We start from the raw sequence: 55525 nt of genomic DNA, 5'->3' as shown, positions 1-55525 counted from the left end.
CGTGTGTGCGTGTGCGTGTGTGTGTGCGTGTGTGTGTGTGTGTGTGCGTGCGTGTGTGTGTGTGTGTGTGTGTGTGTGTGTGTGTGTGAGATTAGGGCTTGAACTCAGGCTTCGGTGCTTCTCCTTAGCTTCTTTACTCAGGGCTGGTGCTCTTACCAGTTCACCCACAGCTCGACTTCCAATTTTTTGGTGGTGAATTGGAGACAAAGAGTCTTACAAATGTTTCTGCCCAGACTGGTTTTGAAATGTGATCTTTAGATCTCAGCTTCCTGCTAAGATTATAAGTGTGAGCTACAGACCCATGGCCAGTTTCAACATCTTCACATGTACCCAAGACACATGAAAGTCCAATCCTATATGCAAGCCCAGGCATCCAACACTGACCCGCCGCTCCACACAGTCAGGGGTGGAGGGCCTGGGGTGTCCACTGAACAGAAATATCTTTTTCTATTAAAGAATTTATTAATATTGATTTTTACACCATACTTCAAATGTTTGTGTTTAACGAACAACTATTCAAGAAGGGAGTCTCTATATACAATCACTGGCGTTTAGATTTGAGAACATAATTAAAATTAGGCTGAGGGTTTGTATGTCATAGATACATATTAATCTATGTAATAAAACATTATGTCGGGGACAGGAGTTTGGCTTAGTGGTAGAGTGCTTGCCTCAGTACCACATACATAGAAAAAAAAGCTGGAAGTGTTGCTGAGGCTCAAGTGGTAGAGCTCTAGCCTTGAGAAAGTCCAAGGCCAGTGCTCAGGCCCTGAGCTCAAGCCCAGGACTGGCAAAAAAAAAAATAAAAAATATGTCCACAGTCATAATTTGTATGTCTATGTAGTTATATTTATATTTCCAATACCATGTCCATAGCATTGGGTATGCAAATATTGAATCATTGCTCTTGTACTTGAACAGAAATAGTTTTAAGTCTGTAAATTCCCAAGTGACAGATTGTTTCAGAGAGTCCTCTTCTGGATCGCCCCAAAGATCTCCTAAGGAAGATGAGAGCCAAATGTGGAGTTTCCTGACTTCATGGCACTGCTGACCATTGAGAAAAGTAAGGAACAGCCTGGCCTCTCTGGGCCTACTGATATCCCCACTCTTTCTCCCTCCCCCCATGGGGGACCCCCATCCCAAGCAGGTGCACCTCCTCCTGGTGCCTGAACATGGATGGACTATGCCAGCCTGAGTCCGTGTCTTCACATATGGCCTGTTTTCCTCCCTCCTGCCTCCTCATCCTAAAATCCCACATTCTCCATTCTCCGTGATGTTTCCGTGCTCCTCTGTGCCACCCGAGTTTGCAGACTTCTTCCTCTAGGATCCCAAGGCCTGGACTTCCTATCCCTCTTCCTTGGCCCTCTGTTTCTGGAACTTGGTACCTGGGTTTCCCAGGCAGGGACTGGCACAGAGGGAATACTCAGAAAGTCTTTGCTGATTGCTGCACCAAGGAGTAGAAGTGGAAATTCAAACTCACTTGTGGCCTAGACCTGAGTTAGATCCACCTGAGGACAGGGCCCACACACTGCCTGAATAGGTCAAGTCACACTGAACTTGAAATTGCAAAAGAGAGGAAGTGAATGTTGCTACAAAACGGCCTAACCACAGTGCACATATCTTATTTGTTATCTGTGACGCTTTATGGTTTCAGAAATACAGAAACACTGTCCTTTTGCAACAACTAGTCACTACTGGATCAGCGGAAGACCACACAGGGCAGAAAAGCTCGGCTCACTTGGTCAGCCCTCTATTATATTCAAAAAGACATTTCCTTGGTGGTCTTCCATTCAGTAAAATACATTACCAGATCAAAAAGGAAACAGAAAGAAAAATGAAAAAAAAAGTCCTGCCCACTTGTTTCTCCTGAGCCATTAGCATAGTTTTATTTCATGAACGACTGTGTTAAATTGGGTTATCGGTTGAGTTGCCCTTTTTTCCAGTGTTTCAAGGAAGCTCAGTACCAATCCTACAACCTGACCAAGTGAGGAGTGAGCTTCTCTGTGAGTCTCTTGGTTGGCTCCATTTTCAGGTTTCTCTTAGGAGCTGGCTGGGATTGGTCTTCAGTTCTCTGTAGGATCAGGAGGCAGGAAGGGGACAAGGAGAGGGTTCTCATCCTCGAGTGATCAGTGACACAGGTAAGGAAAGAGATAAGTAACAATAACAGCAACAATCCTGTAGAAGTGAACATTTACTTAGCACTTGTGTGAGGGGCTCTGGTTTGTGTCCACTCATTAAATTCCCCATCAGCTCCACCCATGAAAGTACAGAAGCAGAGGGAGGTCAAGTCACAAGCCAGGGTCATGGTTGGTGAATGGTATGAACAGGATATAAGCTCAGGTCTAGTGGGGACTGGAATGGCAGCTCAGAGTTCATTGACCAGAAGAGGGGTGGCACTGGAGTGGGATGCACAGTGGGGGACTGGGAAGTCCTCTTCCTGCAGCTTCCTCTGAAACAATGCCAATGTTTTCCACAGAAGGGCAGAGCACTGGTAAACTTATCAGGCCTTGGTTGTAACATTATTCAGTCTGTGAGTTGTGAACGTGTGTGTGTGTGTGTGTGTGTGTGTGTGTGTGTGTGTGTGTTGGTACTGGGGTGTGAACTCAGGGCCTTGTGCTCACTAGGCAAGCCCTCTACCACTTGAGCCATCCCCTTCCCCCCTCATCCCCCCAGCGTTGGCTCTCCTGTCTCAGCCTTCAAGTGCTGGGATTACACACACGCACAACCTTACCCAGTCTCACTGAACTCCCCAGTGGTCTCAATGCTGATGTTTGTCACTTCCCCAGGGCATCAGCTGTGCTGTGCTCCCTGAGGGGGCCCGGGACCCAGCACAATGCCTGGCACAGAGCAGGCTCTGCGCATGTGCAGAATCAGCAAGGAAACGAGTGGGCTCCCCACACTTCACAATTATGGCTGACATGTGGAGGAAGGAAGCTTCCTTCAGATGTGACTCAGCTGTTTGTGCAGCCATATTCTCTTGAGTTTATTGGAGAGTGAGGTGGGTTCTTCTGTCCTCTCACCAGGCACAGTCCTAGCTGCGCTTCTCATGTTAACTTTACTGACTCCAGCCTTTACCCAGGCCTGTGTGCGTATTTCTTCTAATTAACCCAGCATCCAGGGCAAGCCCTGTGACCCACACAGTGCGCCATCCATGGAGTTAATCCAAGGCCCTGACCTGCAACAGCACATGCTCAGCCCATGTGCTTGGGTCTCCAATGCGACTCAGGAATTCTACCCCACGGATGAAGCTCATTAGTACAGTGCTTGCGCAGCATGCGTAAGATCCTGGGTTCAATCCACATCTCACGTGTGTGTGTGTGTGTGTGTGTGTGTGTGTGTGTGTGTGTGTGTGTGTGTGTGTGTGGTCAGTGCCTAGGTCCTGTGTTCAAGCTCTAGGACTGTCAAAAATAAATGCATACATATAAACAAACAAGATCAAATCTACTCCAAGGCAAGGCAATGAGTCAAGGGCTTCGGTGGAGCTCACACTACCTCCATTCAGTGAAAGTCAGCTTCTGCACTCAAAGAAAGCTGGAGCTACCTAAGGTAGAATCAGAAAGGCCAGGAAGGATTCCCTGTCCTGCTGCCCCGCCTTCTCCCGCCCCACACCCTAGTGAGGCCACAGGTGTGTGCACATTTCATCCTCAGCGCTTTGCTTGGTCAAATCCTGGTTTAACTTTTACAAGTTAGAAGCCGGCACATTGTCAGCAGCTGGGAGGCTGAGTGGGGCCCTCTAGCCCAGCACAGGCTCTGTATTTTTCAGGGGAGTTTCTATGGTATGTACGAATGCGTGTGTATACATACATATACACACACATAAATTATATAGTGTATCTACACACAGCAACATGGGCCACGGAACATTATGGTCAGTGATGAACCACAGATGTTGTGCTTCCTTAAGTTTATAATAGAAACCAGGTACCTGGAGCTCAGACTTGAAATACTAGCTAGTCAGAAGGCTGCAATGTAGAAGATCACGGTTCAAAGCCAGCCTGGGAAAAGTCTTCAAGTCTCCATCTCTAAAATAACCACTAAAACCAGTGGGTCTGGAAGTATGGCTCAAGTGATTAAGAGAGTCAAGCAAACAAGCCAAGTAAGCATGAAGCCCTGAGTTCAAACCTTCCCTCTGCTGAAAAAAAAAAAAAGCCACGCTGAATGGTGGGCCTATGTACCATTTCTGTATGTGCGAGTATATTCTGTAGCAATTATTTATTTTGAAGGTACTGAAGATCAAACCCAGCCCTTAGGCATGGTGGACAAGTAATCTACCATTTAGTCAGAGGTGTTCATCTTTTCTGTTTTGGGACAGTCTCACTGATCTTTCTATCTCAGTCTTCTGAGTAGCTGACATGACAGGCTTTTGCCACTGTACTCAGCTTGTGTAAGTTCCACTCTATGCTGTTGGCACAATCAACAAGATACTTCTCAGAATGTATCCCTGTCCTCGTGGTGGCTTATTTATTTGGGGAAAGTTTTCATGTCATCATGACAGTGACAAGTCCAAAATCTGCAGGGTTGTCTGGGAGAATGGAAGTTCTGGCCAGAGTTAATATTGCGATCTTGACTTGCCAGGCCATCTAAAGCTAGAATTCCTCCCTCCTCATTCTGCTCAGCCTTCAAAGGATTATATGAGGTCCACCCCACTGTATACAGCAATTATCTAAGTCCACTCTCCTCCTCTAGAACAATGTCACACAAATAACAAGCAAGTGCTCTACCCCAAGCTCCACCCTCAGCCTGAGACCACTGCTTGACAATGAGTAACTGCACCACAGCCTAGGGAGGCGGACATGCTGATCGCCGCAGGAGCTTCTTGGCTTACGGCTGGGCCTGGAGAAAAGGCAAGTTCTAGAAAGGTGTTGGAAGGCTGGACAAGGGGCACACGGGGGTGTGTGTGGCACAATCTGTTGGGTTGTGAGTCTTAACAGGTCAGTGAGGGCCCCTGGCATCAGAGTATGAAGGGCGGACTCAGGCGGCTGGAGTCCTGTGTGTCAGGGGCAGCCTGGGGAGGGTGCAGCTGTGGCCCTCTCTACCTGTTATCAGCTGCTGGTCTCCATTCAAGGCTGGAGTTGCTCTAGAGCGCCCCCCTGAGGATAGCAGTGGCAATGCACCTACAGAAAGGAGGTGGATCCAGAGGGCAGGCTCCGGTGACAACTTAAAGGACCCCCTCAGTCCTTCAAGAAGTTCTTGCCAAAGGCTCCCCACAAAAGGTTCCTGTTCATGATAAGGTTAATTCCTCCCAAAAGCAGTTTATAGCAGAAGAATGTGTGAAAAGAAATTGAGTTTTATTTGGATCTCTTATCAGGCCCAGGCTGGCCTTGAACTACCAAGCCTCCTGCTTCCACCTCCTGAACACTGACATTCCAGCCAATGGCCAATTGGTCTGGATAAGAAATTCTTTCTCGGGGCAGCGAGTTTGGCCTAGTGGTAGAGTGCTTGCCTAGCATGCACAAAGATCCCGGTTCAATTCCTTGGTACTGCATACATAGAAAAAGCCAGAAATGGTGCTGTGACTCAAGTGGTAGAGCTCTAGCCTTGAGAAAGCCCAAGGACAGAGCTCGGGCCCTGAGTTCAAGCCCTGGGACTTGCAAGAAAAAAGAAAAAATTCTTTCTCATTAGGCACTCGTGGCTCACAGCTGTAATCCTAGCTATGCAGAGAGCTGAGATTTGAGGATTAAATTCCTAAGCCACCCAGGCAGGAAAGTCCATGAGACTCTTATCTCCCATTAACCACTCGAAAAACTGGAAGTAGAGTTGTGGCTCAAAGTGGTAGAGTGCTAGCCTTGAACAAAAGAGCTCAGGGACCATGCCCAAGCCTTGAGTTCAAGCCCCATGACCAAAAACAACAACAATGAAAGAAATTCTATAAGAATTGACAATGTAGGGCTGGGAGTTTGGCCTAGTGGTAGAGTGCTTGCCTAGCATGCACAAAGACCCAGGTTCAATTCCTCAGTACCCAATACAGAGAAAAAGCCGGAAATGGTGCTGTGGCTCAAGTGGTAGAGCTCTAGCCTTGAGAAAGTGCAAGGACAGAGCTCAGGCCCTGAGTCCAAGCCCCAGGACTGGCAAAAAAAAAAAAAAAAAAAAAAAAAAAAGAATTGACAAAGTATACAGAAGTTTCTAGATCTCCACTATCCAAGTTTCTAGACATTAGCATTGTTCTAAAATACTTGAAATTAAATACTTTGAAATTTCATACTTGCTGGGTAACTTAACAAGACAGCATCTCAAACAAATAGATAAGGAAATAAAGTATTGGCCAGGCATGGTGATACATGTCTACAATCCTAGCACCTGAGAAGCTGAGGCTCACAAGTTTGAGGTCAGTCTGGACTACACGAGGAGTCAAAAAAGAAAAACCAAAATGCGTGAGCGTATTACTACAACATCTCTAAGTAACCACCAAAAGACGGTTAAACAGACTCCCTCCAGGGAGTGGCTGAGGGGAGTAAGTAGGAAGAATAATTCTGGAGAATTTTTTTTTTGGCCAGTCCTGGGGCTTGAACTCAGGGCCTGAGCACTGTCCTTGAGCTTTCCTCAAGGCCAGCACTCTACAACTTGAGCCACAGCATCACTTCTGTCTTTTTTCCGTGTATGTGGTACCAAGGAATCGAACCCAGAGCGTTGTGCATGTGAGGCAAGCACTCTACCACTAGGCCAAATTCCCGGCCCATGGGGAATTCTTTTCTTTTTTGCCAGTCCTGGGGCTTAAACACAGGGCTTGGGCGCTGTCCTTGAACAGTTTTTGCTCAAGACTAGTACTTTGCCACTTGAGCCTTTTCTGTATATATGGCTCTAGGGAATCGAACCCAGGGCTTCGTGCATGCTAAGCGAGCACACTACCACCTACCACTAGGCCATCCTCCAAGCCCCTTAAAAAAAAAAAACAAAAAAAAACTTTTGAAACTACTTTTTACAATTAAGAGCCCCACCTTGTTCTACAATTCTCCTATTTGTGCTTCCTTTTGTCTCTGGCGTGACAGGCTTGCTTCAGCTCCCCAGCCACAGTCAGGTCAGCGTCATGAACTTTTCTGCCCAGGTTGGCCTCTAACTGTGATATTTTGCTCTCTGCCTCCCAAATAGCTAGGATTACAGGTTTGAACTACCACCTGTTTGTTTTGAGACAAGGTGTCATTATATATACAGTCCATGCGGACCTGGAACTCACTAACCTCCTACCATAGCTGGGATTGGGGTGGGGATGGGGTGGGGGCACAGGTCAGAGACAGAGAGAATGCAATAAATTCCACAGAGCAAGATCCTGCCCAAAACAAAAAACAAAACACAAAAGCCAAATCCCTCAAGAATTGTTGCTTACCTACTATGTTCCCAAACAATTGGTCTTTGCCTGTCCTCATGTCCCTTGAGGCAACCTAGAATATTCCTCAGATCACCGGGGAATACTTTAGATCTGCTGTCAAGTTACCACTTTAGCCCCACCTGGCTCGCACTCAGTGGAGTCCTCCTCTCAGGGCAGAGTATCAGGAAGGGAGTGCGGGCTCCAGGATAGCTAAAGCATCTGGGAATGCTCATGCCCAGGTGGGCTTCCTGGGGGAGCCAGACACAGAATGAACTTTCTGGGCCAGGATACCTTTCCCAGTAAGAGACTGAATACATGCTCTTGCTCCAGCTTCCTTCTCCTAACTCCACTGCAGGTGTTCTAGCACGGCAGCATTACAAAGAATCACTGGCGTTCTACTTTAGATGTTGACTCCACCAGATGTTGAGTTTTGTTGAGATGAAACCCAAATGTTGAGTTTCCAGGGGCTGGTTAGGGCCTGGAGATCTACTTTTTTTTTTTTTTTTTTTTTTTTTGGTAGTGGGACTTGAACTCTGGGTCTGGGTGCTGCACCTGAGCTCTTCAGCTCAATGCTAATGCTCTACCACTTGAGTCATTTTGTTTTCCGTTGGTTAATTGGAGATGTGTCTCATGGGCTTTCATGCTCTGGCTGGCTTTGAACAATGATCCACAGATCTTAGCCTCCTGCGTAGCTAGGATTACAGGAGTGAGCCACCAGCACCTGGCTAAAATGTATCTCAAATAATACTGAAGCAGGAAATCTCAGGACTTGTGTCTAGGAAACAATGCCTTACAGATTATGGTAACACATAAACTATTCCTAAAAAATACGATCCCAAGCATAATTATTCCATATTTATTGTTAATAAAATATCTCATATAGAAGCCCAGGACCCAGGACACCACCGCCCATGTGAGAAGCAGCTTCACTAATAGCAAACAATGCTTCCATTTTGGCTCATAGCTGAGACCTACTTGTTTTCTGCATAAAGACAAAGTGATTAAAACCCCAGGGAGTGCTCACGCCCATCATCCAAGCTGCTCAGGAGATGGAGATCAGAACAGTGTTTGAGGCCAAGTTGAGCAAAATATCTGGGAGACTCGGTTTCAGCTGGGTGTGGTGGCATACACCTGTTATTACAGTACACAGGAAGTAGATAAGAATCCTGGTCCAAGCCAGCTAGGGGGATAGAAGTAGATAAAGAATCCTGGTCCAAGCCAGCTAGGGGGATAGAAGTAGATAAAGAATCCTGGTCCAAGCCAGCTAGGGGAGAGACCCTATTGGAAACATGGCTAGAGCAAAAAGGAACTGGTAGAATACTGACTAGGAAGTGCCAGTTTCTGAGTTCAAACCTGCCAAGAAAGAAAAGAATAGAAGATAACCAGAAGACAAAAAGAGAATGGGGCAATTCAGAAGGAAGTGGGGACTGAGCCACTGAGTAGGGGGCTATAGTGTGTGTCACAATCTCTGCTGAACAGCAGCACTCCAGCCTCTGGCAGCTACTGCAATCTGCAATTTGGGGACCTGTTTAGTTCTCTCAGCACCCAGAAGTAACTCTTAGCAACTCCTTAAAAATGGATATTTCATGAAAAACCATTCTAAACACATTCCCCTAGATTTGAGTCATATGCCTTGTTGATTTTATATAGTGCGTTGTTATTATTTGTGGGGATTTTTTCCCCTCCCAGTCCTGGGGCTTGAACTTTGGGCCTGGACACTGTTCCCGAGCTTCTTTTGCTCAAAGGGAATGCTTTACCACTTGAGCCACAAAGCCACTTGTGGCTTTTTTGAGTAGTTTACTGAAGACAAGAGTTTCATGCAGTTTCCTGCCTGGCTGGCTTTAAACCATGATCCTCAGATCTTAGCGTCCTGAGGTAGGATTACTGGTATAAGCCAGGTGTAATGTTATTTTTTTTTAATCAAGAAGGCAAAATTGCTTTTTTCTTTGGGATTAATAACTTTTTCCAAGTGGGACACTCTGCCACATCCCCAGTGAATGAAAATGCTTTCCTGGTCTGTTTGGGAATTGTTTTCCTTATTGGCGAACAATTGGATTTTAGACATAGAGAAAACCAGACAAGAGTTCAGAAGCAGAGTTCACAACTGCTGAGAGTAAAAGCACAAGTTCCTAACAGAAAGCTGCCACAGTCTTCCATAATCAGGAAAGCAAGCAGCCCGGTTTTCATTGCCAGCATATCTTCCTTCCATGATTGGACCATTCTCTTTGCATCCCAGGTATTAGCTTTTGAATGAGTATTAAAGGCGGTAAAAATTACCCACATGAGATTTTAGCTGATGGTTGCTGATGAGCTGGATACCAGGGTAGTAACAGGGAGGCAAAGTGATGAAAACAGGAATGGAGAAAGAGAACAGTTTCTGTGAAGGAAGTGGAGGCGAGTGCTGGGCCTGTGGTGTGATGCAGGCTATGGCACGTTTAGCAACTCACCATCAACGCCTTCTCTTGCTTGCCTTCCTTAACTCTACTTTTCAATCCCATTTTGACAGAGAGCATTCTTACAAAGCCTTCCTGTCATTTGCTATAGAATTGACCTTTCTGTGAAAGAGACTGCTGGCCTTGAAGAGTCTGGTTGGGTGATGGCCAAAGAGGAGATATGGAGAGATGTCATCGCTTTGGACTTTCTTCTTGTTACATAGTTGTCTGGTTCCTTTCAGGAAATTCTTTTTTCCTGTCCTAGCTGTTTGATAAATCTTAAATAATAGAGGCTAGGGGTACAACTGGAGAGATTGTGCCTAGGATATGCAATTCAATTTCCAACACACATGCCCTGATGATGATAAATAACCAAAATAGAAATAATGCATTCCAATTATTTTTTGCAAAGAGATTACATCTCTCTAGAGTATAAAATAACCAAAGGGCTGTTTGTGTGCTATTTACAATATAAACACATCATGTATATAGTGAGCTCTTTAAAAAAAAACAAAAACTGTCATTGTTACTGTAGCATATTTGACTTTTCTGTCTATGCCACTCATGATAACCCATGGTAACCATCTAAAACCAGATGTGTACTTTAACATGGAGAATTCAAAACAACTTCCTCTCTAAGAGGCTGTAATGCTGGTTTGGATCTTGTGTGGACTGGGTTGATTTCTCCTTATTATGGCTTCTGCCTGGCTTAGTGGCTTGTCAGCAATCTTATTTGAGGCGTGGCTGTCCCTTTTCACAGTGCATCCAAACTAAATTGATGGAATAAGTGGCTTAACTCTTTAGAATACTGACCTTGGTTCAGAGAGGTCTGCTGCTCACTGCATGGCCGTGGATGACCTGCCAAGGGGCCCTGGATCTGAAAGACACCTGGGGTAAAGGGAGCACCACAGAACCCACATCACAGAGCATGCATGTGTGGTCCTGAGCAGTGCCAAACAGCTCCAGTGGATGTGTTCAACAGAATTAGCTTGAACAAAAAATTCCTATGGGTTTTGGAGGTGTGGCTCAGGTGGTAGACACCAGCCAATGAATATAAGCCTTAGATATTCAGAAAAAGAAAAAAGAAAATGTCTGTCCTGTGTGTGTGTGTGTGTGTGTGTGTGTGTGTGTGTAATGGGGCTTGAGCTCAGGACCTTGTGCTCTTCCTTGGCTATTTTGCACAAGGCTGGTGCTCTATAACCTGAGACACACCTCCACTCACGGATTTTTACTGGTTATTTGAAGATAAGAGTCTCCCAGATTTATCTACTCTGACTCACTTGGAACTTTGACTCTCAGCTCTCAGTCTTGTGAGCAGCTAGGCCAACACCGGGTGTGCAAGAGTGTTTTCACTGTATTTCATAGACTGCTACATGATTGGTGAGTGATATGCAGTCTTCTGTTAAGAGGTATTCAATATAAGAAGTGGCACTGTGGCTCAAGTGGTAGAGCACTAGCCTTGAATTGAAGAGCTCAGGGACAGCACCTAGGCCCAGAGTTCAAGCCTCACAACTGAACCCAGCCCTGCAAAAAAAAAAAAAAAAAAAAAAAAAGGTGTTCAATATATAATGAGTAAGCAAATAAGTGAATAAGAAATGGATTAATGATGGCTTAAGCCTATTTGTTTCCTAAACTAGCAAGATTAAGAAGGAATTTCTGTGCCAAAGGGATTTTATCAGCTAAATATGTAATCTTTGCCTGGTTCCTGAGTTTAGGGACAGAAGGAGGAACAAAAATTTACTTTGTGGCTCTGGCAGATGGTTAACTCTGACTCCAATTCTATCATGTGGCCCACACTTCTAACTGCTCTGGGAATAAGACCTTTATGTAAGATTTTATAGAAGCTGTCTAAGTGAGAACATGAAACCCCTAATTACTTTTCAGCCACTCTACAATAACAGAGACAAAAAAACAAAACAACAACAAAAAAAACAAAGCAAACACATAGTTTAGGTAGAGTTCAAACTGATAGGACTTGAAAATCCATCATTAGAGCAAATCTAATACATTCGGTGGTAAATTAACATATCAAAACATGGCATTTCCATGACTCCACTGAACCCAAACCAGTGGGTTCTAAGTAATAAAAGGGTTCTATTCCTTTCTTGGGTATGAGATCTAGACCAACTACCACAGCCACATGAGTGCCCCTCAATATCATCTATCTGCAACATGTTCGGCACAGGACAGGATAATGCAGTAGTTCTCAGAGCATGTTCCAGGGAACTCTTGAGGTAGCAGTGGGAAAGAAGGGAGTGCCATGAAAGAATTTCCATAAGGCAATACATGTTTCATACTAGTTTGCCTTTAAATGGTCTTTGATTCAGACTTGGATGCCTCATGCCTGTAATCTGAAGCTCTTGGTTTAGAGACAGCCTAGGAAGACAAATACAAGACATTGTTATCTCTAATTGACCAGCAAAAAGCTGGAAGTAGAAGAATGGTTCAAGTTGTGGAGTCAAAAAGAACAAAAAAAGCCAAGTGAGAGTTCAAGTCCCTCACTGAAGGCATAAAAAAAAAAATGCTGTGAGTTTGTCCTAATGGTAGAGTGATTGCTTAGCATGCACGAAGACCCAGGTTCAAGTCCTTGGTACCACATACATAGAAAAAGCCAGAAGTGGTGTTGTGGCTCAAGCAGTAGAGTGTTAGCCTTCAGAAAGCCCAAGGACAGAGCTCAGGCCCTGAGTTCAAGGGCCAAGACTGGCAAAAGAAAAGTGGAGGGGGGCTAGTTGTAGAGTGCTTGCTAGTGTGCACAAAAACCCAGATTCGCTTCCTCAGTATCACATACTAGAAAAATGCCGGGAATGGTGCCATGGCTCAAGTGGTAGAGTACTAGCCTTGAGAAAGCCCAAGGACAGTACTTAGACCCAGAGCTCAAGCCCCAGACTGGCAAAAAAAAAAAAAAAAAAAAAATACCAAGCACTGATGGTTCGTATTTATAATTCTAGGAGGCTGAGATCTGAGGATTGAGGTTTGAAGCCAGCCTGGACAGCAACTTTTTTTTTTTGTGGGTCATGTGTGTGGCTTCAATTCGGCCTGGGTACTGCCCCTGAGCTCTTCAGCACCATTTCTGGTTTTCTAGAGGTTAATTGGAGATATCAGTCTCATGGTCTAATGCTCGGACTGGCTTTGAACTGAGATCCTCGTATCTCAGCCTCCTGAGTAGATAGGATTACAGGTATGAGCCACCACACTTGGCTTATTTTCTTGTTTTTGCTCAGAAAATATTCTTAAAATTTATTCTAGAGGACTGGGAATATGACCTAATGGTAGAGTGCTTGCCTAGCATTCATAAAGCTATATGTTTGATTCCTCAGTACTACATAAAGAAAAAACACCAGAAGTGTTGCTGTGGCTCAAGTGGTAGAGTGCTAGCCTTGAGTAAAAGAAGCTCAGGGATAGTGCCCAGATCATGAGCTCAAGCCCCGGGACTGGCCAAAAAAAAAAAAAGAGTATATTTGGACAATGTCATTCCTTCCCTTGTTCTTTCTGTTTTCCCTTTGTATAGTTCATTTTCAACATAGTGGCTAGTATCACTTCTGTATTTGTTTACCCTTTGACTTTCTCTTTTATTCATTTTTCTATTTATCAATTTTTTTTTTTTTTTAGTCAGTTGTGGGGCTTGAACTCAGAGTCTGGGCGCTATGTCTGAGCTTTTGTGCACAAGGCTAGTGCTCCAGCACTTTAAAGCACAGCACCACTTCTGGTTTTCTGGTGGTTCACTGGAGGTATGTCTCACAGACTTTCCTGTCCAGGCTGGCTTCGAACCCTGATCCTCAGATCTCAGCATCCTGAGTAGCTAGGATTACATGTATAAGTGTGAGCCATGGTTCCTCTTACTTTTTTTTTTTTTTTTTGAGGTGTTGGTGTTTGAACTCTGTACCTTGTGCTTGCTAGGCACCTAGCTGCCTTTCTACTTGAGCCTCATCTCCCAGCCCTTTTTTATTTGTTCAGTTAGCACCTATTTGCCTGGGGCTAGCCTCAGAGAGTCTTACTTAGACCTTCCTGGTAACCAGGATCACAAGTATTTATCATTACACCCAGATTGCTGGTGGAAATGAGGTCTTGCTAACTTTTTGCCCCAGGACTAGCTTTAAAAAAAAAAAAGACCAATTTTTACAAGAAAACAGGAGAGAAAATCAAGTTTTTCTTAGTTGAAATAAGTCAGTTTATTATATTTCCAAGGCCTTTATCCTATAGTTAATATAAACCATATAACAACACTTTACAACAATATAACTTAGGTTTTAGTTGTTTGAAAAAGGAAGATTTCTTTGGAATTTAGTAAATATTTTAGAAAGAATAACTACAGGAAGTTTTTATTTCAGTAACAGACTTGTCTTCCAGGAACATCACATAGTGTTTTTTCTTGTGAGAAATCTAACAAATATCAGCCATCATATACTCTATATTTAGAAATGGAAGCAAGAAATATTTATCTATATCTACATATGTATTATTCTATATGTATGTATACAGTAATACATACATAACATACGTGTTATTATTTATATTTTCTTTTCTGTTTCAGACAAGATCTCAATATGTAGCTCTGGCTGGCTCTGAACTCACTGTATTGCCAGGCTGGTCTCAAACTCCAACTCTCCCTGCCTCTGCCTCCCAAGATCTGAGATTACAGGCATGCAATACCAAGCCTAGCACAGGGAATGCTTCTACTGAAGTAGGAAACAAGCAATCTAAAGTGCAAATCACATGTCACTTGAACAAGACAATTTACATAATTAGGTATAAATTATTACCTTTTTGTTGCTGAGGTGGTCTGGCAGTACCCCACCTTGCACTGTACTCATCTGGCTTTGCAGGGAAGTGTCATAATGAAACTGGGTCTGCCTGAATACAGAGGGGGGCGGGGAATCACCAGTAGTGTACATTTCCTGTCTTTAAAAAAAAAAATTAAGCCAGGGCCATCTTGGTTCTGAATCTCTCCATTTTTGTCGGAAGAAGACTAACCATCTCTTTACTAAGTTCCAGCTCAACTTCGATTTCCTGGGCAGCCTCAGGGTGCTTTTCACAGTAATCGACAATAAATTTGTAATGTTCCAATGATGTTGCCAAATTCTCTAGCTCTTTCTTGGGATCAGCAGTGATGATTTTGCCATAGAGACGAGCAACACGAAACTTAGCTAGCATGGCGGGGCGAAGAACATCCTCCCCTAGCTGCTCAGGGAATACTTTATTTGGGTCCCTCAGGGAGTCTAAGAAGAGCTGGTAGTACTTCAGTGCTGACTTATTAAGGTTATTTATTTTTTTTACAATGTGTGAATCAGGATCTCTTAGCTTGTCAGCAATGGCAACCTTCAAATCCATCATATCATAATAAGCATGCGCAATTTCAAACTGAATCTGCCTGTTGATCAAGAGGTAATACTGTGGATTCAGGTCCACTGTGAGGGGCTCTAGCATAGCTATTCTGCGTTTATGCATCTTGCACCGTCTCTCCATGTCAGTTTCAAAGAAGGCCAGGACCTTGAACAGAGCACTATGATCTTGGACAACTTCAATATGGTCAGTGACATACCCATCGATTTGGAAGAACTCTTTTGCCTCAGAGACATAGTGCTGACCCAGTAAGAAAAGTTCTCTGGCTTCTTCAAAGTCTAAAGGTCTCAAATATCTCACTTTCTCTTCTACTGCAGAGATGGCATCACACAGCTCCCCTGTTCCAAATTGCACAGCTTTCTTCCTGATGCTCTCCTCTTCATCTAGTTCTTTCTTCCTTAACGCTCGAAGTTCAGACTGTTTGTCAAAATCAAGCTCTCCTATATTGTCCTGAAAGAAAAAGTTAAGTTACGGTTACGTAGGGTTATTTTATTTCCTGCTGTCCAAAATAATTTAAAAAGCAAATCCAGAAATAAAGAAAACTCTTTCCTTCCAGCCTATCTGAGGGAGACATTATAATTTGTTTTGGTGCTGAGGGTGGAACCACAGGCTAAGCAGGCTAGGCAAAGGTTCCACCACTGAGCTGTACCAGCCCACTGAAGGCACTATCATCTTCAATTCTATTTTTCTTTGAGACAATCTTACCATGTAGACCAAGATAGCCTTGAACTCTCAATGATCCTGTCTCAGTCTTTAAACATTAAACATTTTTAAAACTTCTTTCTTTAAATGAATTCAATGTATTAAATATATATTAAATTGTTTCATGTGTTAAAAATTGTATGCATTGGGCTGGGAGTTTGGCCTAGTGGTAGAGTCCTTGCCTAGCATGTATGAAGACATGGATTCAATTCTTCGGTACCATATACATAGAAAAAAAAAGCCAGAAGTGGTGCTGAAGCTCAAGTGGAAGAGCTCTAGCCTTGGAAAAAGTCCAAGGACAGCACCCAGGCCCAGAGTTCAAACCCTATGACTGACAAAAGAAAAAAAAAAGGAAGTTGTGTGACATGAGAGGGGCTTCAGGATTGTGCAAGGCCAGTGAGGCCTTTCACAAGAATGAAAGAAAAAAGAAATATATGTAGTCCTTGAAGGAATAAGATTCTAGCAAAAGGTGCAAGAGTTACATGAGTTACATGATCTAAAGGGAAGCCAGATTATCATTAGGAAGACTTTAAAAGGTGGTGATGAGGGCAAGAAACAAGTATTTGTGAGAGCACACTACATGTCTTCTACAATTAACACACAATAACTCAAGAATCACAATCTCCATGGTAAGCTTTCATTTACATCCTGCTCATGAAGAGAGAACAAGGTGACCTTGGCCTGTATTACCTGCATGGAAAGCTGGGCATTCTGCATGAGAGTCAAGCAGTACTTGATCCAGCATCTCGCTATCTCCCCTTTTCTCTGATGATAAAGCTCTGGCACATCTCCTTCTGCTTCAGGAGCTAAAAAACATACAAGACTTGTATAAGCTAAAAGTGACAAGTGTAGTTTTCAATGTGTACTGTATTTACAAATACCTGGGGACACTGCTGTTATTTCTGCAGATTGCTTTCTGTATTTTTTCCTATGCTTTATCTATATTTTAAAAAGTAAGAGCATAATATATAGCCAACTTTGAACATAACTTTTCCTACACACATTATATCTCCAATACTTAATACATAACATTATCAATGTTTTAGTTTTTTAGTATAGCATTATAAAAGTATTTCATACTTAAGCCCTTCTAATATAGGGAGTTCATTGTTTCTCATCATTTACTACTATGGACAACTTTGTGCCTAAATCTGTCTGGTTTTGAATTACAACAGAATAGATTCCTAGAAATGGAATTCCTAGAATGGTGAAAGAATTTACACAATTTTAAATTTCTTAACTAATGCTGCCTAGTTATTTGTAATAGACATTCTACACAACCATATTTAGGATGGTAGAAAGCAGTAAGATTGTAGAAACCATTCTGTTTTTGTCACTTTTTCAGCTTTTTGGTACTAAGGATGGACCATTTAAGCTACATAAGCAAGGGTTCTACCTGAGGTGCAACCCTAGCTCCTATAACTTTCTATTCTGAAAATAAAAACAAAATGGTGCTATCATGGAATCTTAGTTTATGTTAACTTTTTTTAGATAAATGACTTTTAAAATTTCAGCTCATCTATAGTTAATCCAAAGTAGTAAATGAAACAAAGCTATTCAACTTGATACTACATTCTATTCAAATTCTTCAACCAAGAGGTGCTGTGGCTCAAGTGGTAGAGTGATAGCCTTGAGCTGAAGAGCTCAGGGGGAGTGCCCACAACCAATAATAAAAATAAAATAAATAAATAAATTTTAAAAAGAAGAAAAAGAAAACATGGTATTCCAAAATCAAAAACCTCTTTAAGACTGCAGAATATTTAATGATAAATGACAAAACCATAGAAGAAAATGGTGACTTTATTACCACACTAGCTAAATGACACAAATACACATATTAACCATGATTTTTTGCAGGCTAAATAAAACACTGTCAAATGCTGTAGGTGCAGATTTATCATATAGCATTGATATAGAACACAAAAGGTCTTAGATTCAATCTCCAGTATTGCAAAGCAAATAAAAAGTTAAAATATAGCTGGGTATGGTGGCTTATGTCTACAATCCTAGCTACTCAGGAGGCTGAGATCTGAAGATCAAGGTTCAAAGCCACCCTGGGCACAAAAGGATCTAAGACTCTTATCTCCAATTAACCTCTAGAAAAAGGGAAGTGGGGCTTGGCTCAGGGTAGGGTAGTAGCCAGGAGCTTCAGAGCTCAGGGACAATACTCGGGCCCAGGGGTAGGGCAATAGCCTTGAGATGAAGAGCTCAGGGACAGCACCTAGGCAGAGTTCAAGCCCCAGAACTCCCCCCCGGCCCCCACCCAAAAAAAGAAAAGCTGAGGACTGGACTGTTCCAGAGGACAGAAAACTAAGATGCGACAACTGGCCACAATCATAAAGAAAAAAAAATTTATAAAGGACATTATGGAGGTAATTGCTTAAAGAGAAATAAGATTCTTAAAAATTGTATCAAATGTTTCATTTCCTGAATTTGCTAGCTGCTCTATGATTATGCAAGAAAATATTCTTAGGAAATGTATATGCAATCACTTCTCAAATGGTTCAGAAAGAAAAATAAAATGTGACATCTAAACCGGGTGCTGATGGCTCATACCTATGATCCTAGCTACTCAGGAGCTGGAAGCCTGGTGATTGCAGTTCCAAGCCAGTCAGGACAGGAAAGTCCATGAAACTCTTATCTCAAATTAACCCTCAGAAAACTGCAAGTGGAGCTATGGCTCAAAGTGGCAAAGCACCAGACTTAGGCAGGGACAGCACCTGGGTCCTGAGTTCAAGCCCCACAACCAACAACAACAAAGTGACATCTGGATATTAACTTATATGTGGCTGAAAATGAGGCAAGTATTAAAACTGGTAAATTTAAGTTAGGCCTGGTGGCACATATCTGTAGTTCCAGCTATTTAGGAGGCTTAGATAGGAGGATCATGAGTTCAAGGCTAGTGTGGGATATACAGCAAGACTCTGGCAAAAAAATAAAGCAACAAAAACAAGAAGTTGGTGAATTTAGTTGAGAAAATACTTCTACTACTTTCCTAAAAAAATAAAATAAATTTAAAAATTAACAGTCATGGAGCTTGAACTCTGGGCCTGCGCACTGTCCCTGAGCTCTTCAGCTCAAGGCTATGGCTCTATCACTTGAGCTACAGTGCATGCCACTTCTGGTTTTCTGGTGATGATCTCAGCCTCCTGAGTAGCTAGGATTACAGGCGTGAGCCACAGGCACCCAGCCTACTTTCCTAAAATGTTGAATGTTAAAAGGTTAAATTTCAGCCGGGTGCAGTGGCTCACACCTGTAATCCAAGTTACTCAGGAGGCTGAGATCTGAGGATTGCTGTTCAAAGCCAGCCCAAGTACTAAAGTCTGTGAGACTCTTATCTCCAATTAATCACTAGAAAATGGGGTAGTGGGGCTATGATTCCAGGGGTAAGTTGGTAGCCAAGAGTTGAAGAGCTCAGGGACAGTGCTCAGGCCCGAGTTTCAGAGTTCAAATCCCACGACTGACAAAAAAAAAAAAATTAAATTTCAAAATAAAAAAATTTAAAGCTGATAATGACTAGGACACAGTGACCTAAGTCTGTTATCCCAGAACTTGGGAGGTTTAGTAGGACAATGCGTTCAAGGTCAGCCCAGACTACAACATAGCAAGACCCTAGCTCAAGTCATTGCTATACAAAGAAACATACATGTAAACTTACTGTCTTCTGTGGCTGAAATTTTCCCAATTTGACCAAAAATAACATTGGCGGCTGATAAACAGTGTCTGGCTTCCATAAAGCATAACTGTTGGGAAAATAAATGAGAATGAATCTAAGTACCACAGAGTCTTATTTACAATTGCTATTTGCATACTTATACAGGAAAAACTATACTATTAGCTGAGAGCTACTACGAAGGAAGCAGTGTACAGGTGCTTAACAGCAGGAAGGTATTACAGGCACATTACAGTATTGCCTAGTAAAAAAGCTACTTCAGAGATTAAAACAACAATGTCCAAACGCTTAAAAATAACCTAAACGGGCACAAAGGGAACCATGGTCTGAAAGTCAGCTGTCTTCCCATAACCAGTACACAGATGGGAACAGCTCTCATCCTTTAGGTTCACTCAAACCACATCCTTTAGGTTCAGTCTAAATAGCCAAAGGTCCAGGCACAAGAAATTCTTGCATTCTGTCAGAGTAATGAAGATTTAGTTTTTATTACTTTAAGAGAGCTTGTTATATCCTACCACTCAAAGGCAAAAAGGAGATTCTTCATAAATTAAATATCTAGATGTCTAAACATTATACACATATTATGTAGATTTTTTGTTTGGGCCCTGAGGCTTGAACTCTGGGCCTGAATGCTGTCTCCAAACTTTTTGGCTCAAAGTTAGTGTTCTCTCACTTGAGTCACATCCCCACTTCCTGCATTTTGCTGGTTAACTGGAGGTAAGAATCTCATGGACTTTCCTGCCCAGGCTTGCTTTAATTGACAAGCCTCAGATCTCAGCCTCCCAAGTAGGTAGAATGATGCTGCTGAACCACCACTGCCTGGCAGATAGAGTTTATTTATTTATTTATTTTTCATATATTTTTACTGTAATTAACAGAAGGGTTACATTATATTCACCAGATAGATGGTGTGAATTAAAATAATAATTTTTCCTTTTTTTGGCCAGTCCTGGGACTTGAACTCAGGGCTAGCCAAAACACCACTTTCAGCTTTATCTGTGTATGTGGTAATAAGGAATCAAACTAAGGGCTTTGTACATACTAGGCAAGCACTCTATCACTAGGCCATGATTCTGGGCTCTGAATTATGTAACTCTTGTTCGTCAAAGACGAAGACAAGAGTTCGTCAAATAGCTATAACAGAGAAGAGACAGGTTTTCTGAGGACCATGTGAGAATTAGGCATAACTGGATGCTCTTAAGTATACACAGCAGTGTTACTTACACATCTGATCTTAGATCAAAAACCTAGAAGTGATGCTGCAAATAGTCCTATTGGCTCCTGCTAACAGTTCTTCTGAATGAAATTCTGTGGAGCAACATTTAATGATAGGAACATTTACAGAACTAACACTAGCAAACAAAACATTGGAAAGAATAAAGGTATAAGTGTAAGGCAGCAGGTAACTCTGAGGAGCAAAGAATTTGCACAATTTCAGAGGCTTGTGAATAAGAAATATAAATAAGCTGCTGGGAATGTGGCTTAGTGGTAGAATGCTTGTCTAGTCTGCAGGAAGCCTTCCATACCAGTGGTCCTCTGCTCAAGTGGCAGAGTGCTAGCCTTGAGCAAAAAGAAGCTCAGGGTTAGTGCCCAGGCTCTGAATTGAAGCCCCAGTCAAAAAAAAAAAAAAAAAAAAAGTTTTAGCATTAGAAACTGAAGGATGACAGAAGAAATGGATCTATAAAAGTATAACAAATTGCTGGGCACAATGGCTCATGCCTATATTCCCACCTCCTCTCAGGAGGCTGAGATCTGAGGATTGTGGTTCAAAGCCAGCCCAGGCACTAAAGAAAGACATTGCTTGAGACTCTTACCTCCAATTAACTACTAGAAAACTGGAAGTAGCGCTGTGGCTCAAGGGGTAGGGCAGTAACCTTGAGCTGAAGAGCTCAGGGACAATGTCCAGGCACAGAGTTCAAGCCCCATGACCCACAAAAAAAAAAAAAAGTATAGCAAATTGATTCTAAGGAATTCTGATGAAACAATTAAGGAGCACAAATTTGTCCTTGTGTAACAGTTCAAAAGCATGTTATAAAACCTTGAAACTATGGAAATCAGCAGAGACATTTACAATATCCACATTACTATAGAACAGTTCATACTGAAAAATAACTGAAATATATCACATGTTTTTACCAAAACCCACATTTAACAGTCAACTTCCTCAGATATATTCTCCCTATAGATTGCCACTACAAAGATAAAGTTCTATTAACCACAAGATAAAATCAACAATAAAAAGTAACATATCACTATAGCGAATTTAAATAGTATATCATAACCTTAGCTAATCTGGAGTCTGTGATCTAGAAGATCAAGATTGAAGCCAGACCAGATGGGAAAGTCCATTAGACTGCCATCTCCAGTTAAGCACCAGAAAGGCTGCAAGTGAAATTATTACTCAAGTATGTGGATTAATGCACCTTCTATCTGGCAAATATCATGTAACCCTTTTACTAATTACAATAAAAAATTTAAAAAAAAAAAAGAAATTATTACTCAAGTGGCAGAGTGCTACCCTTGAGCCAAAAGATTCAGGGACAGTACTTAGATCAAGTTCACGCCTCAGGACTGGTGCATACATGTACTCATGCACATGCACACGAGTGCACGTGCGCGCCCGCAAACACACACACACACTACAAAATTTTAATATACTAGCAAGTAACAAATTGGGCTTCATTTTTCTGCCAAGTTTACATCACAAAATACAAGCCACTTTTCTTTCTTTAAAAAACAAATTTAAGGGCCGGGAGTTTGGCCGAGTGGTAGAATGCTTGCCTAGCATGCACGAAGACCTGGGTTCAATTCTTCGGTACCACACACATAGAAAAAAGCCGGAAGTGGTGCTGAGGCTCAAGTGGTAGAGCTCTAACCTTGAAAAAGTCCAAGGACAGTGCTCAGGTCCTGAGCCCAAACCCAGGACTGGCAAAAAAAAAAAAAAACAACAAAAAACAAATTTAAGCTAGGCATGGTGGCTCACGCCTGTAATCCTAGCTACTCAGAAGGCTGAGATCTGAGCATCAAGGTTCAAAGCCAGCCTGGGCACAAAAGGACCTGAGACTCTTATCTCCAATTAACCTCTACTAAATGGAAGTGGGGCCTGGCTCAAGAGTAGGGTGGTAGCCTTGGGCTGAGCTCAGGGACAGGGCCCAAGCCGAGTTCAAGCCCTAGACTCCCCCCCACAAAAAAAAAAAAGAAAAGAAAAAATATTTCCGAGTTTGTTTAAATAATATATGATCAGAGGCATAGAGACATTGTGTTTTTGTGTTAAGCCACTTTTTGTTTTCTTATTGTCCATTGTGGGACTTGAACTCAGGGCCTGGGCACTGTCCCTGAGCCCTTCAGCTCAAGGGTAGTGTTCTACCCCTTGAGCCACAGCACCACTTCCGGTTTTTTGTGATTAATAGGAGATAAGAGTCTCAGGTCTTTAGTGTCCAGGCTGGCTTTGAACCGTATCTTCAGATCTCAGCCTCCTGAGTAGCTAGGATTAAAGGCAGGAGTCACTGGTTCCCAGTTCTTTGTAGATTCTCTTAGGTGACTACTTACCTTATTGATATAAAACTGCGACAAGGTAGCAGCATTAATCGCCCACTCCATAGGATGGTAGGCACTGTGCTCAAGCTGGCGTTTCAGTGTGCTGTGGCAATAGTGAGCAGCCTTCTCAAACATTTGCACATGCTGGTAGACCTGAGCCAGGTAATACAGGTTATGAGTATAAACCTTCTCAAACCTGTGGAGAAAAAAAGATGACTTACCATGTGAAAGTTAATTTCTTTCTTTTTTTTTTTTTTGCTCAGTCATGTGTTTGAACTCAGGGCCTGGGCGCTGTCCCTGAGCTCTTTTCCTCAAGGCTAGTGCTCTACCACTTTGAGCCACAGCAGACTTTCTGGTGGTTAATTGGAGATAAGAGTCTCTTGGACTAGAGGCCAGAGCAGTGGCTCACACATGTAATCCTAGTTACTCAGGAGGCTGAGATCTGAGAATATCAGTTCAAAGCCAGCCGGGGGGCACTAAAAAGTCCCGAAAACTCAACTCCAATTAATCACCAGAAAACCAGGAGTGGCACTGTGGCTCAAGGGGTAGGGCAGTAGCCTTGAGCTGAAGAGCTTAGGGATAGCGCCCAAGCCCAGAGTTCAAGTCCCACAACCAACCAAAAAAAAAAAAGTCTCTTGGATTTTCCTGCCTGGGCTGGCTTTGAACTGTGATTCGCAGATTTCTCAGGCTCCTGAATAGCTAGGATTACAGACATGAGCCACCAGTATCTAGCTTATAAATAAATTTCATATGTAGTTTTTTTTTTTTTTTAACCCTTCTACCATTCCTTTGAATTGTGTCTGGTACATATGACAGGAAACAGTCTCAGATCTGACCATGGTCATGTAACTTAGACGTAGCAAATGGAGGTTTACTCCACAGATTAGGGCTGGGGTGTGGCTCATATGGTAAAGTGTTGCCAAGAAAGCCCAACATCCTGAGTTCAAACCTCATACTACAGGGGGTGGGGTAATCCAGACTTTGACTTGAATGACTACAAGCAGCAAATAGCAGGGTTTTTGTTGTTGTTGTTGTTTTTAAACTATCATTTTGTTTAGACTATGTGGGAACACCTGTTGATTTCTATACCAACTAACCTTTTTGATCTCTCCTGTTCAGTTAGCTTCTCTTCTTCAGGAAGAAAGTGTTCTGTAGGATCAAGAGGAGGACTCCCAATCTATGATTAAGCAACAAAAGCTCTTTAAACTATGAACATTAAGCACCCTTTTCTGGGGAATGGGAGCTATCAATTTTGAATTTCTGGGGTGTTTTTCTTTTTTGTCTGTTAATGGGGATATTTGGAGAAGGGGTTTCACGGTGTAGTTCATGCTGGCTTTGAACAATTTATCATCCTTCCTGCCTCAGACTCGAGTTCTGGGATAATGTGTGTGCTTCACCACTCCCAGTTTATGTGTAAACTGTTCTTAAAGAAAAACTAAGTGTGGTGTTATATAGCTGAAATCTCAGTACTCAAAGCTGAGGCAGGGGAATCATGAGCTAGGGGAGGTGGTGGGTCAACATGGCCACATAGACTCTACCTCAAAAAGAATATTACTAATATTACCATCTACCACTTCAGAAAATGTGAGACCTTTGTATTCTTTTGTAGTCATACATCCTGAGGGTTAGCAAACAAATCTTTTTTTTTTTTTTTTTTGCCAGTCCCGGACTTGAGCTCAGGGCCTGAGCACTGTCCTTGGACTTTCTCAAGGCTAGAGCTCTACCACTTGAGCCTCAGCACCACTTCCGGCTTTTTTCTATGTATGTGGTACCGAGGAATTGAACCCAGGTCTTCGTGCATGCTAGGCAAGCACTCAACCACTAGGCCAAACTCCCGGCCCCGCAAACACATCTTTGTACATTAGACAGGTCCTATTCTACTTAAATCACACCCCCAGTCCTTTTTGCTTTTGTGTTTAGGAGGTTTTTTCTTCCCAGGGATCCTATTTAAATCTCTCATTGAGTAGGTGAGATTGCAGGCTTATAATATTTAGCTTATTTGTTGACACAAAAATCTCACCAACTTTTTGCAGAGGTGGCAGGCTTTGAACCCTGATCTATCCTATCTTCACCTCCCAAGTAGCTAGGATTACAGAAATAAACCAACCACTGAACACAGGCAGTTTGTGTCACACATATTTTTTTTTTTGGGGCGGGGGGGGGGGGTCACGGGGTTTGAACTCCGCCTGGGCACTGTTCTTGAGCTCTTCAGCTCAAGGCTACCGCCTTACCCCTGGGCCTGGGCACTGTCCCTGAGCTCTTTGAGTCAAGCTCAACTTCCCTTTTTCTAGCAGTTAATTGAAGATAAGAGTTTCAGGTCCTTTTGTGCCCAGGTTGGCTTTGAATCTTGATCCTCAGATCTCAGCTTCCTGAATAGCTAGGATTACAGGCATGAGCCACCTCAACCAGCTAAATATTTTTGTTAGTTTTTTTTTGTTTTTTTCAGTAGTGAGGCTTGAACTCTGGGCCTAGGTGCTGTCTCTGAGCTCTTCAGCTCAAGGTTAACATTCTACCACTTGATCCACGGCACCCCTTTCGGCTTTTTCTGTATATGTGGTACCAAGGAATCGAACCCAGGGCTTTGTGTATGTTAGGCGAGCACTCTACCACTAGGCCAAACTCCTAGCTCCACACATAATATTTTAAATTTCTTTTAGATGAGTACCAGTGACTCATCCCTCTAATCCTAGCAACTCATGAGGCTAAAATCTGAAAATCAGTTTAAGCCAGTATAGGTAGAAAAATCCTTCAGATTCTGTCTCCAATTAGCTAGCAAAAATGCTGACCAAGGCTGGGAGTTTGGCCTAGTGGTTAAAGTGCTTGCCTAGCATGCATGAAGACCCGGGTTCGATTCCTCGGTACCACATTCATAGCAAAAAGCCAGAAGTGGTGCTGTGGCTCAAGTGGTAGAGCCCTAGCCTTGAGAAAATCCAGGGACAGTGCTCAGGCCCTGAGCTCAAGCCCAGGACTGGCAAAAAAAAAATGCTGACCAAGATGTGTGGTTCAACTGGTAGAGTGCCATTTATGAACAAAATTACCAAGTGAGTACAAGAGGTTCTTAGTTCAAGTACTGGTACCAAAATAAAAAAATTTTTTTAGGTAGAAAGTGTTTTACTAAGAACTTTTTAAAGTAGTTAACCACAGCAAATAATAATACACAAGAAATATTTTGCCTTAGCCTGGGGCCAGTGACTCACCCCTGTAATCCTAGCAATTCAGAAGGCTGAGTCCTTAGAATGACAATTTGAAGCCAGGCAGGGCAGGAAAGTCTGTGAGACTCTTATCTCTAATAACTACTCAGAACAAGCTGGAGGTGATGCCATGGCTCAAGTGGTAGAGTACTGACCTTGAGCACAAAGAGGCTCAGGGACAGCTTGCCAGATCCCAGGTCTAAGCCCCCCAGGACTGGCAAAGAAAAAAAAAAAAAAAAAAAGAGAGAGAGAAGGAAGGGGTAAAGGGAGGGAAATGGGGACAAAAATATGAGACGGGGTATCAATGTGCGTGAAGTAATGCTCCTCCTATCTGGAGAATATAACTATAATAAAAATATATAAGAAAGAAATTATGTTGCCTAATAATTTCTTTCATGTAAAAAAACAAAAGTTTATTAAGCCAGGAACAGGTGGCTTAAAATGAGCAAACTATCTGAACTCTTTGAGGCATATATTCTCCTTGTTTTCTTTTAGCACTGCTATTTTGGTGGAATCGAAAGTAGAAATTTTGAACACAAGCACAAAAATACCCATGTGGTATTTCAGGATAACATTAGACTATTTCCTTGATGACTATATCCAGTACAGACTGCCATTATACCCTACACCAGGATTATTTTTAAATACCCAAAGTCTTCACTATACAGTAATTTCAGCTATCAGGTAACTTCCCAGAAGTTCCACAGAAATTCTTGGGTGTGTAGAAGAAAAACACCATCGTGAATGAGGAATTATTCTCTCAGTTCCTGACTACTTTCAGCCCAAACTGAAATTTTAATCTGATGTGCAACACACCTCTTTCATATACTGATTATACAGAGCTTCTGATGATTCTAGGTAAGCCCGTGCAGTTTCAATTTCTTCCCTTTCAGACCATAAGATGCCCAGGTTATTCTGCAAAATAGAGAAAGTGATGACTTAAGACTTACAATTAAAGTAATATCCACAAATTGTACTAGAAAGGGGGCAGAGAAGTGATAAAGAAGGTAAGGTGGATGGGGTTCATTATATCAATATTTAAAATAGAAATGTCACAAACAGTTTTTACTCTTGCATAATTAATATATGTTAATAAACAAAAATCAGGAGTATTAATAATTCAGAGGGGTTTGAACTGAGCCTGGAGCTTGTTAGGATGGTTCAATATCCCTGAGCCACACCTTTGGCCCTAACATCTGTAAATTAAATGATATACTTAGTAACTAGTAGTGGAGTTCAATTAGCAGTAAGTTACTCACAATCCTGACACAGGTACTATGGTAGATAACTGTTAAGACAGACCTGTAGTGACCCCTGCCTTCTGGTACACGGCCCTTTGCTATTTCTTCACCATGAGCATGGTCTGCACTTAGTGACTTGCTGCTAAAAACTTGAATATAGGAAAAGTGAGTGATCGAAAATCACACTAATACTAGAGGCTACAAAATACTATGGCATCCATTTACTATTTACAACATGTTTGCATTTCTATAGTGTTTTTGAGACAAAACTCTTACTACATAATACAGGTTGGCCTCAAACTCACGACCCACTTGACTTTTGGAATTAACAGAAGTTTACCACCCATAGCTGGCTTTGAGTGTTTTAAAGATTGTTACAAAACTGCTGGTGCTGGTGGCTCATATCTATAACCCTAGCTACTCAGATGGCTGAGATCTGAGGATTGAGCTTCAAAACCAGTCAGGGCAAGAAAGTCTCTGAGACTGTTATCTCCAATTAACCAGCAAAAGGCCAGAGGTGGAGCAGTAGTAGCCTTGGGCAAAAAGCACAAGGACTATGCCCAGGCTCTGAGTTCAAGTCCCATGATGGGTAAACGAACACAAAAAATACACCATCCAGCAAAGTTGGTTCTTCTTTCTTTTCCTTATTGAGCTCTTGTTTGGTTTCTATTGTACCAACTTTTTTATGCTACCACAGATAATGCCAGTATATTATTTTTGACTGCAAAGATCAGAAGGAATGCCAGAGAAAACTTATTCCTAGGTCTCCCGAGCCTAGTGAAGGTTTCGCAGTCTATAATAGGTCCTGTAGTTCCCCAAAGACAACAGCGTGAGACAATGAAGTCAGATATCATGAATTCCCATGAAACCAAACATTTTATCCCAAAAGTAATTCTTCATGGATATTGAGGGAGAGTTTGATATTTTACCATGAGTAAGACATTACAATTGTCAGATGGGGTACCAGGTGGGTTATCTCATGCCTGTAAACCCGGCACTTGGGACGCAGAAGCACCAGGATCACAAGTTCAAGGCAGCTGGAGCTATAGAGACACTGTCCCAAAAAACTATAAGTCACGAGTGTAAAATATCACCATTGTATGAACAAGAAAACGGTAACAGATAACTGATCAACTCATAAGGTTCATCTCCATTTCAGAGATACCAAAATGTGAAAAGATGGTAAACTGTTCCGCTCCTCCGGTTCTGTCCCTGAACTTTTCGGTGGAGCCTGGTGCTGAGATCTTCAGATTTCAGCCTACTGAGTCGCGGGTGCCCTGCTACCCTGCAGCTTCCAACACCGGGCCTCGGGTGTGCGTGGAGGCCGGCCGCCCCCGCCCTCTCACCTGCGCCTGCACGTAGAGCGAGACGCAGCGGTGCGAGAGCCGGTACCGGCTCAGCAGCCGCAGGCTCTTCACCAGATGCTCCTCGCCGGCCGACAGCTCCTCCGTGTCGATGTGGTTCACCCCGAGGTGGAACTCGAGAACCGCCAGCCGCACGGCGCGCTGCGCGGCGGGCCCCTCGGGCTCCACGGCCTCGGTGGGCGGCCCTAGGGTGTGGTCCCCCGCGTCCAAGCCCTCGTCGGCCAGAGGCCGCTCGTCCTCATCCTCCGGCGCGGGGCCCAACAGCGCTTTGACCTCCTCCAGGAGCGCCCGGGCGCTGTATTTGGACTTGTACGGCTCCTTCTCCGGGTTTTTATGTAGTTCCACCCGCGACAGGGCCAGAGCCGCCTGGAATTTCTCGCGAATCTCGGCCCACGGAGCAGTAGCCATAGCGCCCTCCACAAGCAGGGCCGTCTCCAGGATTGCTGTCGGGACTCCCGCCTTCCTTCTGCTTCGCGACACTTCACTTACGACCGGAAGCAGCACTGTGGAACGGCAGCCAATGGGGTCCGCCAATGCAACCACAGCATGCAGGGCAGTGACCAATGGGAAGGCAAAGTGGTCTCTATACCAACTATCGCTATGGTAACGAAGCTGCCAATGAGGATGAGTCTTCCCCCATCACCTCCCCCTGCGGTGTGATCGGCCACAAGCTAGACTCTGGTGGCTTGTGCTTGCAATCCTGGCTACTCAGGAGGCTAAGATCTCAGGATCAAGGCCCGGGCAGGAAACTGACTCCAACTAACCACAGACAACTGAAAGTGTAGCTGTACTTCAAGTGCTGGAAGGCCATCCTTGAGCAAAACAGCTCAAAAGACAGTGCCCAGTTCAAGCCCCACGACTGACCGAAAATAAATAAAGGTCGGCAGCTCATCTTTGTATTCCTGTCAAAAAGTTGGCAAGTCCCCATCTCAACATGCACGCTAGATATAGGGGCATCCACAATGCTTATTCAAGGTCTATAGGAAGCATAGCGGGCCCAAGATCAGTTAAAAAAAAAAAAAAAAAAAAGACCCTCTGGAAAAAAGGCAGGAAGCGCGAGTTGGTGGAGCACCTGCCTAGCGAATGTGAGGCATTCAAATTCTACTAGATCCCAAAACAAAACAAACAAAAAAACCAAATCAAAGACAAGGCAATACTTTGTGCCTCGTGCAAGTTGCTGCTGAAGTCCTATGGGAAAACCCAAAGGGAGGAAAGAACTTGCTATTTTTGGAGTGACTTGCACAAAACCCCGAAGTCTACTTCCACCTACACAAAACACACTAAAATAACTATGGTATATCCAGGATTCACTGGATATTAACTTTACAGCTGCTAAATAAAAATAAATTAAAATAGGAACTAAGATTGATGACCAAGCCTGGCACGTGGGTCACACCTGCAATGCTGCTTCCCTAAAGCCATTATCTTTGTGGGGTTCTGGTTTGGTTTCTTTCAGATAGGGGCTATATAGAGCATTGGCCTTGTGCAGCCCAGGATACCTTCCTCTTTTCCTTGATTACCCACTATGTGCCAACTGCTAGCACTTGCCTTTTATTATTTTTTTTACCAGTCCTTGAATTCAGGCTTGAACACTGTCCTTGGACTTTTCTCAAGGCTAGAGCTCTACCAATTGAGCCACAGCAACTCTTCCAACTTTTTCTGTGTATATTGTACCAAGGAATTGAACCGGGTCTTCATGCATGCTATGCAAGCACTCTATCACTAGGCCAAACTCGTGGCCTTTATTCTTTTCATTTAGAAGCCACCAAACCTATTAAGCATTAATGTTTTTATTATGGAATCAAAGCAGTATTTTATACATTAACTCAGCTTATCGTAAAAACATTTTATGTACAACTGCAGAGAAACCTTTACACAAATTGTTAACAAAAAATGGGTTTAGTTTCAAAAGTACATTGAGTTGGTACATAAATTAGAAAATATTTTCTCTGTAGCAAAATGGTAATTATTTCCCCACTTAAACCAATAAGCCCATTTAAACCAAGAGAAGATGAATTATGTATTTATAAATATGGTTTGAACTCTGGAATCTAGAAAAAATGTTAACTTCATTTACTGAAAAAGCCATATTTGGTAAGGAGCCAGCCCAGGAAATAAGTCAAAGGGAATCTATCTCCAATTAATCAGCAAAAATGTGGACTGGAGGTATGATTCAAGTGGTAGAGCATCAGCTTTGAGTGAAAAAGCTGAGTCTTGCTTGAGGCCCTGAGTTCAAGCATTGGCACTGATATCACCAGGGGTGGGGTGGGGGAATACTTTTCTTAAAATTCCTATTAGTCACCCCCTCTTTATTTATGCTATTCCAAAATCCACATTTAAGCTGTTCCTTTACAAGGAGTAGACACTATAATCTTTTAAATTGATTGACACACTTAACTTTTATTCCCCAGATTGGATATTTTGGTTATTGTCATAACACAACCAGTATTTGGGGCAAAACCAGAATCTAATAAATTATAACCCACAAGGCATATGTGGACTACCATCACATACCTTTCCTAGTTCCCTGTAGCCTGATGGGAAGCCACAAACCACAGGAATGAAGTGACAACTTAAAAAATAAGCCAGGAGAGAGCAAGTCAGGAGAGAGCAAGGAAAGGGACAACACTGTCCAAAAAGAACTGTACTTATTACCTAACTTATGTAACTATAACTATAATCTTTCTGTACATCACCTTTATAATAACTAGAGGGAGAGGGAGAGAGGGAGGGGGGAGAGGGAGACAGAGAAGGAGGGAGGGAGGGGGAGAGGGGGAGAGGGAGAGAGGGAGAGAGGGAGAGAGGGAGAGAGGGAGAGAGGGAGAGAGGGAGAGAGGGAGAGAGAGAGAGAGAGAGAGAGAGAGAGAGAGAGAGAGAGAGAGAGAGAGAGAGAGAGAGAGAGAGAATATTCTAAAAACATAGTAGGAACCCGCCTGAGTGATCAGGATAAAGTGGCTGTCAGAATCCCTCACAAGGGGACCCAAGTAGGAGGCAGTTAGTGAAAACAGATACAGAATCAAGAGCCTATAAAGAGTTTAGTTGTTTAAACTAAAATTGTGGTTTAAACTTTCCTTCAGAGTTTATGCCAAGATCCCCAGTACAGAATTTCCAGAAACTAAGGTGAGAAGACAATGACACCCTTAAGCTTCTATGCCATTATGCCATGTCTATGTTTTCCAGAGAAATTATGTTCTAGTCATTTGCCTAGCATTAGAATCATTTCTTCAGTTCCTGCAATACAACAGTATAAAATAACCATAGAGCTGTCTTAAAAGATGTGCCTAAGCAGTGAACACCTCTTAATGGAGAAATACTTTAACAGAGTATATCCTATATGTTGTGGCTTAAGATCTAGGATACTGAGAAGCAAAAATCATAAGACAGTACTATTACCTAAAAATCCCAGACTGCATACTAGAAGTTAACCTCCTAAAACTCATGATCCAATAAAAGAACGCTTTGGCAGGTACTTTCATATTCATTCCTTTCTTTGTGCATTAGTGGTAATGATTTCCTACATGAGAATGTATTCAGCAATATATAACGAGGCCCCTTAGTCTCTTAATTCTTAACAATAGACAATGTTAACCTTTTGAAACTGTAGTACAATTATCTAAACAGCATTTATCCAGACTCCTAATTTTCAGAAAGCAAACTTTGGAGCCATCATATACATTTGACTTAACCTTAGAAAGACTGACTTTATATTCAAAGGTGCTTCTACTTACACTATTGTGATCAATTTGCCTGAATCACACCTTGTAAAGAGAAGCTAAACATATCAAAATGAGCACAGCTATGGGTAATCCATAGAGTATATTTCATCCCCCAAATTTAAAACAGAGGCAGGCATAAACTATAATACAACTCACCTAAGTCTGAAACCTCTTTTCAAAATATTGCTCACCATTAATTCTCAGAAGATACCATATAAAATAACCAGGAATAATTCCTTGGCAGGAGGCCCAGGAATATTTTCTTTAGAGAACATTATTGAAACACTTTTGGGAAAAGGGAATAAAACTTAGTGAGAGGACACATATTTAATATATGTAAAGTTTTGAGTTCAATTCCCAGCACTATGAAGAAAAAAAAAGATCAACTTACAAATACAGGAAGACACATGATGACTGACTCAGTCTTTTAACTACAGAAAACATATTAGAATATAAATGCAATACATTCATATTCCTTAAGATAAAAAGTTGAGAAAAGTGGTAGCAATAATGATGTAAATGGTAACAGATGAGATGATTTGGATGAATGAAACCTGTCTCTGCAAGGGATGGGGCCTGGACATGGGACCAAAGACAGCACACTTCTTTGGACTGTGTGAGAAATAGTGTTCATGTGGCCAAACACAGTCGTATGTCCTCTACTTCTCACTGACCAAACGCTTTATTGAAACTCCGCTTCTGCCCTCTATTACTTTGGTTGCCACCTCCTGACTGTCCCCTGAAACTTCTATTTCCGCCCCGCTGTCCCCTGAAGTTTCTGGTTCCATTCCGCTGTCCCCTGAAACCTCGGCTGCCATCTCGCTGTCCCCTGCCGCCTCGGCTACCATCCCGCTGTCCCCTGCCACCTCGGAATCCTTCTGGTGGTCCTTCTAGCTCTGGTTGCTCTGTGGCCACAGACAGCTGCCAACGCCGTGAATCATGCCATTTCTCCTGTTGAGAGAAGGTTTTGTTATTACATGCTCTGATTTTTATAAAATTTGGAAACATCACGAGAAAATTATTTTTCAAAAGAACTGGATCTGGAAGTGGAGCTGTAGCTCAATGTGATAGTGTTACTCTTGAGCTGAATTGCTCAAGGACAGTGCCAAGGCCCAGGGTTCAATCTTCACAACGAAGAAAACAAAACAAAACAAACAAAAAAAGAACTGTCTGGATATATGACTGTAAACTTTCTATAGATCCCCTTTATAATTTTTTAAAAGCCACACACACAACAACAACAACAACTAGGTTGATTAACAATGGGAGGTGGGACTTGGCTCAAGGGTAGGGTGGTAGCCTTGAGCTGAAGAGCTCAAGGACAGTGTCCAGGCCAAGATCAAGCCCCATGATCCACAAAAACGAACAAACAAAAAAACCCAATGATCCTCTTACGCTCAGAAGCTATTGATGTCTGGAAAGACACATTTCACCACGAGAGGGAGCCCTCATCACATGTGCTAGCCAACTGCTAGATTCTACAGCAGTCAGAATACAACAGAAGTATGAGGTGGGGTCCCAGTGATATGAGCGTGTACTCTCCTACTTAAGAGACTTAAAATTTGAGGATTGCAGTTTGAAGGCAGCCATGGAAGAAAGTCCATAAAACTAATCTCCAATTCATTACCAAATAGAGCTGTGGCTTAAGTGGTAAAACACTAGCCATGGGCAAAAAAAAAAAAAAAAAAAAAAAAAAAATCTTAAGTGTCAGTGCCCAGGCCCAGAATTTAAACCCCAAGATCAACACACACAGATATACATACACAGAACCAAATAACACATTTAGAAATACAGACTTGAATTAAGATGGATCAATTTTAAAATGTATATGAAAACATGCACAACTCAGAGTAACCTTGGGAGGGTGGGGAGAGATATCCAGAATGGTAGGAAGGACAAAATGCAGCCTCAACAAAAACATAGAATAAAGAAATAAAACTGTAAATTTAAAACTTGACTGTCTTTTAAGTAAGGGACTGAGTTTAGCAATTATGACTCATTGATTCTGTATTTTCATAATAAATGCTTTACAAATTAAGCATATTCACTGTAAGCTCAAGAACAAATACCTGTATTTCTGTGACAGCTGCAGTAGGTACATCAAAACAAACACCCTAGGAAGCAAAGAAAATGAAGTTAATCCAAGCAGAATATACTGAGTGACACTGCAAACCACAGGTATCTAAAAGAGTACTTAAGAAGGATCTAGAATTAGAGAGATTCTTAGCTATTAATACTGTGTAAGCCCTTTAGTAACTATTAGCCCATATAGAAAGATGGGTATAGAAGCTGGGCGAGGTGGCTCATATCTGTAATCCTACCTACTCAGGAGGCTGAGATCTGAGGATCAAGGTTCAAAGCCAGCCTGGGCACAAAAGGACCTGAGACTCTTATCTCCCATTAACCTAGAAAATGGGAAGTGGGGCTTGGCTCACAAGTAGGTGGTAGTCTTGAGCTGAAGAGCTTAGGGACAGCGCCTAGGCGGAGTTCAAGCCTCATGACACCACCCCCAAACACAAAAATGGGAGTACAGATATATTGGTATCTATCTAGCTATATAAAGGGGTTTACCACTATAGACAGTATCAAAATCCTTCAAGTTATGATAGGAATCTAGAATGGCCTCCTTCCTGGGTGGCACAAAAAGGCTATTAGCTGCACTATACAACTGAGTCTCACAGGTGTGAAGTGGAGCAGTACCTAAAAACACGGTCTGAGGTGGGCCCTGCTGTCTCATGTTTGTAACTGTCTACTCAGGAGGCTGGGGTTCAAAATCAGTGGAAGCAGAAAAGCCTGTGATACTCTACCACTAATTAACTATCAAGAGGCCAGGCTAGAGGTGTGGCCCAAGTGGTTAAATGCTTGTGTTGAATAAACTCTATTAGCAGCACAAAAACAAGCAAGCAAATAACAACAAAAACAAACAATAACAACAACAAAAAACCCCATGGTTTGCAAGGCTCTAAAACCTGTACCACCAACTTAGAGCAGAAAAGTAAAGATCTATTGCTAATATCTAGTGTTCTATAATTTGGCCTCCTGAGACAGTATAAGAAAAAATAGTTTTCAGGATCAATTTTTGCTAAAAAGTGGTTTCCCTGCCAGTCAAGGAAGTCAAGAACAAGTCAAAGCACTGCTGTACAAGTACCACTCCTCTTGCTGCAGTCTTTAACGGTATTTGGGGCTAAGAAATGCCTCAAGTGGTAGAGCACATGTCTAATAAGTGGAATACCCCAGATTTGAACCTTAGCTCCATCAAAACAAATAAAACTATTTCTGAAACTTGCATGGTCCAGTGCTCACTAGACTTTTAGTTAGTAAGCAAACATAGCAAAATATATCTGAATAAAAGTTACATCCTAAGAAAGCTGAAGTGCAAATACAGATGCTTGCTGAACCTGTCTGGTAAGCCTCTCACAAAGTTACAATGAAGCAAAGTCATTAAGAACACTGCAAAGGGAGAAACACTGAACAGCATAGGTCCAGCTTGTACTTCAGATAAAATAAATTACTGTCTGACCACTTGGCTTATCTCTACAGGCATGTCCACAGTAACTTTTGGGGATAAATCTAAATTGGTTCACTACAATGCACAGGGTTCTCCATGTATGACCCATGTACATCTAACCCTTTAAGGATCCCACAAAGTCAAATATTTTCACAGCACTATTATGTATTTATCTGTCTTTCCCCCTCTCCTTCTCCCTCCCACAGAGTTACAGTGAAGTCTAGAGTAAGTTGTAAGTCTAGAGTTAGTTGTAATGGTATAGCTGGATACATGTTATTTAGTTAATATATATGGATATGTCTGGCACTATTTGCAGAATGATTTGCAACAGAGACTGATTACTATCTGTCTTCAATACCAGTATTTAAATGGTAATTCATATCATGGAAAATATTGACAAACTGAATCCTGCATCCCAGACCACATTAAGCTATGTGTCACAGGGGAAGCCCTAGACTTACCAACTTTCCCTTGAGGAAGACCATTCCCTTTATTTTGGAATCGATGTTCTCACCCAGTTGTTCCTTAAGTTCTTTCCAAGCGTAACTAATGTTCGGCATTTCAATTGAGCATTTCAAGATTATGGTCACAAAACCCTTATGGTAGAAAGAAACACAGTCATTACAATTATTAACTACAGAAATCAATACGATTGGTGCATTATATCAGTGTCAATATCTGATCATATTTTTTTCCACTGTACAAAGAATTGATACATTATTCTTAAAACTACATGTGGATCTATAATCATCTTACTGAATTTAACCTTTTCAATTTATAAAAGAAAAAAAAGTATACCTCTTCTAAAGTTCTAGATATGCTATTAAATGTACTTCCATTTCATTTAGAATATGTATTTTGGGGCTCTTAGAATTCAAAACATCGGTACCACATACATAGAAAAAGCTGAAAGTGGTGCTGAGGCTCAAGTGGTAGAGCTCTAGCCTTGAGAAAGTCCAAGGACAGTGCTCAGACCCCGAGCTCAAGCCTAGGACTGGCAAAAAAAAAAAAAAAAAATAGTACTTGGGAGGGGGTGGGGAGAGAGAAACAGGGACAAAAACATGAGAAAGGGTATCAATGTGCGAGAAGTAATGCATCTACTACCTGATGAATTTAACTGTAACCCCTCTATACATTATCCTGACAATAAAATAAAAATAAGTAAGTAAATAAATAAATAAAATAGTACTTGGGGGACCTGGAGTTTGGCCCAATGGTAAGAGTGCTTGCCTAGTATGCACGAAGACTGGATTTGATTCCTCAGTATCATATACACAGAAAAAGCCAGAAGTGGTGCTGTGACTCAAGTAATAAGAGATCTAGCCTTGAGAAAGCTCAAGGACTGTGCTCAGTTCGAGTTCAGTCCCCAGGACTGGAGGAAAAAAAAAAAAAAAAAAGTACCTTTTCTTCACAAGAAAATGAAACAAAATTTTAAATAAACTCAAGCACTGCTCAAACCCCAAATAATATATTCAAAACTTACGGCCTGTGAATTGATCAAAGAGCGTTGATCCACTGATGTGGCACCCGAAATATGGGCTAGGGCTGCAGCCAGGGCTTCCACAGCTCCCTTCTCCTCTATAAGCTTCTCAGCTGACTGCTTGAAGTGGCTGACAGCGGTGGGAGGCACAGTATCTAAAAGCCTATGATTACAATGACAGTGTTTGTAATTAGGAAAAACATTTACAATTTAAAGATACTGCAAGTCAATTTAAAAATGATGAGGACTTTATGAAAGACCCTGTTATTTGTTAGGAGGTAATTATCTTTGCAACAGTACCCATCAGGGTGCTTCCAAGTTGGAAGTGATTCTCCAGTACTAGAATGAGCAAGGACAAGGCCACTAAGATGTCTCTAAACGATGCCGCTGGAAGCTGTCCCTTATGAACCACTTATCTCCTTTCCAGCCATCCAACCCCAAATTTCCTGAATTGGTACCCTACAACACTGACGAGTCTGAGTTTTTAGGATAAGAAGGTTATCAACTTTTAATGAAAAAAAAAAAAAAAAGACTTTTATAGGATGACAGTGACAGTGTTTGCATTAGGAAAAAGTTTAGAACTTCAATAAAAAGTGTGCCTAGCTTATACCCGGAAATGAAAAGGAATCAATAAAGATACAGCACAAAAACAGACCAAGCACTAAAACACACTTTAGTAATGATGGGTAAACATACCTGATGGCATCTTTGCTAGAAGCTTTTATTATTTCTGTTGCAGAAGGAACACCTATTCGTTTAAACTTAATTCCCTGTACAAAAATGAATAATTTAACATAAAAATGTCCATCCATTACTTCTAGACAAACACACACACACATGCCCCCAAAATACATGATAGTCATTTAAAAAAAAGTTGTCAAGGCCTGACACGGGACTGTAAAACCAAGGAGGATAGGGAAAGGTCGAGGGCAGCTTAAGCTACATAGCCTGAATACATGCCCATCTACAATATAAACAAATAGACCTAAAAATAAACTTTATCGGAGTTTAGCCTAGTGGTAGAGTGCTTGCCTAGCATGCAAGAGGACCAATTCCTTAGTACCACATATATATAAGTGCTCCCTTAGCATGCACAGAGCCCTGGATTTGACTCCTCTATACCACATACAAAGAAAAAAGCAAGTGGTGCTATGGCTCAAGTGGTAGAGTGCTAGCCTTGAGAAAGCCCAAGCACAGTGCAGTGCCCAGGTTATGAGTCCAAGCCCCAGAACTGGCACAAAAAAAGAAGAACCTTTATCATATTTAGAGAAAGTTGCAGAAACAATGAAAGGAATTTTTGTAGAGCACACAGCAAGTCTGCTATAGCTAGCATCTAAGTTACTAGGGTAGATTTGTTAGAACTAAGAATTCAGGACTTTGTTCCTGTCTTTCCTTGTGTTCCCTGAACTTTAGTTTGATTTTTAGTTTAGATTTTAGTTTGAAAGGTTGGATGTCTAAAGGATCAGGTTATAGGATTAAACAAAAGATCTCCAGAGGTGACTGTATCTTCCCAGCTCACGTCAGGGACACGTGCTAAATGACTGGGTGAACTATGACTTCCTGGCCTGGGCAGTGTTTGCAGGACTCTCCACTGTAAATTCTACTCTCCTTCAATAAGTCAAAAGGGAGAAGGTTAAGCTCTATCTCTGAAAAAGCAATCTACAAAATTTATTTCAATTCTATAAGGTATGCCTACCTCTCCTTGGCATTATCTTTTCTGTTTCGGATTTTTTTTTTTGAAGGAGGCTGAATTCGAGCTTATGCATGCTAGGCAAGCGTACTACCACCGAGCTATAACCTGAGAGTCTTTTTGACATCCCCCCCCATTCTTCTGAGAACTCCTGTGCTCCTTAATCTTCTCAAATGTTTCTGGTATGCTCATCTGTGTGAAAACTGCCTTTTAAGTACATGAAAAGGACGGTTTACAAATGCAAAGTTTTTAAAAAGGGGCCTGTTATCAAAGATCCATATACAAAAACAAAATGTACTTATTATGTTTCAACATACCATGCCAGAAACAAGTCATAGAAGTTTGATAAAAATGAATAACTCTGGGTGCCAGTGGCTTGAAAATGCAATCCCAGCTACATACAAGGCTGAGAACTGAGGATTGTGGTTTGAAGCCAGCCCAGGCAGAAAAGTCCCTAAGACTCTTCTATCTCCAATAAACAACACTGAAAAAGCCAAAGGTGGCAATGTGAATCAAGTGGTAGGTACAGTGTTATCCTTAAGCACAAAGAGGCTCAGGGACAGAGCCTAGGCTTAGTTCAAGCCCCAGGACTGGCAAAAGGCACAGACACCTACACACACACCCCAAGCCACATGTGCTAGATGAAAGTGAGGAAAGTAATTTTACCGCTTTTTGCTCTACTTGTACTAATTGGTATTCTTCTTTGTGCTGATAGAAGCAGATGCAAACCCCTGTCCTTCCAGCTCGACCTGTGCGCCCAGAACGATGAATGTAGGACTCCACATCCTATTAAAGAAAAATTGAGTGACAATAGAGACACATGCCTGACAACCTATGCAGAGGTCAGTGAACACTAGTGAGTGCAGTTACATGCCCTAGGCGGAGGGAAAAGGTCCCTTAACATCTCAATTTTCTTTCACATGTTGGTCCTGAGTATTAAACTCAAGAGCCTAGTAACCATCCCTGTGCTTTACTGCTCAAGGCCAGCACTCTTATCACTTAAGAGCCAGGGTTGTCTTGTTAAGTCTCAGGATTTTCCTGGTTGGGCTGGCTGTGAACTGTGATCCCCAGACCTCAAACTGCTGGGAACATAGGATTATATGTGTGAGACAACAACGAGCTGACACTTCCATTCAAAGCAAACAAAAAGGGGTATCAATGTGTGAGAAGTAATGCACCTGCTACCTGACTATTGTACCAGAACTCCTCTATACATTATCTGGACAATAACAAAATAATAAAATAAAATTTTTAAAAAGCAAATAAATGTCTATGTAAGGTGTAAAACACCTCTTCAACATCAGTCCCTTCCTATCCTGTAAGTAAATTGGCAAAGGGTATTGTCTAACAATGCATGTATTTCCAATTTTAAGCAGCCATAATACAAGCTAAAAAAAGTAACATATATTTAAATTAGCTCTCTGTATCCAAGTCATTTCATTTTCATATGCCATTTATATAAAATATGTTTAGCCTTACATTAAACATATTTTTTATCTTTTAAATATTCAGAACACATAAAAAATTAAAAACTTAAAACTATGCCTAGATTAAAAGGTTCTGTAATCTACAAGCCTCAGCAACTGCAATCACAAGGTTATTGAATACAGACAGTCCTTTTCTATTTTGTATTCTTCTAGCGTGTACATTTACATATTCCTATTATCTACCTCATCTTCAAGTCCTTCTCCCCAACTTCAAGATCCTCTCTGAATTATACACCCTATCCTCCATGAAGACTTCTGCCTGGCAGCAGAAGGTATCTTCTTCCATCTCTAGCCACCACTGTTCCTTTGTCAATTCTGACACCAGGACAATTGGTCAACTTTCAAAGTCACCCTTAGCACCCTGTTACACTGTAGATATAGCTACTAAACAACTTGTTTTAGAATCCCCAAGAAACAAAACTTCATCTTATAAGTATAGTACACATACCTTTGGTGGGGAACTCTGTACAACCAAATCAACCTCAGGGATGTCTAAACCACGCGCAGCGACATTAGTTGCCACCAAAACTCCAAAGTGACCATTTCTAAAACCTTTCAGGGTGATTTCCCTTTGCTTCTGTGGAATGTCTCCATGTAATGATTGGGCTTCCTGCCAAATCCAACAAGAGATAATTAAGGCTTATAAAGATATTTATATATTCATATTTTGATGATTGTGTTGGAAATATTACAAAGAGGCAAAGGCATGTCTTTAAAAACCTCCAAATTACCTCCAAGCTCTCAGTCAGTAAATCAATTTTTTTTTTTTTTTTTTTTGCCAGTCCTGGGCTTGAGCTTAGGTCCTGAGCACTGTCCTTGGGTTTTCTCAAGGCTACAACCCTTCTACTTGAGCCACAATACCACTTCCAGCTTCTTCTATACCAAGGAATTGAACCCCAGTCTCAGTGCATATAAGACAAGCACTCTACTACTAGGCCAAACTCCCAGCCGCATACATGAATTATATAAAACATTCATCAAGACTGAGAACTCAGACAGGAGTGACAAATCCTACTTTGTCATGAAGCTTTAGGTTTGAGTCATCTTTCTCCCATAGTGAGATGAGACTGAACCTAAAAGCTGGAAATCACAAGACAAATGAAGACAGCTAGACATTCAATTTGAAGATTTATTGATGGCCCAGCTTTGCAATCATGAAAGACCAACCTGCTTCATAGCAGTACTCTGGGCCAGTTCTTGGGCTTCTTTCTTGGTTTCACAGAAGATGATGGTGCGCCCCTGGTGACCACTGTACACTCGGATCACATCCCCAATGACTGCAGCCCTCTCAGTCCAATGACACTTGATAGCTAAATGCTTTGGGAGAAAAAAATTTTTTTGTAAAGCTTTGTGGAAATGTCCCAATTCCAACTGGCTAATTCATCTCTTGGTATCATAAACAACTCCTCAAGATTGAGCTGCTGTATGTCACTTCTGCCTAAAGAATCCAACAAAACAATAAACCATCCAAGTGAGGAGCAAGGTGACATGGTCTGATACTTGTCTCTCTTCTTTTTCTCCCAAGTATCCAGCTTTTTAATTTTCTCAACCACAAAATACAACAAAACGCCACTCCCAGCTTCGTAAAGGAAACTAAAAGTTTCTGTGGGTCTTGTCTTTTGATCACTTAAAATATAATCTGTCATCAGTTACTACACAGGTCTATTCCTTGTTGAAATGTATTCATCTAGGTATTAGAGCCTAAGATAAAAAGCGCCTCAAGATAAAGCATGTGCTGTTGTCCTCTAGTGGCTAAATCCTAATTCATTTTTCTACATAATTAAGACATTTAGATTACAGATGGTTCTTTTATTCAGGTTACTAGATGATGAAACACAGCCATCAAATACAACTCAAATAGAAATGTATCTTTTTTTTTTTGCTAGTCCTCAAGGCTAGAGTTCTACCACCTGGGCAACAGCACCACTTCCAGCTTTTCTATGTAGGTGGTATTGAGGAATTGAACTTGGGTCTTCATGTATGCTAGGCAAGCACTCTACTTCTAGAAACTCCCGGCCTAGAAATTCACCTTTAGTTTGCTCTTCATATAAATTTAGTACTCATTTGGACAAAGGACTTGTATTTGCCAGTCTTAATACTATCAGAAAGGAAACAAATGAGACAACTTAATACTAATTCCGCCAACTAAATAAATCACTTATTTACCTCCACAGTTACTGCTGTTTTCTGAGTCTTTTTACCAATCAGGTCCACCTGTTCATATGTAGATTTCATGTATTTCTTAGCAACATTAAATACCCAATGAGGGCAAGTTGCAGAAAAAAGCAATGTTTGGGGATTGTCTTCAGAATCTTTGGGGGGGAAAAAAAGTCAGCATGAATAATTCAAACAAATCTACAGAGCACTCTTCCTCACCTTAGTCCTTCCAGGGTCCACTAGCAACCACCTGAGGTCAACCAGGCATTAAGGACACAAAAATGTAACATCGAAGGTTCCCAACAACTGAAATAACCTATCCAAAAGATTCTTCAAATAGTGACCACATTTTTTTTCTTTTTTTTGCTGGTCCTGGGGTTTGAACTCAGGGCCTGAGTGTTGTCCTTGGGCTATCCTCAAGGCTAGAGCTCTACCACTTGAGCCACAGCACCACTTCCAACTTTTTTCTATGTATGTGGCACTGAGGAATCAAACCTGGGTCGTTGTGCATGCTAGGCAAGCACTCTATCACTCGGCCAAACTCTCAGCTCCAGTGACCATATTTTAAACTTAATTTGCTTTCCTGATCATTGGCTTCCACAAAGGAAATATATGTAGTATAGTAAGGTCTACCAGTTTATCAAATCTAGTAGTCACAAGTACAAATATCTGACACAAGTAACCTAATAAAAACCAGTGTATTAGTCAGGCCAGGTAGCTCATGACTGTAATTCTAGCTACTCAATAGGCTGAGAGCTGAGGATCAGGGTTCAAAGCCAGCCCAGGCATTGAAGTTCATGAGGCTCTTATCTCCAGTTAACATAAAACTGGAAGTAGCGCTGTGACTCACGTGGTAGAGTGGTAGCCTTGAGCTGAAGAGCTCAGGAATAATGTCCAGGCCCAGAGTTTAAGTAAGTCCCATGAGCAACAACAAAGACAATTTAGAAATTGCTGTGAGGAAATCTACTTGCATGACTAAATACTTACATGGAATAGTAAGAAAAATAGGTGGGTAATGGAAATCATGTAGAGTATAAGCTGACTAATATATATGGTTAATTTGTTGTAACTAGCACACATACAACACATAGAACACAGAAATCAAAGTACACCAACTGGTGAGACAGTTCATTTCTCTTTTGATTATTAAGTTCTCTTTCACTGTAGTTATGAGATAAATCATGACTTTTTAAAACCTCACTCCCAGGTTTTTAACTGAAAAAGCTAAGCCCTTCCATTTCCCAGTGATTCACTTAATCTCTTCCACTGGTCCATTAGCTCAAAATTTGGGGGTTACCTTTCTTGTAGGCCACACATAAGATCTCTTCTACTTGATCTGCAAAACCCATATCCAACATCTGGTCAACTTCATCCAGCACAACATGCTTAAGCTTGGTGAGATCAAGCTTGCCATTCTGTAGGTGGTCTTTGATTCGACCTGGGGTCCCAACCAGGATGTCAATTCCATTCCGCATCCGCTCAACTATAAGGAACAAATAAGTTTTGCTATTTGAAATAACACAGTTTGGGACAAGTGTATTTTCACTCTAAGTAGTATGCTAACTAATGAGGAGATCACCACTAAAGGTGCTCCTAGATACAGTGGGAAAAATTTATAAGAAAATGACTTAAAAGGAAATGCTTGATTATGGCATAGTCACATCAGCCAAGAATGACTCCCTCAATTAGTGAAAAATGTCAAAGTTTAAGACCGAGTAAGAATAAGAATCTCAAAGAAATAGGATCTTTTGTTTTTGTTTGTTTTCCTGAGGCAGAGTCTTTCCATATAACCACGCTGGCTTCGAACTTTTGATCTTTCTAGCTAAATAACGTGAGTGCCAGGATTACAGTATTCATCACCACATTTGGTTTAAAACATGAATTTTTCAGTCAGGCATTATGGCTCATGCTTATAATCCCAGCTATTCAGGAGGCTGAGATCTGAGGACTGAGGTTCAAAGCCAACACGGCACAAAAGTCTATGAAACTCTTATCTCCAATTAACCACCAGAAACCAGAAGTGGCACTGTGGCTTAAGTGGCACAGTGATAGCCCTGAGCTAAAGAGCTCAGGGACAGCAGCCAAGCCCAGAGTTCAAGTCCCATGACTGACTGACCCCCCACAACTTTTTTTTTCTATTTTGTACTGAACAATTATAGAGTAGAAGAGACAGAATGGATGAATAAATATTCTAACAAGATATAGAAATGCTCATGGAAATGAGGTATTCAATATTAATGGATGAGATGGTAATAACTTAGCTTTTTTTTTCAATTGAGCTGCAATTTGCAATCTAGAGATTTTACCAGACACCTCACATACATTAATTAAATCTTCTACATGGTAGTCCTAGTAATCCTAGTTATTATAGATAAGAATGTCATGTCAAAGTTTAAACTTAGAAAATTTAAACAATTTGAGCATAATCATACTATTCATGTCAACAGTCTAAATGAAAGACAGGCTTTTCTGATATGAAAGTCTAAGAGCCGGGGGGGGGGGGGGGGGGGGCCGGGACACGGAAATAGGGACCATGTCATGAGAAAGGGTATCAATGTATTTGAAGTAATGCATCTTCTATCTGGTGAATATAATGTAACCCTTCTATTAATTACAATAAAAAAAAGAAAGTCTAAGAGCCTTCAAAGCTGGAAAGTAATCATCATAAGCTTGGTATGCCTTAAATCTATCTTTTTACATCCTTTCTATATTACCAAAAAGAGAAGCCACCAAAAGCTTACTTACAGCAAGAACAGTATGCAATACACTGAAGAAACTGACAAACTAGATCCTATCTGTTCAACAGGCACAAAAAATTACCTTTGTAGTCTTTTAAATTCTGAGAATAACAAAAAACTACCAAGAACCATATATAGAATTTACACATCACACAGAACCATTATCCTATCTTTGAACAAGAACCATAAAAAAATTATGAACATAAACAACTAGATTTAAAAAATGTCAATTCAGAAGAAATCCAGTCACAGCATTTTCACCTCCCACTTTTCAATTTACTTACTTTGACCTCCATAAGGAGTTCCACCATAAAAGCAAGCCACAGATAGCTTTTTTGTGATGTCGCTGAAATCTCTGCTGACTTGACTTGCCAACTCTCTTGTAGGCGCAAGAACAAGTACCTGGAAAAAAAACACTAACCACTGAATTCAAAGTACTATGCAATATGTTTCTTGGTCAGTCTGGAATTCACCAGGAAGTTGATACGCTTTCCAAACATCCATTATATGCTCTGCAATGTGCTTCAAAGGATCATACACATAACACAGCTTCTGAAGAATACAAACCACCATACTCCACAAAGCTTACATGGTTTATAGGTCTACAGGTCTTTGCCTATAGGTCCTGCACAGGCTTTCAGAAGAACATTCTTTGCAAATGTGAGCAAGACACTACATTAATTATGTTAGCTAATATTTCTGCTTCTATTCTGTTCTGGACTCTATTAAGTACTCTTAATATGTATTATTCTGAGTATGTACTCTTACCATCAGCTTGGATGTAAATATAGAGTGAAAAAACCTTGAATAAAGCAAAAAAACAAACAATAAAAAAACTAAATCAAAAATTTAAAACTAAGACTAGCTGATAGAGATTTATTGCCTAGATTTAAGCCCAGGTAGTTGTACTCCAAAATAGGCAGATAAGTTCTACTAAACATAAAAATACTTTTGCTATATAAGCACACAAGTCAGATACTTGTTCAAACCTATGAGTCTACATACAGTATCTTGAAGGGATTAATAATAATGCAAGTAGTCACAACCATGGAACAGACTGCAATGTAAACATATAGTTTATGGCAGACAGCCATAAAAGAACTATCCTGGTTTACCCTCAGATGAATATATACAATAAAAGTGGGATAAAAGCAGCTATGCCTGACCTGAGAAGTCAGTCCAGGTAGGAAAGTTGATGAGACTTACCTCCTATTAGTAACCGAAACAGGCAGACGCAGAGCTGTGGCTGAAGTGGTAGAACACTAGCATTGAGCAAAGAAACCACATAGGGCCAGCACCTAGGCCCCATGTTCAAGACCTAGGACTGTCACTCCTTGTCATGGTCATCACTGCCATCCCCTCCCCACCCGCCCCAAAAGATCCACAGTAAACATGATGGAGGTAGATAAGTAAATGAAATGTGTGTTTTAGTTACCTGAGGAGCTCGGCCTCTCTTCCTGTCTTGCAGTCCACTCTGTAGTTTCTCAACCAAAGGGATGGCAAAGGAGAATGTCTTCCCAGTTCCTGTTCGTGCCTGTGCGATTAAGTCTTTCCCACTATAGACATGCTGAAATGTCTTTGCTTGTATAGGAAATAGGAATGTCACCCCACGAGCTGTGAATAAATCAACCATGTTATTTAAATCACAACTTCCTCTTTTGTGGTCTTGGGTTTGATTCCCACTTAAGCACACAACTGGCCACTGAGCTTTAACTCGGCCCCCAAACTGCAAAATAAAACCAACAAAAAATAAACCACCAGCCAGTAAGAAGCATTTTCATGTTTCCCGGTCTGCAGAATTAAAGAAATCCCTTATTCCAATTACATCTACAAAGTCAAAGTCAGTTTCAAATGTATTCCAATAAAGAACCTATTTAAATGAAAACAGCAAACTTTAAAGCAGCAGACATAGTAAATGCTGCTGCTGCTACTACTAGAATAATATATTACTATTAGTATTGCCAAACCTGGGGCTCAAACTCACGAGCCTGGGCATCGTGCCTGAGCTCTTCAACTCAAGGCTGCCACTCTACCCTTGAGCCACAGTGCCATTTCGTTTTCTAGGGGTTAATTGGAGATAGAGCCTCATGGACTTTAGTACCCGGAGTTGGCTTTGAACCGAGATGCTCAGATCTTAGACTCGTGAGTAGCTAGGATTACAGGTGTAAGCCGCTGAGCCCAGCTCCTTGGACACTTTTACTCAAGGCTAGTGCTTTACCATGTATGCCATAAAAATCACTTCTAGCTTTTTCTGTGTATGTACTACCAGTAAATTGAACCCAGGGCTTTATGCATGCTAGGGAAGCACTCAGTCACTAGGCCACACTCCTAGCCCCAGCAAATTAATGACAGAAAGCCATAAATTCTCACCAACAGGATAGTCTGAGCTAGAAAACTTGGCACTGCAATATAGGCTTTGTTGCACCTAAGAAAACCATTAGTGGAGCATCTAGCACCATCTAGTCCATAGACAAGTTTGCTGTCATTAACTTAAGGAAATCTCAAGTGAAAAAGGATTAAAAAAGCGGAACACTGGGCTGGGAGTTTGGCCTAGTGGTAGAGTGCTTGCCTATCATGCAGGAAGGCCTGGGTTCCATTCCTCCATACCACATACATAGAAAAAAGCCAGAGTGGTGCTGAGGCTCAAGTGGTAGAGCTCTAGCCTTGAGAAAGTCCAAGGACAGTGCTCAGGCCCAGAGCACAAGCCCAGGACTGGCAAAAAAGAAAAAAAAAAGGAAGAAAGAAAGAAAGAAAGAAAGTGGAACACTAATATAGCATCAAGTAATTACTTCATGTGACCAGCACTGGCAGTGGGTCTTGGTTCACCTCCACAAAATTGCCAGGGTGCTTCCAAATATTTTCTACCATTATAGATGATAGCTCCAAGAATATTACCTTTGAGATGCTTAATAGTCTCTTCAGATATGGGAAAATTAGAGAAAGCTCCTTCTTTTTGTTCCACAGGTACTTCCTAACAAAGGAAGGAAATCAGTAACAGTCAGATAAGTTAAACAATGAAAACCTACTGTAAAGCAATACTTAGGGCTGGGAATGTGGTTTAGTGATAGTGTTTGCGTAGCATGCATGAAGCCCTGGGTTCCTCAGTACCACATACACAGAAAGAAGTTATAAATGGTGCTGTAGCTCAGTGGCACAGTGCTAGCCCTGAGCAAAAGAATCTCAGGTATAGTGCCCAGGCTCTGAGGCCAAGCCCCAGGCAGGACTGGCCAAAAAAAAGAAAAAAAAAAAAAAAGTCAATCAAAGGAAGCTAGATGTGGTGGCACATGCTTCTAATTCCATGCAAGATGATGGATCAATATCAGTTTATAATACACAATGAGTTCCAAAAAATGGGAAAAAAATTAAATCAACCAAAGAGAGAGGGATATAATTCAGTGATAGAACTCAAATATATGACTTCAGTAGTAATTTCTGACTTGCAAATAATACAGGGTAAGACTTTCCCTAAGCTTAAAAAGATCTGTTATTTGCCAGGTGTTATTTGCCTGTTATCCTAGCTACTCAGGAGGTTGAGGATCTGAGAATCAAGGTTCAAAGCCAGCCTGGAAACTAAAGAATGGGAGACTCTTATCTTCCTTCAGTTAACCACTAGAAAATGGGAAGTGGGGTTGTCTCCAGGGGCAGGGCAGTAGGCTTGAGCTGAAGAGCTCAGGGACAGTGCCCAGGGTCAGAGTTCAAGCTCCAGGCCGACAAAAAAAAAAAATAAAAAATAAACCTGTTGGGGCCGGGAGTTTGGCCTAGTGGTTAAAGTGCTTGCCTAGCATGCATGAAGACCCAGGTTCGATTCCTCGGTACCACATACATAGAAAAAAGCCGGAAGTGGTGCTGAGGCTCAAGTGGTAGAGCTCTAGCCTTGAGAAAGTCCAAGGACAGTGCTCAGGCCCTGAGCTCAAGCCCAGGACTGGCAAAAAATAAATAAATAAATAAATAAAAAATAAATAAACCTGTTATTTACAAAAGAAGCATTTTAGATCATGTTTCACCATGAAGTTGAAGGTTACCACTCAGGAACTGCTGCCTAATCTATCAAATTTGTGTCTACTATTAAGGTAATATGGGTAGGTCAATAGTGTAGAGTGCTCTACCACTAGGTGAACAAAGCCCTAGGTTTGATTCCTCCGTACTACATACACGGAAAAAGCTGGAATTGGTGCTGTGGCTCAAGTGGCAGAACACTAGCCTCAAGCAAAAAGTGCCCAAGGACAGGGGCTGGGAGTTTGGCCTAGTGGCAGAGTGCCTGCCTAGCAAGTACGAAGATTTGATTCCTCGGCACCATACGCGTAGAAAAAGCCAGTAGTTTTGTGGCTCAAGTGGTAGAGCTCTAGCCTTGAGAAAACCCAAGGACAGTGCTCAGGCCCTGAGTTCAAGCCCCAGGACTGAGGGGGGGAAAAAGATGGTATAAGTACTAAAAAGGACAAAGGTTTAATTCTTAACACTAAAGTGGGGTAGTGTAGTATTACTATTGTTATTTTTGCCCAGTCCTGGGGCTTGAAGTTCAGGGCTTGAACACTGTCCTTGGGCCTTTCTCAAGACTGACACCACTTTAGGCTTTTTTCTGTGTTTGTAGTACCAAGGTCTTCGTGCATGCTAGGCAAGCATCTACCAACCCAAGTAATTCTTTTTCTGCAACAATGAAAAGCACAAATATGCTATCCATTACAGTGAAACTTTACCTGCTCTGTCTCACTGCTTTCTTCACTGGCAGCATCACTGGAGTGAGAGTCAGGTTCAGAGTGGGAGAATCCATTCTTCAGTTTGGGACTTTTCTCTCCAATTTCTCCATTCACTTCTTTTTCTTTCTTCATTTTCTTGGGCTTAGGAGCTTCAGAATCCTCCTCATTTTTTTGTACTTTGTTAGTTTTAGGGGAGACAACTTTCTTGTCAACAAGCTCCTTTTTCTTCTTAGTACTTTGGGTTTTAGAACAAATACTATCATCTTGAGATGGCTCCTCTTGCTTTTTTGCCTTTTTGGACTTAGGAGAACTCATATCAACTTCAGAAGATGCCACTTTCTTTTTTTTAGTCTTAGGGGTTACAATTTCTTCCTGAATTTCTGTTGACTCTTCACTTTTCTTAGGTTTTGGCTTTTCTTTTCTAGGTTTCTAAAACAAAACAATAAAGAACAGTGAATAAAGCATCTATTTTATCTGTATGATCCATCAAATCTGTATGGTTTCAAGATTACCTGCATTTATGAGGTATTTTCAGGCATTCCAACATTTGCATTTTCACCTTATGAAAAGGCAAAAGTCAAACAGAATGCTTTTCAGTACTATTTCTTAGCAATATGGATATAAGTAATTTCAAACATCTTTATTAGAATGGCCCATCCACAGTGCTCTTAGCAACTCCTTAATACTGGTCAACCATTGTAAAACTGAATTTTCCTAAGACATTTCAAGTGGCTCCTGAGATATTCCAACAGGTTCTTAATTACATAGTTTAGAAAGTGAACATGTACTGCCCAAATTTAACTCAGAGAAATAAAGACATACATGTCAACAGATACATGACAGATGTTAAGCATGTTTATGTTTTCCTCCCTGCTAAAATTCCTACAAAAAGCAGACAAAACAGGGAAATATATATGTGTACCTGCCTATCTCAAAGGAGCAAAATGCATTAATATGTGAGCTGGGAACAGGGGGCCAACACCTGTAATCCTAGGTAATAGAGGCTGAGGATCAAGGTTCAAAGCTAGCCAGGGCAGCAAAGTCTGTGACTCTTATTTCCAATTAACCACCAAATAGAGTAGAGCTCAAGTAGTAAAGCATAAAAGTTCAGGGACAGCACCCAGGACCAGCCAAAAAATGAAGCATATATTTAAAAAAAATAATAAAATAAACACACAAGTTACAAATGCATGTAAAAGGTAAAATCTCAAAAACCAAACCTGAATTTGATTATGGCTTTTACCTGAAATTTCCAATCCTCTCCAACTTTTCACAATAGTAAATCTACCAGCACATTTAGGTGCTGTGGGAATCTCAGTACCTATAGGAGACTCCCAAGCCTATTACAAAACCATGAGGACTACAGAGCTTCCTCCCTGGCTTCTGCCCTCAAGCCATAGACTAGACTAAGTGTATACCTCAGGAGCATAACACCTGCAGCCTAGCATGCTGGAGAGCTCTGGATTCAATCTCAGCAACTTGGAAAAAAATCTAAAAATGTAAAAGTAATGGAAAGAAAAGCTAGTATGCTGCAGAAAACTTCACTCCTTTCATTCCTGTTCCATGGAGTGAGTTTTCCATAAGTCAAGGAGTATGGCCCCTCTTCTGAGCATCCTACAACTGACACATACTGACATATCCTATTCTGATAGGTGAGGAGTCAGTAAACGAGAAACAGCATCTGCCCACACTATCTTTAGCTAACAGGTCTGTGTTCTCTAGAACAGAATATTTCTGTATTTATGGGCTTCCATCAGAAAACCCACAAACAGGAAGAAAATAAAATTGCAAGTATATAGGAAATATCCACCAACTTTATCTCAGGCTCAAATCAAGTCATAACAGACAAAAATCATAAGTTTGCTTTGAGGATTAGCAGTGGAGGAGCTCTTGCCTAGCAGGGGAAAGGCCCTTAGTTTGATCCCTAGCAATAAAAATAAGTAAATTTTAAAAATACCTATATGGACAACTACCAAGCAAGGTAATTTAGCACCGTCCTCACACATTCCCATTCTGTAAGGGTTACCGATGAAAGCGGTGATACTGACCAAGATGCCTTATACTCTTAATAATCTTATTTATGAAATTAAAAATCTCCTTGTCCAACAACCTTTTTTCTGGCTTAAAAAGAAATAGATGGTGTCTCCCACAGTTTTCTACGCGGGCTGGAATGGAACCGAGATCCTCTGAATTTTGCCTAAGTAGCTAGGATTACAGGCATGAGCAACGGGTGCCCGGCTCACTACCTTACTAAGGGATGACTGTTTAACCAGAAAACGAAATCTACTGGCCTAGATAGAGAAAACAAATGTCAATGCCGACCCAGCCACGAGCGGCAAAAGAGTTTAGGGTCTCATGGGTCTAAAGCTTTGCCTTCAATTCTGCTCCAGTCGTGCACGCTCACCCCCGAGGCCTAACCGCTAACACAGCACTCCTGAGGTGCCGGCTCCCCTATCTCAGGACCACGTGGGCATCGGCACCACAGTCTCCGATCCGCCTTCCGGCTAGAACTAAATGTAAAGCCGGCACCACAGGTCGGAGACTTGTGAGGTCCAAGCGCCCGCCGGCTCGGGGCGGCAGCACGAACGGACACCGACCGCCGAGCCGCCCAGCCAGGCTCCGGTGGTGGCGAGCCTCCGCGTGTGCCGTACTCCAGGGCCCTGCTTCCCTTGGCCTCCCGGCCTCAGATCCTGCCCTGCCTCGGGTGCCCCGGCATTACCTTCTCATTTTGCTTTCGCTGTGACTCCATCTTTTCTACAGCTGAGTCTGATTCCAAACCGGCGTCACTGCGGAGTTTTCCCGGCATAATTGAGTTCCAGCCGCCAAGAGCCGACCGGTCTCCTTAACCGCGTGCAGAGGAAAAGATAGTGCTTCCCCTTCGGCCCGCCTTGCTGTTGTCACTTCCTGTGGCCAGCACTTCCGGCGGAAGTCGGAGCTCCAAGCGGTAGCTGGGAAAGAGCGGCCTTCGCTGGGTTGTAGGGGGTTGGCAGCTTGCAGCGCTTGCCGTAGGAAGAGCTCACCAAAGGGTGGAATAGAGGGAAGCAGACATTAGCCCTGCCTAACCACTGAAGACGTCTAGCTGCTTCCGTGCTGCCGCAGTGCTTTTGTTAGATGGCGAGGTCCGTCGTGCAAACCCGAGACAAGTGTGTGGACACTGGTTCGTGGTGACGGCCACGCGCCCGATCAGGGTAAGAACCAGAGCTCAGAAGGGTTGAAACATTCATTCATGCATACGCCCAAACATCCCGAGTGTTCTTCCAGTCAGTTGTGAGAAATAGCGCCAGAATGAACGTCTTCGTGAAGCTTTTTTTTTTTGTGTGGGTCATGGGGCTTTAACTCAGCCTGGGCGCTGCCCCTGACCTCTTCAGCTCAAGGCTACCACCCTATCCCTGGGCTTGGGCGTTTTCTCTGAGCTCTTCAGATCAATGCTACCACTCTACCCTTGAGCAAGGCCCACTTCCCCTTTTCTACAGTTTATTTGGAGATAAGAGTCTCAGGTCCTTTTGTGCCTGGGCTGACTTTGAACCTTGATCTCAGCTTCCTGTATAGCTAGGATTACAGGTGTAAACCACTGCGACTGGCTATTCATGAAGCTTTATAGACTAGAGTGACAAGTATCAGGTGTCGTTCAAGCTCTGGAGGCACCTAGGATCCAGTGACAGGGGAATCATCTCTGCATGGGGTTTGACCACTGGCCTGGGTGCAGTCCCTGAGCTTTTGTGCTCAGGGTTAGAGTGAGTTCTAACGAGCCACAGGTCCATGTCTAGCTCTTGAGTGGTTAATTGAAGAGTGTCATACTTTCCTGCCTAGGCCAACTATGAACCCTGATCTCATCCTCCTAAGTAGGATGACAGCAGTGAGCCAGTGGCTCCCCTGTACTTTTTTCCCTAGCTTTTACATCAACTTATTCTTAGAGCAAACCTGTGAGTTAACAAACCCCCAAATTGCCAGTTGTTGTGGGAATCATATTTCTTCTTCCATGTACCAAAATCTCGTAGGCAGCAATGAGTTCTGGATTGCAAAACTGTTTACTGTTTGCACCTATCTGTAAGGCCTTATAAAAATCAAACGAAAAATGTTGGGCCAGGTCACTCACGCCTGTAATCCTAGCTACTCAAGAGGCTGAGATCTGAGGTTCAAGATTCAAAGCCAGCCCAGCCCAGGCAGTAAAGTCCCTGAGATTCTTATCTCCAATTAACCACTAGAAAACCAGAAATGGGGCTATAGCTCAAGGGGTAGGGGCGGCAGCCTTGAGCAGAAGAGCTCAGGGACAGCGCCCAGGACTCACGCCCCCCCCCAAAAAAAGACACAAATGCTCTGCACCATCTTATTCTTTTTTCTTTTTGCCAGACCTGGGGCTTGAACTCAGGGACTGGCACTGTCCTTGGGCTTTCTCAAGGCTAGAGCTCTACCACTTGTGCCACAACACCACTTCTGGCTTTTCTCTATGTATGTGGTACCAAGGAATTAAACCCGACCTTCATATATACTAGGCAAGCACTCTACCACTAGGCCCAACTCCTGGCCCCACCATTTTATTCTTGTTGAATAAAGTATCTCCAAGTTCCTTTCTCAGTCCTTTCTACTATGCTTTTGCTGGAAAATCTGATCTTCTGTATTAATTACAATTCGGCTTTTTATTATTACTTGTGGACACATACAAGCTTCAGACCTATAAACCCAACTGCCACGCTGCTGACCTCTGAAAAACTTCTTGGACCACAATATTAAATTACTATTTTGAATTAACCTTACTTTTCTTGTTTTATTATCCCTCCATTATGAAAAAAAAATCTTGGTTTTATTCTTCTGCCTCTCTCCTCTTCCAATCTATCTGAGTCCTAACATTCATCCTAAAAATGTATTTTTTTTTCTTTTTTTTGGTCAGTTGTAGAGGACTGAACTCAGGGCCTGGGCCCTGTCACTGAGTTTTTGGTGCTCAAAACTGCAGATCTTAGCCTCTTGAGTAGCTAGAATTACAGGTGTGAGCCACCAATACCTGGCTGAAACCTACCTCTTTTTTAATGCCTACTGACTCTATTTAGCCTAACAGTTAAAAATTACCTGTGTTGGAATCATAACTCACACCGTACTCTCCAGATGTGATTTCTGCACAAGTAACAACTTCTGAAATATAAGCATCAACTCCTTCCATCAAAACCATGAACTAACTCTCTCTCTCTCTCTCTCTCTCTCTTTCTCCATCCCTTCTTCCCTCCCTCTATCTAGTCATGGTGCTTGAACTCTGGGCCTGGGTGCTGTCCCTGAGCAT

General features: G+C 41.9%; 2 protein-coding genes across 3 annotated transcripts; both read right to left on the bottom strand.

Annotated features, from left to right (window-relative positions):
• Positions 1 to 12477: 12477 nt before the first annotated feature.
• Kifbp (kinesin family binding protein) lies at positions 12478 to 29242 on the bottom strand. 2 transcript variants are annotated; one of them, XM_090346459.1, is made up of 8 exons: positions 28766 to 29242; positions 26995 to 27093; positions 24085 to 24164; positions 23000 to 23183; positions 19436 to 19520; positions 16468 to 16583; positions 15275 to 15525; positions 12478 to 14634 (listed from the first exon to the last, which is right to left on the bottom strand). In XM_090346459.1, exons 1-8 carry the CDS (start codon positions 29189 to 29191, stop codon positions 14478 to 14480), a joined length of 1398 nt encoding a protein of 465 aa, XP_090202585.1. In that variant the 5' UTR covers positions 29192 to 29242; the 3' UTR covers positions 12478 to 14477. The 2 variants fall into 2 exon arrangements, with proteins under 2 accessions (XP_090202585.1, XP_090202584.1); XM_090346458.1 differs by having other exon boundaries at positions 14542 to 15525; positions 28766 to 29240.
• Positions 29243 to 31946: 2704 nt separating this feature from the next.
• Ddx21 (DExD-box helicase 21) lies at positions 31947 to 53133 on the bottom strand. The gene is made up of 15 exons (XM_090346457.1): positions 52973 to 53133; positions 50254 to 50682; positions 48455 to 48530; positions 46995 to 47173; positions 45844 to 45961; positions 44119 to 44304; positions 42831 to 42976; positions 41832 to 41981; positions 41113 to 41274; positions 39844 to 39963; positions 38184 to 38257; positions 37491 to 37650; positions 36469 to 36603; positions 34569 to 34613; positions 31947 to 33450 (listed from the first exon to the last, which is right to left on the bottom strand). The coding sequence occupies exons 1-15, from the start codon at positions 53057 to 53059 to the stop codon at positions 33166 to 33168; spliced, it is 2352 nt and encodes a 783-aa protein (XP_090202583.1). The 5' UTR covers positions 53060 to 53133; the 3' UTR covers positions 31947 to 33165.
• Between the last annotated feature and the right edge of the window lie 2392 nt (positions 53134 to 55525).

This window comes from Megascapheus bottae, chromosome 15, assembly GCF_031878675.1.
Source record: "Megascapheus bottae isolate mThoBot1 chromosome 15, mThoBot2.hap1, whole genome shotgun sequence".
Taxonomy (NCBI): Eukaryota; Metazoa; Chordata; class Mammalia; order Rodentia; family Geomyidae; genus Megascapheus; species Megascapheus bottae.
The sequence above is the reverse complement of the archived record's forward strand: the minus strand, read 5'-3'. Positions and strand labels throughout refer to the sequence as shown.

What these genes read in the sequence shown, in the direction of transcription:
- Kifbp (XM_090346458.1), bottom strand. Translation starts at nt 29,191, where the DNA reads ATGGCTACTGCTCCGTGGGCCGAGATTCGCGAGAAATTCCAGGCGGCT. An exon ending in ATAATCAGTATATGAAAGAG is followed by an intron (nt 24,165 to 26,994) that starts GTGTGTTGCACA and finishes GCTTAATCATAG; the next exon opens with ATTGGGAGTCCTCCTCTTGA. An exon ending in CGCAGTTTTATATCAATAAG is followed by an intron (nt 19,521 to 22,999) that starts GTAAGTAGTCAC and finishes TTTTCCCAACAG; the next exon opens with TTATGCTTTATGGAAGCCAG.
- Ddx21 (XM_090346457.1), bottom strand. Translation starts at nt 53,059, where the DNA reads ATGCCGGGAAAACTCCGCAGTGACGCCGGTTTGGAATCAGACTCAGCT. An exon ending in ATGTGTGGCCTACAAGAAAG is followed by an intron (nt 42,977 to 44,118) that starts GTAACCCCCAAA and finishes TCCCCCCCAAAG; the next exon opens with ATTCTGAAGACAATCCCCAA. An exon ending in CAGCTGTCACAGAAATACAG is followed by an intron (nt 33,451 to 34,568) that starts GTATTTGTTCTT and finishes TTCTCTCAACAG; the next exon opens with GAGAAATGGCATGATTCACG.